Here is a 58,626-nt window from a genome sequence, read left to right as displayed (position 1 = left end):
GAGTTTTGTAATTCCCAAATGGATGCTTTGTGCTCCAAGTATGGGATTAAGAGACACAAGACCACCCCTTATACCCCTCAGCAAAATGGAGTTACTGAAAGGATGAACAGAACCCTTTTAGAAAAGGTTATGTGTCTTTTGTCTAAAAGTGGTTTGTCTAAAAAATTTTTGGTTGAAGCCCTTCTGACTTCAGCCTACCTTGTGAATTGGTCACCCTCAGTCCCTCTCAAGGGTAAATGTCCTGAGTCTATATTCACAGGTAGAAAAATTTCTTTATCCCATTTAATATTCTTTGGTTGTAGTGCCTTTATGCATTCCAAAACTGACAAGTCGGATCCCAGATCCAAGAAATGGGTGTTTCTTGGATATCCCGAGAGTGTAAAGGGTTAAAGGATTTGGAATAGGAGTGAACCAGGTTTTAGGGTCACAATAAGTAGAGATGTGGTCTTCAATGAGGATGAAATTCTCTGTCTTAAAACTGTCGTTGATCCATCTACAATAAGTGTTAACAGTGAGCCTCTTAATGAGGTGGAGTCCGCTGATACTCTCACTGAGGTGGAGTCATCTAATGATGCTCCAAGTGAGGTGGAACACTTCTGGAATACAAATTCTATAGCCCCTGACCCTGAACCAGAGCCTGAACCTCTGTCTGAGCCCCAAAATTTGACTCATCATGATGACCAAGTTGTTGAGCCTCAACATCTTCCTAACCCTGTTCCAGATTTTACAAAATTACCTCGTGTCTAGAGATAGAGACAAAAGGACTGTTAATCCCCATGTTAGGTATACTGGTCTTGTGAATTTAATTGCTCTTGCTTTTAATGTGCATGAATCTGACGGGGATGAACCCTAGTCTTATAAGCAAGCTCTCAAATCTAAGTTTTGGAATCTATGGCACAAAGCCATGGAAGATGAAATGTTATCTCTTAAAGTGAATTGTACCTGGTTATTTGTTTCCTCCCTGCTGGTGCCTCACTTGTTGACTGCAGGTGGCTTTATAAAATCAAAAATGAGGTGGATGGTTTAAGGTACAAGGCCAGACTTGTGGCCAAAGGGTTTACTCAATAAGAGGGGATAGATCATACTGAAATATTTGCTCCTGTTGTTAAATTTACTACTGTTACACTTATGTTTGCTCTATGTGCTCACTTTGATTGGGAGTTGAAACAAATGGATGTCAAAACTGCTTTCTTACATGGTGACTTAGATAAACCTATCTACATGAGACAGCCTGAAGGTTTTGTGGATCCTAAGTACCCCAATCATGTTTGCTTGCTCAAAAAGGCTTTGTATGGTTTAAAGCAATCCCTTAGACAATGGAATATCAAGTTTAATTCTTGTATGCAAAAACTAGGGTTTGTCAGAAGTACCTTTGATGCTTGCCTATATGTGAAAGACCTTGATAAAGTTCATGTGTTCTTGTTGCTATATGTTGATGATATGCTGATTATGGGACCCTGCCTTAAATCAATCAAGCATATGCAAGTTGCTCTGTGTTTTGATATGAAGAATCTTGGCGATGCTCAAAAGATTTTGGGTATCAATATCTTTAGGAATAGAAGGGAGTCTGTCTTTATGCTTCACCAAGAACCCTATGTGCTTAACATCTTGCAAAAGTTTAACATGCCTGCTGCTAAAACTACTTCTGTGCCTTTAGCATCTCATTTTTTGTTGAGTAAAGATTTGTGTCCAAGACTGATGCTGATATTGCTGCTATGAAAAATGTGTCTTATGCCAATGCTATAGGTTATGTTATGTACTTGATGGTCAGTACTAGACCTGATATTGCTTATGTTGTTTCTTGCTTGAGTAGATACATGTCTAACCCTGGACCTGTGCACTGGGAGGCTCTGAAATGGCTTCTTAGATATCTGAAACATACTGCAAAGTATGGTCTGTGTTTTTCTAAGTGTGATGATGGTGTTGATCTATGTGGTTTTGTTGATTCTAATTATGCTAATGACAAGGACAAGAGAAAGTCCACTACTTCCTATGTGTTTACTTTGTGTAGGTCTGGCATAAGTTGGAAATCTCAACTGCAACACATAGTTGCCCTCTCCACTACTGAGTCAGAATATATAGCCATCACAGAGGCTACGAAGGAGGCTATATGGTTGAAGAGAGTTCTCTTTGAACTGAAATTCTTAAAAACTACTCCTGCTGTGTATTCTGATAGTTAGTCTGCAATTCAATTATACAAAAATCCTATGTTTCATGATAGGACCAAGCATATAGATGTTAGGTTCCATTTCATTAGAGAAGTTGTTCAAAAATGTGAGGTTTTGTTGCATAAGGTGCATACTGATAAAAATCCTGCTAACATGGGTACAAAGTATTTGCCTGTTGATAAATTGCTCACTTAGAAGTCTGCATTTTGATTGTGGCTAGCATATACATGTGCATGTCCCGGGAGAAGACCTCGCTGATTCTTTAAGCTTTGGCTTATTGAAATCACAAGACAACTAAAGTCCTACAAAACTAATTGGTTTACCATCTGAGTTTTGTTAGGCAACCTGGTATTCCAAATCTAATGAACTTTGTGTTCTTTGGTAATTAGGAATGCCTTGTAGGCAATGATGAAGCAGCAATGGACCAAGGCTCTCCCCTGTATCTCCTGATGTAGTCCAAAGGTGGAGAATGTTGAATATTGGACTCCATCCTTGGTGTTGGGTTGTTACTTAATATTTGTTTGGGCTAATATTAATTTAAGCCCACTGAAATTAAATAAGGCCCAAATGTGTTTGTGGCCCGTCTCATTTAATCCATTAGCCAAGCCTCACCGATGGCCGCCACTTGTGCACCTCCACGCAGATCATGGATGTGAGCCGTTGGATGAGGAGTGTGTTTGTTTGCTGAGTTATGTACTCCTCACCTCTCTCTCTCATTCTAACCAATACTCTTTCTCTCTCTCTCTCATTCTAACCAATACTCTCTCTCTCTTGTGATATGATCTGCCTTCTCTCTACACTCTCTCATCTTCTCCGAAGGTTGTCGACGACTATCTTCTCCGATCTTCTGTTTCCACTAATGATTCTTGGTTTTAAAGAGATCATTCGGTTTAGATTTTGAGTTAGGTTACCTCTTTGGTATCCTACCCTGATCTAGGGTTAGATCTTACTTTGGTGTTGGATCTGGTTGTTGATTGGGGATGTTCTTGAGGGTTCGAGTGTTGTGAGGCAAATACTCAAGCGACTTGTGTTGATCCGTGTGTGAGAAGGTCGGTTTGCGGTAGTCGGTGAGACCTAGGGTTTCTGGTCTCTGATGGTTAATCCGTTCAACGGTTTCTCCTTTGTGACATTCGATTGAGATTTGGGGAGGTCCAAGGCCTAATGCAGTCACTGCTGTGACCTGAGCCATATCCGCAAATCTTTAATTTCTTTGTGTTCTTTAGTTTGGTTTTAGACTCTTTGGAGTCTTGTTTTGTTATACTAATACTTCTACTTAGTGTGCAGGTAATCGATGGAGCTGGAGCCTCAAGTCTGGTGGAAGACTTGAGAATAGCTAGGGTTTTCGATTAAGTGGTTCTGTAATAAGTAGACTTGTAATCTTGAGTTGATCTTTGTACTTGGCTTGTTTCTTACTGAGATTAGCCATCACAGTGTTGACCTAATACAAAGAGGTCCCGATAATTAGTGAATCTCAAGTGATCTGATCCCTGCAACATTCACACTTCATTCTTCACCCATTCACATCCTTCTTTATTCTCTCCCATAAATTTTAATTTAATTTCTTATATTTTTTTGGCAAATTCTCTCACTGTGTTGGATGATATTTCTTGACCAACTTAGATATATAATCAATGAAGTCAATATTTTTAAGATTTAATCAGTGATTTGATCATACCGAATTTTTATTTTAAATTTAATTTTTATCGTAGCCCATCCCTATGTAATAGTTGGATAAATAATAAATGCAATATTAACAATAAAGAGGGGTATCTCCTGTTGTATAACGTGTAGATTTTACTATTGGTGAGTAAACCATTGAAGATGCCCTTTAAAGACTACAACAAATAGATACTTATGATCCATCTACTGTTAAGGCTTTTCAACGAGAAGAAGAAATTACCTGAAGTATTTTTTTTCTCCTGACAACTAAAACATTTACAATGTTCACGTCTTCTAAGTAGACCTACTAAGAAAAAATTCCAAGTGAATAAATATATTGCAAAATATTATTCCCTCCATCTCAAGGTAGATGTCACACTTTCCTTTTTAGTTTGTCTCACAAAAGATGTCACATTTCTTCTTGTGGAAAAAGTTTCCTCTCACATCAATTATAAAATTATATTTTCTCTCACCACTTAATACACAAAATAACATCTCCTAAAATCCGGTGTCATCTCTCAAGTGTGACATCTACCTTGGGACGGAGGGAGTAGCTAGATAAATTTATGAAACTAATGTTGTACTGTTAATTAAATGCAACCCCAAGTCCAAAAAAAATTGCAAAGAAAAAAAATTCCAAGTGAATCTTGCTTATGCAATAAACTGCGCAATATAATTAAAAAAATAAACTATACTATAAAAATAAGTAAGGGCATTCTGATGCATATAACGACTAAAAAAGTAACAAAGATACCTAATTTTTCGTAAAAAAGTATGATATGAACCTGACAACAGAGGAAATATAATGATATTTGAAACAAGTACAATAATCGAAAGAAACAAATCTTCCTGCAACTGGACCACATTTATATTAAAATAAACCATAGAATTCATAGGTTTGATTTTTTAATATTTTTCTATATTTGCTCATCTTATTATACTTGTATGTTATTTTGTACACATAGGTTGGAGTATAAAATTTTAGTTTCAATATGACGTCAAATCGCTGATTATAATCAAATGGATAAATTGGAGTTTAAAACAATAATGATAAAACTATAAATAACAAGATGAAAAAGCATGTCACGTCAATGTAGAATAAGAGGAAATTACAGTTTTTAATGAAAAGACAGGTGGGCATTTAAATAAATAAAAAAAACAAATAATCAAAATTTGCAAAAATTTATTAGCGGTAAAGCAAATGGAAAGGAATAAAGAGTAATAATAGTTGACAGATGAATTTGGAAGAAGTTTTACTATTGATTGAGCACAATGATTGATGTAAGTAGCTGTATGATTGAAACATTTTGTAACGGGGATAAATAATAGTAAAAGGTATATAATGATTTTCCTTGTTTTTCTAGGTATTTCTTCAAGAAAAATAAAGGTTGTGTATAAAGAAATTAGGTTGCTTCTCTCTCTTTCTTTCACTTTGGATCTATCATTTCCACCTAGTCAATTGAATGATTGATTTTATGTGTCTTTATATAGATACACATGCACACACATTTATTTTCCTCTAAAGAGAAAAGGATCACTATATGCAATGGAAATGTCACATTGTTGAATCATTTTCAATCCAATCAGCTGCTTAAATGTAAAAATAATATACCCCCTCCGTCTCTAGTTAACTAATGGCGTTTCTCTTTGCCAAGGGATTTTAAAAAGTGGATTTTTTAAGTAAATGAGGAATAAATAGAAGAAGAATAAATAGAGACAATAAAATACAAAAAAGAATAAATTAAGAATACTATTTGCAATTGACTAGACACCACAAGACAATGAGCCTTTACTATTAAATTTTTACTTTCCAAACCCTATGTATACATACACATAAGAATAAGTACAAAATAATAAGGATGTTTTGTATTTAAAGAAAAAATTATAAGAGACTTTAACTCAACTGAAAGAGTAAGATTAGACCTAATAACTTGAATTAATTTATAAAAAGGCCATATACAAAAGTAAAGAGACCTTTTGAAGGCCGTTTAATTTTATAATCAAAGAAATGCTTCTCGAATAAAACAATGTTTGATACAAAATCTTAGTACAACAAATTGTTAGGTTTTTTTCTTCTTTCTTTCTGGCAGGCATTTAAATTTGGGGACGTGATCTATGCCTTTGCTGTCTCCCTCAAACCACGCACAATACACACACTCATTTCCAACAATCCAAAATGTTAAATATAGTTCTATGTCGTCTATACATATATGTACATATTACATAGTCAACTTGACGTTTTTGAGAATTGTCCATCGACTTAATATACATAAAACAAATCAAGATAGGATCAAAGATGCCCATTACACAATTTAATGTAATTGATTAGGAATATCCTTCTGAAAAGTATTCAATTATCACAATCTCACTTTTCTTTACCGACCATTTTATAATAATTTGATATGTGCATTACTTTAATCTTTCCATCTTCTGTAATTGGACTACTAACCTTACTTGAAATATCGTTCTTCGTACACAATGAATTTATTCAATAAAGTGGTGAATACATCATAAATTTTCACAATATATGAATGGAATATAATTACTCAACACTATTAGTTTATTTTGGTATATAATGAATTGATAAAATATTAATTAATGTGAAAAGAATTAAAAACTTTTTGGAACTTGAAGAGCTAGGGCATTTTTATATGTACAATCTTATGTCATGTTTTATACTCAACAGAGAAACTACATAATTAACCATTAGTTATTCAATTGAAAATTTCAAAAGTTAAAAGTGATTTTATTTTTGTGGTACTATGCGCCACTATCATATATCAAGAGAATTATTGTGCAATTTGGAGGGATGTGATAACCTATAAATTTAGTTTAGCAAAAAATTCTAAATAAGTTGGCCTGAAAAAATACTCCACTCACTTTACATTAATAAGGTTATTGGAACTATGAGGAAAGACTAAATAAAAATTTGTGAAAAGAGATCTGTTTAAAAACTTATGGATTTGAGAAATTTTCTCTAAGATTCCTCGAATTTGACATGTGGAAATTGATTAAAGTTTGACATGGTTAGTCGTAAAAGTGACAAAAATGTAATAAATGTGGAGTAAAACAAGATAGATTCCACCAGTGTTTGGTATCATCATCTCATCTCATGTGCTTTGGACTTTTATTTTGTACACAAAATAATAAATACAGAGATAAGAATTGAATGGAAGAAATGGGGTGGCACAATTTCAGAGACAGAATAGAGGAAACATGGATCTCGGATTTCACACTTTTTGCTACAAATTTTGCTCAAGATTCTTTCCTATAACGACTCTTCCAATCTCAAACAACATCCAATCTATTTTTCTGCCAATGAGAAATTAAAGGTTTCTTGTTGATCAACAAATTACTACTAGCTCCTACTACAATTTTAATTTATAAGTACTACTTTCATTTAGAATTACATGAATTTTATTTTATGATAGCATGATAATACTAGCTTATATTCTACGTGCAAAGCAATTGCATTCACAGTGAAAATGAATTTTTTTTATATTAGTACTATATATGTGTATAGACAGAATGAGTTCTTTTTTTGTTTTAATGTTTTTGTAATAAATTTGGATAACTTTACACTAACTATTACATTTAAATGTTTTGTGGGATCATAACTTGATTGTCGAGTTGCTATTGGTTCGATATATAGCAATAGAAATTATAAAAAAAAAAGAGTACTATTAAAATAGCAATGCATAAAAAAAAGGTTCAAATGGGATACATAAATAATTTTAGTTTAAAGAAAGACAAGTTTGCAATATCTTTTGTTTTTAGTTGGACAAGTTTAAAATATCTTTTCACAAACGTAACAAAACGAGTAAAAGCAGGTATAGAGACATTTATTTGGAAAGTATCCGAGTACTGTCACGAAAAATAATTTTGAAAGTCTCTTTACGAAAAAGGGGAGATTCTTTTTCTTGTTCTTCATTATTGTCTTCTTTTCAGAGTAGATATTGAATTAATATCTATCGTCACAGATCACGAGCTCTCTATCACCACTTTCTATTTATACTTTTTTCTTTCTTATTGCTTCTAAAATACTATATATATCGAGATTTACTATGTAAAATGTATTCAACATGTTTGCAATATTTCTTACTATCCCCTTTTTATTACTGAAACGAAGCCTCTTTAAGGTTAATTTAAACATTATGATATTGGAGTTTGGACGTGTATATATGACTGTATACCTAGCCACCACCTTAATTAAATATATATCGACTCTTCTAGCAAAAGTTGAATTTATAGTACTACTATTAACTTCCATTTCATCATTCCATTTTAAAAAGAGTGATGCTAAATGGCCATAATGTGGCTGGCCATAAAGAGTTAATTTAGTCCATTTACATGTATAAAAAAAATTAGAATTACTGATATAAACTTATATGTGTGTGTGAATGGACTTGTGAGTTGATACTTATCTTTGAATTCCATTACGTAAAACACATTAATATCACGAATTACTGTATACGTTGAGCAACAATCAAGAAATGACAGTAGTAATAAGTTGAGCAAAAACTACGAAAGAGCAACACTAACATGTTGAGCAATATAATGAAGATGATATAAAAGTAAAATCAAGTAGTATTAAACCAAAAATTTGAAAAAAAATCAATTTTTTTTGTTATTTAATTAATTTATGACTGGCCATAATGTGGCCGCATAGCATTATTCTTTTAAAAAACCCTAAGTCGGTCGCCTTTTGTTAAAACCCTGAGCTGCTCTGACTCTGATGAGTGTATGTATATACTAGTATACTAGCCTTTATTTGACTAATTGAATAAATATCAATTAAAGGGATATTGATTTTTAAAATCACAAATTTTGGCCAATTCTAGTATTTCTCACGAACTTTAAAAGAACAAACTTTACATTTTGTACGTTCATTTCAGGACAGGTTAATCGTCGTCCGACTGGCGTACATGACTTTTTTTTAAATTATACTTGGCACGGTTGAATCAACGTGATTTTTATCCTACTTGCCACGAACTTTAAAAGTGGTTTAAAATGTCACAAGCGTTTCATAGTTGCTCATATAGAATAAGTTTTTGCCCATAACATCTTATTCGTGTCGAGAAATACACATGGAATGTACAATTTGTATGTTGTTTAAAAAATACTGGAATTAGGTCAAAGTTCATGATTTTAGGGATCCATATCCTTCAATTAAATAAGTAATGTCACGTTTTTCCTTATCCACGGTGAGTCCAGAACATCACAATAACTACTCTACAAAATATCATGTCAATACATAATTTCACATATTTTAACATAATTTCCTCCAAATGTGCTTAGTTATAATCTCGGGTATACGGACCAGAACAAGAATCAAAGACGGAAATCTCATGAAACCATACATATTAGAGAACGTGCCAATCAAGATGTCTAATTAGCTATTCCAATGAAGATGACTCGTTTCTAAAAATAGGAGTACTATTCTCTTTATTTTATTTTTTCTCATTATATTTTATTTTCTTTTCACTTAACATATAAAATAATAATACTAGTACTATATAAAATCACATGGCAACAAAAAAAAAGTTACGTATTTTCTTTGAGATGAAGAGACTGTATTAGTTAACAGAGGCAACATGAATCCAGAAATTATAATTAGAAAAAGTGAGTAACGAATAATGTGATGGAGGGGGTAACGTTCCATTTATAATTGCATGCGTGCGGTGTCAGACAATTGTATAATCCCAAACACTATAAATACTTATAAAAAAGCATGCGGTGTCAGACAATTGTATAATCCCAAAGACTATAAATCCTTAAAAAAAAAAAGAAAGAGTGCAATCTTATAACCAAATTGTACAACCAAAATAAGGTTAATAATTTGATATATTATTAATATATTAAAATAATAAATGTAGTAAATGGATAAGTTAAAAAGACTTACTAGCCTTTTAACTTTATTTTTTATTTTTATATATGAATTTCCTTTCTATTGTTTTTAAAATTTAAATTAAAGTATACACTGATTACATTTATGGTTCTAAAAAAGTACAAAAATTATACACAAATCATAAATATATGACCACAATATTATGCACTTTTCATGTACTATATGTATCCATATATTTTAATTAAATGCATAAATAAATCTATTTTTTTTCAAATAAAATAATTTTTGTTTGTACAAAATTTGGTGAAATAGATTTGTTGAAAAAGAAAAGAGTGAAGAGGAAAAAAAAAGTAAAGATTGTTGATGCGCAGTGGTGTTGCGTGGGCTTCACCAAATACTACTGATAACCATCTTATCACTGTCACCACCCCTACTATTACTTGCACACAATACAAATCTACTTCTACATTACTACTACTACTACTACCACACCCCTCCTCTCTCTCTCTTTCTCTCTCTCTCAACCATCATCATCATGCCCATTCCACTGAATATCAAGATTTCAGGATCTTTCTTTTGCTTCTTGTGGAGCTGAATACCACACTGAATTTTGTGCTCATCCCTACTCACTTAGGGCAAACCCTCATTACTCACTCAATTTGCTTACTATTTGGATTTCACCTGCTTCTTGTTAGATTCTTTAATTTGTCCATCAACATATATAGAATATGTATATATGCAAATGTTTGGATGGTTGAATAGCTATAACAAACAACAAGTATGGACAAACACAAAATTAAAAGTGGTGTAGTGGTCCATTGCAATACACCATCAGACACAATAGAGATCCCATTGCCAACTTGTAGGAGAGAAGAGACACAAGTTTGTCAAAATTTATGTGTATTTTGTCAAATTTCATGCTTTTGCTCTCAGGGGACAAAACGCACAAATTAGGGCTACAAACTAATTATCTCTTCCTCTCTCACCCCTTCTAGCTAATTAATTAACCATAGACAGAGGAATTTTAGGGATACCCAAAACTTTCCATTACTTTTCATTCATATAAATACAAATAAAAGCATCATCCTGTTGAAAAGTTCAGCTTTTTTAGAATTAATTAAGACCAAAAGGTAATGGCCACCAAAACAAACCCCCCTTCCACAAAGATAATGGTAATTAATGCGACTCCTCAAGATCCGAATCTTTGATGATCAAAAGTATGGTAATTAAAAATTAAATACACCCCAAATAGCACTAGTATATATATAAGAATAAAAATATTTGAGCAGTCCAAGAAAACCTGATTGAAGAAGAAATTAGGTTTGTGTTAGCTCCCTCCCTCCGATCATGAAAATTAGGGTTAGGGTTTTAGCGCCAAGACGAGACCGAAAAGAGGGGCTGATTCTGCCATCCCAAGAAGAACGAATTGCTGAGGATGTGCAGCTGGTATCCTTCTGAAGGGTAGTGGAGGCGGAGGAGCAGCTTCGCCTGAGATAATGCGAAGGGGCTCAGCGCCACGTTCCCAAATCCCGCGCTTCTGAGCACCATCTCCCACGATCGGAATCGCTCGTGTCGCTCCCGCCGATTGTCGCCCTCGGCGGCCACAATGTCGCTGATTTCGCGGCCGAACCAAATCTGCTCCACCGCCAGGCGCTCGCGGCTGGCGGGGGGCAGCGTCGCCTCCAGAGAGTCGAACACGGCGGCGTAGTGGTCCAGCGCCTCCACGAACCGCTGCTGGAAGACAGGGTGGTTGTGATTGGCCTCTCTCTCGGCGATCGCGACGATTCGGGGGGACATCGATTTGATGCGGTGGAGGAATAGGTGGAGGCGGTCGCGGTCGTTGAGGAGGCGGTGGAGGAAGTGGACGCAGTTGACGGCGAGCGTCTCGTGGGGGAGGATCACCACGGAGGAGGTCACCGAGATCGATTCGTCGCTGGATTGGACGATCAGAGGGTGGAATTGGAAGCGGAGCCCTAAGGAATGGGCAAATTTGGCGAGGCGATCGCCGGTGCGGCGGAGGATTTCGAGATCGGACCCGGTGCCGGTGATCCGGAGCGTCGGCGGAGGGAACCTCTCCGCCACCGCCTGCATCAGCGGCGGCCACTGGACTCCGTGCATGATGTCGAAGTCGAGGATGTGGATCGCCGGCTGCCCCTCGATCGCCTCCAGAATCGCCTGATTCGCCGTCAATTGGCTGAATCTGATGAACGGAGTGATCTGGTTAAGAGAAAGGAATGATGATTGGATCACCGCGTCGTCGGCGGTGGCGGCGCTGACTCCGGAGAAGCGGTTAAGGCGGAGGGTTAGGGCTTTGGTGAATTGGTGGACGAGTCTCTCGGTGGCGTCGCCGTAGGGGGAGGAGTTGGAGAGGAGAATGGCGATGAGGCGGTGGGCGGCGGAGAGGTCGGAGCGGGAGATGAGCTCGGCGCAGCTGATGAGGAGCTGGCGCATGTGGATAGGCGGCGGCGGGATCTGGCGGTGGCGGCGGCGGTGCTCCTCCTCTTCATGGGATGATGAAGATGATGATCCAAATGAACCTAACATAGCTATATGATTAATCACCAATCACACACTGATAAATGGAGATTACTAAGCAAAACCCTAGTGAGAGAGCATCAATAGAAGAATCAAGTATAGTTTGATTGGAGAAATTAATTTGGGAATGTAGAATAGGAGGGGGTGGTGAAGAGGACAATATTGTTTAGCATTTTTTGTGCATTGGATTGGATTGGATTGGATTGGAGAGGAGTTATTAAACATAGATGAAGTGATGGTGTGATGATGAAATTGAAATGAAGATGGTTATAACTGGAGACTAGGTAGCTAGCAAACAGTAGAGACAATGCAATGCATATACTTATATTGGAGAGAGAGAGAGAGAGAGAGAGAGAGAGAATAAAGAGATGGTGGTGTAGGGTTGGGTTTTGTGTGAAATTTTAACACACACACACAGACACATAGTATTAGTGATTGAGAGGAAACAAGAGTTGCCGACATACATTACCAAATGTCTGATTCAACAGATGAAAAAGAGAATATTTGCCAATATTATCGTATTTTTCATGACTTAATTATCATTCATTTTCGGCTTATTTTGTAATCCACTCTTTCACGTACCTCTACATTTTTTCATAAACATGTGGAAATTGCTATATAAATGCATCTTCTTTTGTTTGTGTCTCTCTTGATTCCACTCTCATTCTGTTCAATGAAATACTATTTCTATCTTAATCGGTGTACATTGAAATCCTTAATTATTCACTACATTTAATTGATTCTATCATGTATTGTTTCGACATTATCATTTGTATTGGTTTTCAATATTTGACAATCTTTTCTTTCTCCTACGTTAGTAGAAACGCAAACACACAATCTATAATTAAAACAATAAATCGAGAAGAATATCAATCTTAATTAATAGAAACAATATAATGCTATATAAGCCTCGCACACTACACATATGGAGTTGGATTTTGCCCAATTTACCATAGAATCCACTGTCCACGCAGCGGCACAGCTATCTCTCATGCATGGTCAAATTCTCAAACCGTCATTTTTATTCATAGAATTTCATCCCTAGATGAGTTATCTATCTCTCGTGCATAAGTGTTCTAGCTTTGGTTGCGGCGGTGTGTTCCATGGTTCTTGGTTGAACACGTCATGATGCCAGTATCTCTAGACCACTGAATTTACATTATTCCTCGAATTTGCAAAGTGTAGTTAATTAAATCCCCTCAACTTCAAGTCAAAACATTTTGTCCTTTTGACCTGGGATTGTAAGTTATCTGTATTTTTTTCACTCACCGAAAGCTATAAATTGGCAACATATGGAAGGCTGGAAATTTATTACATGTTCGGATGGAGAAAGTAGTGAACCAAAATGACTATTTTTGGTAGTATCTTCTTTTTTCTTTTTCCTCTTAAATGGGCCTATTAATTTTTTCATAATTCCTAGCAAATAGCTGCTTTTAGACGAAGCAAAGATGCTACGGAAAATAGTGGTTTTGCAATTATTTAAGGGGGTCAAACATTACTTATGGAGGTCATGAACAAGTCTATAAGAGATCAAGCTAAAGATAAAAAAAATTCATGAGAAAATGGTCAAATAAATCTATTGCCAATCATGCTACTGAATATTCTCCCGACCTTTCTTATGTTTATTTTCTTGCTTCAGCCCATTCGATACAAATCCATCAAATTAACATTTCATTTGGTTTCGGCATTGAGATGACAAATACTCCTATTTGTGAGAATTAAGAATGACAAATAAATACCAAATTTTTTCATTAATGTTATTTTGATCTTTAATTTTTGAAAATTTTCTAAGTTTCCTTATATATGCCATTTTTCGAATCCTCTAAATTTCCTCATATATATTTTTGCTCCACCTAAATAGAATTATCGGCTCCGTCCTCGTCGATACATCTGCGTTCTTAGTGTTGTGTCGATTTGCTATTGTCGTTGTTCTTGACGAACTTGCGCACCAATTTCTGGCTTGAGCATTTTTCATTAAAAAAATGAGTGACTCATTTAGAGAGGGTGAGAAGTAAAAGGAACGTATGTTTAGTAGATGCATGATGATGATTTTGCATATTAATCCTTAATTGTTGTGATTATATAGGGAGTGTGAGTTGGGGGGGTGTGACCCACATCTGCAGAAACTACACGCAAAGCCTTAAATATGTCGAAAGCTACATGCTACGCTCTACAAAACACATGAATCGCCCTCCACTTTGTCTTTAGACTGACAACCCTAATTTTTTTCCATGTTTGTCTATTTATATTGGATTCTCATTTCACTTCACCCACGTGCATCCCCCACCTACTATTACCCTCCAACTCTTTCATTTCTCACAACCACTTAATCAACAAATTAAATCTACTAGTGGGATTATGAGATCACCATATATAATCATGTATTCAATGAGGGTGTACTACAAGAATTGATGAAACAAACTAAGCAAAATAGAATTGGGAATTTAGGATATACAATAGAATATCGTTTTCTACTTAACTTTTGTGTTTTCAACGCCACAATGTTAGTGAATTGGAAAAATGAGATATCGATCACAATCCATGAATTGGTCAACAACCTATCCTTAATGCTTTACTTATATCTTTTTGGATTCCCCTTTACGAATATACTCATATATACCCTCTCTCTCTCTCTCATAATATTGTCTGTGTGTGTGTATTCCTCCTTTTGTGAGGTTTTGCGGTAAAAAAGTTACTAACATCAATGACCAAGGTATATTTGAAGACTGCACAAACAGTGCTTTATTTTATATGAGGAAAAAATTTCCAAATTAATATGTAGTTTAATTTGGTGAAGAGTCACTTTAATCAGCCGTCAAAAGAAGTTTGGTCAAATTGAGGAGTTTGATCGATATCAAGGTGTAGTGTTTCTACAAATTAGAGAACAATGGTGTAAATTCTATCGGATTATATCTGTAACTATTTTCCTAGTTTCAGTTATAATATTGAGTGATTAATGAAAAAAAAATCAATTCACACACAAGTAAAAGGCTTGAGGCCATCCACAACGCTGTCTCTATACCGTCTCTTAAACCGTCTCTTAACTACTATTTGAGCACTATTTGAGGGCCCCACTGTCCTTTTTTCCTCCATCTCTTAACTAAGAGACGGAGGCTGCAACGCTCCGTCTCTTAACCGTCTCTATACCGTCTCTTAATTACTATTCATTCAATTTAATTTATAATTTTTTTTAAAACCCAATTCAATTTAAACAAACACACTTTATTAAAATTAAAACAATATTACAACTTAACATTAAAAAAGCGAAGACATAATTAAAATTCTAAAAAAATAAAAATGACATAATTTAATATTCTCCGCCAAAGTTTTCCCAAATGTGCTCAATTAGATCCTCTTGGAGTTGGGTGTGGGCGCTAGAGTCGCGTGTCCTTGCCCGAATAGCCAACCGTTCTTGTATAGATGGATGCGCTCCACTTCGCGGCGGACTACTTGCAGTTGAGCTTCCGGGGGATTCGGGGTCGAACCAATTTCCGGCATCGGGTCCTTCGTCTCGGACAATCATGTTGTGCAAGATTATGCACGTATACATGATGTCGACCATGCTCTCCATGAACCACGAACGAGCCGGGGCTTTGATGATGTTGAAGCGCGCTTGGAGAACCCCGAACGCCCTCTCCACATCCTTGCGCGCAGCCTCCTGCTTCTGCGCAAAAAGAGCCTGCTTTGGGTTCGCTGGCCTGCCGCACGTCTTCACGAAGGTCGGCCACTTCGGGTAGATGCCGTCGGCGAGATAGTACCCCATTTTATACCGTCGGTTGTTGGATACGAAGTTGATGGCCGGCGCTTTACCATCCAAAACTTCGGTAAAGAGGTCGGACTGTTGGAGCACGTTTACGTCGTTGTTCGAGCCAGGGACCCCGAAGTACGCGTGCCAGATCCAAAGTCGGTAGTCGGCAACGGCCTCGAGTACAACGGTTGGGTGGGTGCCTTTGTGGCCGCTCGTGTAGGAACCCCTCCAAGCCACCGGGCAATTCTTCCATTGCCAGTGCATGCAATCGACACTGCCAAGCATCCCGGGGAATCCGTGCACTTGTTCGTGCAGGTTGAGGAGGAACTGACAATCCTCCGTGGTTGGCCTCCGGAGAAATTCGTCACTGAAGGCTGCCCGGACGCCTCTGCAGAAGTTGAGCAAGCACAAGCGCCCAGTACTGTCTCCGATGTGCAGGTATTCGTCGAATATGTCGGCCGTTTGTCCAGTCGCAAGCTGCCGGATGGCTGCAGTACATTTCTGCAGCGTCGTGTGGCTGGGACGACCGACCGCGTCGAACCCTTCTCGGAAGAACTCCTCCCTGGCCGCCAAAGTATTCGCTATGTGGAGAAATAGCGGTTTCCGCATGCGGAAACGGCGACGGAAATAGGTATCTCCCCAAATCGGGTTATCGCAGAAGTAGTCGCGTACTAACCGTGCGGCGGCTTCCTCCCGGTTCCGATTGATGTACTTCCGGGAGCGTCGTGGGGGTGGTGCGGCTTCCTCCGCCTCTCGTCGTCGATCTTCTTCGAGTGATTGTTCCATTAATTGACGCATTTGCTCAAAAGGATCCATTTGTTTGAGTTGATTGAAGATGGAAATTGGAGTGATAGAGAGGATTTGAGAGGAATAGATGTGTGTTTGTGTTTGAAATGAGTATGGAATAGAATTATTTATAGAGTAAAAAAATTAAAAATTTAAAAAATGAAAATAAATATTTAACGGTAATATTACCGTTTGAAAAAAAAAAAAATTTTTTTTTTATTAAAAATCGATTTTTAAAAAAAAAAAATGAATTATTGCGTCATCAGTGACGACGCCCACTCGCGGGCCAGCGAGTGGGCGTCACGCACGCATGGGGACGTGCCACGTGTCTCGGGCGCGTGGCGAGACAGCTCGTCTCGTGTCTCTCCGAGACGAGCTACGCGACGAGCCGGTCGCGAGCTGGAGACGAGATGGCCGCTGCAATGCGTCTCGCGGGGGTCTCGTCTCTCCGAGACGAGACGCGAGCCCGGCGCGAGACGCGTTGTGGATGGTCTGAGCATATATAGATGATATGATTAGACCAGCAACTATGGCTTGAATAAGTTCCAATCGCAAGAAATAGTATTGCATGTGAAAACTGTAGAGTGGATTTGATAGTAGTAAGTAAAAACCACCAGCAAAAATCCAAGATGACTGGTTGACAAAAATCCTCATTCTCTTCATTCAAATCAATAAACATACCTTTCAGAAAAAGTGGACAAAAAATATAAAAATATTACTGTAATTTAGGGTCATCCTACCTTACTTTTGATATTGACTCTGCCCATGTTCCATTAATTAACTTAGTTGTTTTTAGTCTACCAAATGTCACTATAAATTAATCTGATCGTACTCCTGTATGCAAGATAAAATTGTTCATTTAGGCTCTAGTTAAGGGGAATATTTAAAACCCACCAAACTAGAGAAGAGGATGATAAATTAATTAAAACAGCTAAGGATAACTTAAAACAAGATACCATAATTTCCTTTTCCCCTTTTCTTGAAGTATTTCCTTTTTTCCTGGAGTATTTCCTTTTTTTCTTCTATTTGTAGCTATTACAAATAGGTATTAAAAAGACTTTTCTTTACTTTTCTTGAATTGAATATTTATTTAGATATATTTAAAGAAAAATAGCTTAACGTATTAACTTTCCTAGCAAATTAGCAATGCAATTTTTAATGTACGTAGGTCATCAGTAAATTAGTTAGAGGAAAACGGAATAATGTACTGATAAGGTTATAGGAGTACTTCTTAATGATAACAATTGCTCAAAAATTATTATTGTTACATTACTTATAAAGGATGTTAACTGGGCCAACTTGATTGTATGTTATTTTTATCAGATTTTGAGCACTTAGAAGATCAACATGCATTCCACTTGAAGTTGATGTCATAAAATTTCCAATAAGCTATAGGGTTTAGGGTACCACTTTAATTTGAGAACAGTTGGAATAAATATGGAGTAATACAATCACATATTTTGTACGATTAAGTGAAGTTCAAAATTATGCTCATCTTCAAACTAGAATCCATGTTAGTATTTGGAATATTGACTTGCTCCATTCCCCTCTGTCTATTTCTTCTTTCTCTCTGTGATTGTGGGGTGCAACAAATGCATGGAGAGGAAAGGGAAGCAACCTGGCTTTATTGTACAATTAGGAGTGCAAAAATTGAAAAGCTGATCCAATTCACGTGTAGTTAGTGATTTGACATATTTACAAATTTTTCTATATTTTTATTCACCCTTTGAAACCCTTCTCCTCAACCCTACCCCACTTTCAACTTGTCTTCTCTTATCTACTTCTATATATAGCTTTTCTTTTGTATTTTTAGTTCCAAAATAAAGACTATATATTTTGGAAACATGATTATTTACTTATAAGTTTCCCACTTTCATGATATTGCTTTGTTGTATTTATTTTCAGACCTTCCATTAATTGATGATCAGTCAGTTAAATTAGCAAGAAAATGGTATTATCCGGCTTATAATATAAAAAATGGATGAGTGAGAGAAGTTGAGATATGTCACAAATAAGTTAAAATGAAATAATTTAAACGTCAAAAGTTGTCAAGAAAGTTTGTTGGAATAATAAATGTGTAAATTCGTCATCAGATTCCAATTGAATGACTTACAAGTTTGTTTGGATAATCCATCCAAAATTATTAACTATCAATGTTTTCTTCTCCAGCTTCCATTTACTAGAAATTATTTTGTCGTCCACACCATTATTTGTGTCCAAAATGTCTGCTGTCCCATTTAATGTACGGTCCTCATCACATTTCAAATAATTCAATTCTTCAAAAGCAAGAGTTTTAATTAAGAGTAGTGATTTAGAGACATAATGTCTCCATGCCATAATACCCTTATGACATTTTGACATAGATATATTTTTTATTATGACTACTTTACCCAATATCATGTTAAATGGATACAAATCTAATTAAGGAATATTAAATCAAATTAAATATCTTTATCTAAATGCATATTTATTGATTTGATTAGAGATACACTACAATCATGCTCGAAACTTTTTATATGTTTACACATCATTTTTTCATGTTAATTTTATACTATTTTATTTATTTAAAAATCATGAATTTAGATTATAAATTAGTTACTATAGTAGTAATTAACAAAATACATACTAAATTATTATTTAATAATAAAATAATTTGATAGCTTCATCTATTATTATTTTTTCAAATAAATTTTTATATAATCAGTTGATAATTTAATTATGAGTTATTTTCTTTTTTATGTTATACTTTCATAGCCGGTTTTATTATTTTTTTTGTTAAATTTCTTATTCAAATTTGAATTGTATGATTAAATAATAGTAGTAGTTATTATGATGAATCATTTATTTGCGTTATCTTTTGTATTTTTGTATTAATTTTCTTAACTTTTATCACATGTAATATTTGTTTTCGACTATATAAAATTATGCTTAGAAAGTTAACTTTATAACATTTCAAAAATAAAAAATTATTGTATTTTTTAATACGAAAATAATTGGATGAATCAACTTTTCTCATTTTAGATTATTTAATATATCGTACATCAACTAATTATATTAAGAATTAAGAAAATGAAGAATCATAAGCTCCATTAATAATATCTTTTTTTAGTTAGTAATTTTAAACTAAAATTTATAAAACTAATTTGTAAAGAAATCCAATATTTTTTATTTGGTAGTAAAATTGTACTACTCTATATTTTAAAATTTTCTTTAAATAAATGCAATAAAAGGGGAATAGATAAAAAAATATTATCCAGTCATATTTTAAAATCGTATATATGATTCACGTGTTTATTAAATGCATGCATAATATATGCATAATCTACATTTATATCCTTAAATAGGTTATAGGTGTAATAAATAAACAAATTAATATAGGGGTAGTAAAGTAAACACATAAAATAAAATTTTAATTAAAAAAACCACATAATATATAATTACCATTTTAACCTCATTATGTCTTAGGCATTATGTCTCCAAAACATTATTCTTTAATTAATTCCTTATTCATCTGCATTCATTTTGATATTAATTTCCTGAAATTTTATATATTGTGGATGAATTTATTTAGCTAAAATGGAAGTTTTTGGCTCTAACACAATTTTAATGATGAGATTTTTTTAAGGCGTTACAAAGAAGCAAAATGAAAAGTATCTAAAAATATATAGAGTTTTGAGACATAGGCAGAGTAAGAAGATACAAAATTCTCAAGCCAAAAGTTGCCTATTTCATAACCATTTTCTCCAACTCGTGCTTCTTCTATCAAAGGGCAAGAACCTGGGCAGACTAAGAAGGCTATTAACTCGGGTTATGCCTTCGAGCGCTGACCATTCTTCGTCCTCTGCAGTCGAGAGGCACTCGGCCAGGCTCCTCCTCGACTGCCCTACACCCTTGTCAGTTCGCTTCTCCTCCACTTCCTCCACCATGGGGACTATCTCACTCGACTCTTTTCTCGTGGGAGTATCGAGGTCCTGTTCGGAGGTAGCCTTGGATGTTTCTTCTTCTACTGGAGCCTTGCTTTCCTTTTCAGCGAGAGATGACACGTCGTTTTGGGGTGGTCTGAGCTCGTTCGTCGGAGGCACGTGTTCCAGGAACAGACATACGGCAGCACAGTCGTCGTTCTTTGATGTTGGGTACTTGAGCCTCCACGCTCTGGTGGCGCAGTCCACGAGGGCTCTGGCGGCTGTTCCACGCCCGGGAGCTGAGGCCACGATGTCCACGGCTTCCTTATTGGAAAGAACATCCCACACCTATATAAATGTTGATTTAAGGCAGGTTAATTAGAAAGAAGTAGGAGAATGTGAGCAAATTTATCTGAAAGAGATGAAGATGATGGAGAATCATACCCCATCAGTTGCAAGGATGACGAACTCGTCTCTCTCTGTGATGTGGTGGTGATATACATCCGGTATGGAGATTAAACCAAAGTCCTTGAGACAGAAATCACCGAACGCTCTGGCCATGGCCAAGCCAGGTGAATCGCTATTGGGTAGCCACACACGTGCTACTTCCGGTTCATCTTGCAAAGCAAAAACTCTTCCTTTACATTTCTGGATCCTTGCGGCTTCTCCTGAAAATCAAGAAACCATTGAGCTACACCACCTATTGACTTAACAAGAGAGCGCGGGGAAGGTGAGGGTTCAAATAAGCTTTTGAGTATTCACAGTATGTCTTGTTGCATTCAAAGTAGCAGAGATTCCATTTAGCACTATAGAAATATTTATAGCATTTGAGAGTGAGATAGGCATACTTGGAAGATTAGGTTTCAAGTCGACGGTTAATTGTACAGCTGCCAAAACATTGTCCCTATCCCGGGTTGCAAGTACTGCTCTGGAGTCACCAACATTCCCAATTATAAGATCAAGATCCTGGATGATCGTTAATCACAAGTCGTTAGATCCATCAAGTATCTACAAATGCAGATAAACACAATAGCACTAATCCCACAATGCAAGGCTGAAACAGCTATATGCTACTGAGACCAATCATTTCAGATCAAATAGGACTCGATAAATCCACAGAAGTTATCAATCTCTACAACAGAATTCAGAGTACCCAAAAGCCAGCTTGCAAATGACGAAGCTGAATACATGTGTGTAAATTGTAAAGAGATTGATAACACAATAAAACATTGCATCTTCTAAGCAAAAAATCACAAAACTTTGAATTAGAATAATGAGGAAACCTCAGGCCATACAATATATAGACCTTAGCTAACAAGCTAAATGTAATGAATTCCAACCTAAAATCATGGCATCAATTGATAAATTTTCTTAGAAACTACTCTTACAGACTAACTATCATGTAACAAAGGAGGAAGGATACCTGTTTTATCAAGGCAACGGTAGTTGTACCGCTACAAAAGCAGTCGATAGAAGGGTGCAACTTGAGTTCCTTATCCATCAACTTGAAAGCCTTTAGAATTGAATTCTTGAGTGGAATATGCATCTCAGGCACTCTCTCAACCTCCTCTGCTTCCACTGATTCGCATCCATCCTCATCCATGAAGTCATCGAATCGCCTCATTCCTTCAAACCCCACATTCTCCTGCACATGATTCTGCTCATCTTCACCCTTACTTTCCCACTGAGAACGCAGCAAAACCGGAAGAGCATCCCGCACTCTCCTAGCCACCATGTGACCATAAGGGCCATGGCCATCAAAAACTCCACAGAAAGTCGCCCTCGAATCCTCTCCCGTGCAGAAATTCTACCATACAAACAACCCAAGCAAGTCATAAACTGACCCCAAAATAGACAATAACAACAACAAAACAATCTCTCACTTCTTCACAGCCCCAATGCTATACTATAATTTATTCCTCACAATTCACAACTAAACTACAAAATTATGAATTTTGAATAGCCCCAATTCTTTGCTACACCAAACACATTACATTAGCCAATAAATTTTAACACAAATATTGAATCGATTCAAGAAAAACTGACCTCCCAAACAATCATGGCGTCTTGATTAGTCCCTTTCTTGCCCTGCTGAGTGTACAAGCTAGCGATGCGGCTGGTCCCATTCGAGAAGAGCCGCCCCGGGATTTGATGCAACGCCTTCTCCTCCGCTACCACGGCGGCGGTGGCGGCGCCGCCGCCGCTCAACTTACTGATAAAGGTGGAGAAATCGCCGGAGCTGCTCTTCTTCAGCCGGGAATCCGTCTTCTCGTCGCCGGTTTCCCACCCCGTGCTCCGCTTTCCACGGGCCGACGAATAGCAAATACCCATTTAATAGTAACTCCAAACCCCAGATAAAGATTCAATTTTTAGCCCGAAATTATCAGCCCAGCTGCGAGAGACTGATGAAAATGGAAATAAGAGATTCCCCCAATTGATCAAAGTAGAAACATAATCAAGAAGAATTGGTAATGGGGGGAAAGAACAGTGATTGGAATAGGGATACGGAAGAGAGAGAGGGGGTGGTTTAGAGAGAGAGAGAGAAAAAAAAGGCAGGATTCAGGTGAGTGAAGGTGCAAGTAGGTGTAGATTTTATGACTTTTTGTTACCAATCTTTTACTGCTAATTAACAGAAAAAATATCTTATAGTTGAAGATAAAAATAATTGCTTAGGATTCTGGTGTTTGAAATCTTGAAAGTTGAAACTGGAGAAGTCTAATTGTGAGCTGTACTGTTGCAATCAATGGTGAACGGATGTCAACGTCGCCTCTTTCTTTTTTTAATGGGATAGTTAATGTTAAAAGGACCAAATTTGGATCAATTCTGAATTAATTTTTTTTCAAATTTGAATGATGATTTCCCTTTGATGAAATGTGATGACTTACAGACATGGATAGAATGTTCAATGATATAAATTGCATCGTTTCAGGTAAAAATTAAGTAATACAATGTTTTATTGGATTAAGATTGGTTTGCAAATATCTGAATTTAATTTGTTAGCGAAACTTTTGAGTGTGCAAAAGTTACAAAATAAACATAGAGAAGTCGATAATATCTCTCCCTACATGTGATTAGTTTCAATTTTTTTAAGAATCCAGAACTTCCTAAATTTAGGCTTGGAGATAAGTTGGCAAAATCTTCGCCGTGATGCTTGACAATGTTGATGTGTTTATCGGGCTTAAGAGAGGAGATGGGATGGTGAGGTAGAAGAAGAGGTGGATGAAGGAGACTGATGGGGTGCGTACTAAACAAGCCCGACAGCAATGACGGCCCATCAGCCCAAAGCCCAAGGAAGAGTATGAGTTCGGCATTACCAAAGAGTTCGGCCTCAGCCTACAGCTCGGTAAAAGCCGACCAATCAAGCTCTGCGAGTTCGGCATTACCAAAGAGTTCGGCCTCAGCCTACAGCTCGGTAAAAGCCAACCAAGCTCTACTCTCAGATCGGCAACCAAAGCAGTTCGGTCTCAGTTTTCGACCGAACAAGGAGTTAGTGGACCCATGCAGGATTTCCACAACTTCCAACACACCCACTACCACGTGGTGTCAACTCAGGCCACGATCGTAGGCCATGACCTACACGACATCCACGACTTAATGGTGATGCAAGCCACGATCTTAGTTCATTGTATAAATAGAACTTAGATCTGGTAGAAAAAGGGGAGAAGCTCTCTAGAGAAAAATACCATATAGCAAGTCTGTGTTGTAAGCTGTAATTCCAGATCAAGCAATACAAACCTGCCCCCATTTCTCCCCGTGGACGTAGATTTACCTCAGTAAATCGAACCACGTAAAATTCTCTGTGTCGTGATCTGTATTTTCCTGCATTTACTACCATCAACAATTCGCGGAATCATCACTGGCGCCGTCTGTGGGAAACAGAGAACCAAATTTGTGATAAAGCGAATTTTTGACCATTTTTTCAACCCAAAAAATGCATACCAGATCGCAGAGTACCCGTATTCCTGCCCGTGAGAACCAGGAGGAAGCCAATCCACCCCATAGGTCTGGAAAACAGCCTAGGGATAAATCCACCACCAGTTCTCATGGCGGAGGAACGAGCCGCTCCAAAAGCCGTCACACCGAGTCTTCCCAGCAGCCCGATTTGAACGAGGCTGTCAAGCTGTTTTTGGCTGAAAAGCAGGAGGAATTCTTAACCTTCCTGCAGAGAAGCCAAAAGCAGCCGGAGGCGAAAACGGCGGATTCTCCCTCTCCCTCCATACGAGACAGTCACTACCGCAGTAGTGTCATGTCTTCCAGAAGAAAGAATCCTCGGTACCGGAATCACAGGAGAACTCCATCTCCTCCATACCGAAGAAATGTCGGGTTCGCCATGTACGGAGCATTGAGGACTCCGTTCTCGGACGATATTACCCGAACTTCCCTACCACAGAACTACCGAACTCCGTCGATAACCTATGACGGACTCGTGGATCCTCATGATTTCTTGGGACGCTATCAATATAACATGGCGAACCAGGGTCTCAACGAGGTCCGCATGTGCAAGCTGTTTCCCGAACTGCTTATCGGGAACGCAAGAAGGTGGTTCGATAGCCTCCCCCAAGGCAGCATTAGATCCTACCTAGATCTAATGGATGCTTTCCACAGGAGGTTCTTTCAGAAAGCGGAAGCCCGGATTACTTCGGCTCAGCTGCTTTCTATACGTCAAGGTCGCGACGAAAAGATCAGCGACTTCCTGACGAGATTCCATAAGGAATGCCTACAAGTAGATAATCTCAATGATCTACTTGTCATTTCGGCATTCCAAAATGGAATCCTGCCCGGAGCTCTCTACAGAAAGCTCGTGGAATGCAGTCCGCAAACAGCTCAAGAGATGTGGGACATTGCGGACAAGTTTTCTCGTGCCGATGAGGCAGACCGTCGAAAACGGTCTTTAGACAGCTCATCTAGAGAAGACAAAAAGAAGCCCGATCATAGCGATCAGAGGCTTCCTCGCCGAACACCTTCCCCACCAAAGGAGAGATAGCGGTCATCCGAGGTGATCGAAAAAAGAGCAAGTGTGTTCGCAGATTGCGCTTAAAAGTGCCGAGCAATCAGTTCGGCACCATCAAGCATAGCAATCACAGCAGCCGGAGTCAGAGGCAGGCGGAATGACCGAAGTCACACCGGAGCCGAACTCGATGGTGTACGGCACTGAAGCCGTGATTCCGGTTTAGATTGGCATACCCAGTCCCCGAACTCAATTTCTCCTCAGAAATGAATGGTGACGGACTGAGAGCCGAACTAGATCCTGCCGAAGAAAGAAGAAAATTGGCCTGCATAAAAGCAGCCAAGTACAAGGAGCAAGTAGCCCGGTATTACAACCAAAGGGTGAAGAAGCTGCAATTTCAAGTGGGGGATCTCGTCTTGAGAAACAACGAAGTAAGCCGAGCAGAAAAGCTGGGCGAACTCGAACCCACATGGGAAGGTCCATATCGGGTGTCAGAAGTCCTCGGCAAAGGGTCTTACAAATTGACTCACGTGTCAAGAGCACAAGTACCCCGAACATGGTACGTTTCCAACCTCAAAAAGTTCCATTTGTAAGAGACAGTCCGGTCAATGTGCTTTCTTTGGTTTGCTTGGTCTTTATTTGTCTCTGTGCGTTTTGTCTGTGTGTTTTGTCTGTTTCGGTGCGTGTCGTCTCTTACAAATGTTACTGAGGTATCTTGTTCTTCGAAGGCTGATCCCCTTCTTAGAACATATATAAGCCAACGATTGTGAGTCAAAGCTTCTACAGAAGATACAAGACCACAATTCAGCTTAAACAAGCAGTTCGTCTGAAACGAGCTGCAACAAGCCAACGATTGTGAGTCAAAGCTTCTACAGAAGATACAAGACCACAATTCAGCTTAAACAAGCAGTTCGTCTGAAACGAGCTGCAACAAGCCAACGATTGTGAGTCAAAGCTTCTACAGAAGATACAAGACCACAATTCAGCTTAAACAAGCAGTTCGTCTGAAACGAGCTGCAATAAGCCAACGATTGTGAAGTCCAAGCTTCTAAAGAGGATACAAGACCACAATTCGGCTTAAAAATCAAGCACTTCGTCTGAAACGAACTGCAACGAAAGTCCGATTTCTCGCGATAAAACTTGCCTGAATTAGGACAAGGGAAAGTCCGATCCACGCGATAAACCTCGCCGAATTAGGACGACCAAGTTCGGTCAAAGAAGTTTACCTCATAAGACCGAGGACGACCATGTCTAGTCAAAGAGGTTTACTGCATAAGACCACTTCGGTTAACTGGGAAAGTCCGATCCACGCGATAAAACTCGCCGAATTAGGACAAGGGAAAGTTCGATCCCGGCGACAAAAATCGCCAAATTAGAACACAAACCAAGTCCGGTCAAAGATGTTTATGTCATCAGACCAAAGACGAGTCCGGTCAAAGATGTTTATTTCATCAGATCAAAGACGAGTCCGGTCAAAGATGTCTATGTCATCAGACCAAAGACGAGTCCGGTCAAAGATGTTTATTTCATCAGACCAAAGACGAGTCCGGTCAAAGATGTTTATGTCATCAGACCAAAGACGAGTCCGGTCAAAGATGTTTATTTCATCAGACCAAAGACGAGTCCGGTCAAAGATGTTTATGTCATCAGACCAAAGACGAGTCCGGTCAAAGATGTTTATTTCATCAGACCAAAGACGAGTCCGGTCAAAGATGTCTATGTCATCAGACCAAAGACGAGTCCGGTCAAAGATGTTTATTTCATCAGACCAAAGACGAGTCCGGTCAAAGATGTTTATTTCATCAGACCAAAGACGAGTCCGGTCAAAGATGTTTATTTCATCAGACCAAAGACGAGTCCGGTCAAAGATGTTTATTTCATCAGACCAAAGACGAGTCCGGTCAAAGATGTTTATTTCATCAGACCAAAGACGAGTCCGGTCAAAGATGTTTATTTCATCAGACCAAAGACGAGTCCGGTCAAAGATGTTTATTTCATCAGACCAAAGACGAGTCCGGTCAAAGATGTTTATTTCATCAGACCAAAGACGAGTCCGGTCAAAGATGTTTATTTCATCAGACCAAAGACGAGTCCGGTCAAAGATGTTTATTTCATCAGACCAAAGACGAGTCCGGTCAAAGATGTTTATTTCATCAGACCAAAGACGAGTCCGGTCAAAGATGTTTATTTCATCAGACCAAAGACAAGTCCGGTCAAAGAAGTTTACTTCATAAGACCGAGGACAAGTACGATGAAATTTTTCGCTAAGCTGTAAATACAGAGTGTTAGAAGCGAAAACAAAATTTCATTTTTCAAATCTTGTTCGGCACACAACTCCGCTACCCTACGAGATGGCGTTACGCTATTACAAAGGACTATTCTACTGTCCAGGGTTGCTAAAGTTGAGCCATCTATTCACAAAATCCTCGTGAAGCTGAGTTCGGGCGTTCCAGGCAGCCGCAGAATAAGCAGGTCGACGAGATGCTCTAATCGACCTGCCACCTCTTCTCTGAGCCCGGGAAGCCCTAGCACCTCGGCGGCGAAGAGTCTCTTCACGAAGCATTTGCCGATCTTGCTCACTCATAACCACAGCTCCTCTGCGAACTTCAGTCCGTCCTCGACTTGACGTCTCCGGTTGTCCCTGAGTTCGTTGCTGACTTGGAGTAGGGTTTTGAGCAAGTGAATCAGAGGTTTGAGCTGGAGTACTAGCATCTGTTGGCGGGAAATGCCGGAGGAATCTCTCAATTGAGGGACGCCGGGCAAGAACTATGTCGTACCGAGAGGCCCAGCGCCGCAATGATGTCACGACTTGTTGGCAAGCCGAGCTCTCCAGCGCATTGTTCCTCCGGAGTACATTATATTCCTCCCACAATTCGTCAACTCGACTCTGAACATCTGATATGGTCATTCCCCCACGCACACGGATGTAATCCTCGTACGCAGTCCTCTCAGCAATGGTCGTGTTCAGCTCGGCCTCCAGATCATTCTTATCGGACTCTAAGTCCTTATTATCGGCCTCCAGCTTCACTAAACGAGCCAGAAGCTCGTCATTCTTCGTCTGATCGGCTATAGCTCTTTTCTCAGCTTCGTCTAAAGCCGAAGAGTACAGCCGTTTCCAGTGAAGTATCTCCATCTCCTTGAGTACAAAGCAGCTACGTCAGTTCGGCATTTCAGCTTACCGAGCAGGTAGTAAACCACAACAGGAGTAAGAGAGTACGAAAGGCTAAACGAAGACACAAGAGCAAAAAGAAGAATTTTTTCATTCATAAGAAAAAATTTTTTCTATACAAGGAGGGCTTCAAGGCCATTTTACATAAAGGAAGAAACTAAACTAAGAGAAGGGAGACGAAATCATACTTCGCTAGCCTCGTCTCCGCCTTCTCGGTGAGGTTCAGCTTCCTTCTCCTTATCTGCTTCAGCTTCAGCCTCTGCCTCCTTGCTCTCCCCAGCCTGTTCGGCGCCACCGTAGCCGATCTGCTGCGCCTCCTGATCGGCCTGCTTATCGCCGGCCTCCAGCTCCAGCGGCTCGGCCTCACCCTCTCCGTTGTAAGTCGAAGCGGGTGAAACGGGTCCCACGGAGGCAAAGATAGCCTCCAGGTTCTCGTCCCGATCAGCTCGACAACTCCGGACTCGGTCTGCAGAAAGCAGGACCGAGGATGAAGCGAGCTCCTCAAGGAGCGGCAGATTCTGAAGCCGAGCTGCTATCTCTCGGCTGTACAGAGGCAGCACGACGTCGGCCCCCTGCTCGCCCTTATCGGCAATTAGCCTTACCAGACTACCGACAAAAGCCGAGAACTGGCTGCTCAAAAAGAGTTTCTCCGTGTAAACACGGAGAGCCTCCCCCTGGGCAACCACGGCGGCAGCACCACTCCGTTTCGTCTGCTCTCGCTGGATGACGAGCTGGTTTTTGGCAAACTGAGCTTCATCCTGGGCCGAAATCCTAGCAGCTCTGGCTTTCTCAAAGTTTGCCTCAGCCTGCTCGGCCCGGTGACAAGCAGCCGCCAATTTCCTCTGCATCTCAGCATAGTCGTTGGACGCTTTGGAGAGTTCGACGGCGACGAGCTTGGAGAGCATGTCGTTCCTCTGAAAATGGATAAAGAAAAAAGTCAACAGAGGGCACCAAAAATACAGGACAGAAGCAAAGCCAAAGAATCAAGAAGACAATTCACCTCGGCAAAGTCCGTGGGCCATAAAAATGGCTCACAGATATGCTCCGAAGGAGGCGCCAAGACCATGTCTTTCTCTGGCGCTCTCGGGGGTTTCTGGGTCTTCCCCTTCCTACTTGCCGAAGTCGACTCCGGCTTCTTTGGACCCGAAGAAGTCTTTTGCCTCTTCGGATTCTTCTCGGCATCAGGCGCCGAGCTGGTAGCCTTCTCTCTCTCCGGCTCCTTGGACTCCGAAGATTTTCGGGTAGCCTTGTTCAGCATGTACACTGCCAAAAAGCAAGAAAGCAAGGTTAGTTTTCTTCGTTAAAGCAGTAGAGCATAAAGATAAAGAGAAATCCTCACCCTCGGCCTCTTCGTCCGAAGACGAGATGTCGAACACGACGTCGCCCTTGACGAGCTCAGACTCCGTGTATTGTTTCCTAACTATGGGAATCTTGTTGAGCTCGCCATCGAGCTCGTCCAACGGTTCAGGCCGAGGATGACGGATAACGGACTTCGGCCCTCTCCAGGGAAAACTAGGAGCCGCAGTCCTATTATAAAAAAGAAGCGATTTTGCCATTTCGGCCATTTGGTTTTACAAAAGGCCCTAAAAGGCTGTAAAGGGACCAAGTAAAACCAAGATCCCTTCCTTTTAAACTGGAAAAAATTAAGGATTGCCCTCAGAGACAGATCCTTATCTAGCCTACGCAGTTCGGCAGCAAAAGCCGATAAGTGCCTCCAAGAGTTCGGAGTCACCTGACCTAAAGGGAGTTGAAAAAAATCTAGCAACTCTACAAAGGCAAGGGGAAGGGGGAAACGAAGCCCGCATTCTAAGCTGGCTTCGTAGACGGTGGCGTAACCTTCCGGCGGCGAGTCCGCCCTATAAAGGTCGTCAGGAATCGCAACCTTCCCCCCAGGAAAAGAGTATTTTTCGTGAAGGGATATCACAGTATCCTTACTCAAGATACTGTGAAAATACTCTACGGTCTTCTCCCCGGATTCTTTCCGGCTAGAAGACCCCTTACCCCCTTCACCACCGCTACCAGACTCAGACGAAGAAGAAGCAGACATGGTCCTTACTCTTTGCAAAATCTGAGGAAATTTTTGAAAGCGGAAGAAAATCTTTTTCGCAAAGGAGATAGAGTGCAGAAGAAGCAGTCGCAAAAGTGCTTCAATGATGAAGAAGGGAGGTATTTATCAGATTCGGCGAAGATTTCAAAATCGTCGCACCGTTTCGAATCCCACCTTTTCAGGATTCAACGGCCGGATTTTACTGTCGCATTTAATGCAGCCACGTGCAAGGCACGTCCCCTGACGTCAGCCTCCCCCGTACCTTTATCCAGAATGCCGAAGTGACTCGCTTCGCCGAAGTGATTCACTTCGTCTTTCGGGGGGGGTAGTGATGGGGTGCGTACTAAACAAGCCCGACAGCAATGACGGCCCATCAGCCCAAAGCCCAAGGAAGAGTATGAGTTCGGCATTACCAAAGAGTTCGGCCTCAGCCTACAGCTCGGTAAAAGCCGACCAATCAAGCTCTGCGAGTTCGGCATTACCAAAGAGTTCGGCCTCAGCCTACAGCTCGGTAAAAGCCAACCAAGCTCTACTCTCAGATCGGCAACCAAAGCAGTTCGGTCTCAGTTTTCGACCGAACAAGGAGTTAGTGGACCCATGCAGGATTTCCACAACTTCCAACACACCCACTACCACGTGGTGTCAACTCAGGCCACGATCGTAGGCCATGACCTACACGACATCCACGACTTAATGGTGATGCAAGCCACGATCTTAGTTCATTGTATAAATAGAACTTAGATCTGATAGAAAGGGGTTAGAAGCTCTCTAGAGAAAAATACCATATAGCAAGTCTGTGTTGTAAGCTGTAATTCCAGATCAAGCAATACAAACCTGCCCCCATTTCTCCCCGTGGACGTAGATTTACCTCAGTAAATCGAACCACGTAAAATTCTCTGTGTCGTGATCTGTATTTTCCTGCATTTACTAACATCAACAATTCGCGGAATCATCAGAGACAATGTCGCTGATATTGAGTTTTTTTTTTTATCTTTGATGAAATCGGTAGTGAGTACATCAATTTAGTATCGTTAGTCATCTAAATCATCAATATTAATTCACACATCTATATCTCAGTTTCAGTTTTACTTGATAGATAGATAAAAGCAGAACAATAAAAAAATCAAAAATTTTCATTTAAATATAAAAATAATGAGATCGATGAATCAAAATTGACTCAATGATATGAGCTTTAGCTTCAATTGTCCCTTTTACAATTATTCTATTAATAGTAGTAATATTTTATTCTTTCTTGGGTAGTTTCAAACTTCAACTTCAATGATTTAAGACTTTACAAAAAGAGTATTCGGTTATTTATTTTAACGGCCGTTTGGTTCAACCGTTCTTATCTTACTACTTGAAAAAAACATAACACAATCTTTCTAACAAACTTTAATGATTTTTTACAACAAAAAGGATGTCACGATTCACATAAGTCCAGGGAAATGCAAGGTAGCTAGTTCAATATAATTTAGAATTACTAGTCATATGTCTATTCTAGATAATACTATAATAAAGTTTTGGTAGAATTAAGATATTAATTATTAATGAAATTTAATATAATTATATTTAAAGGGTGGAGTCCAGCAGTGGACCACCTACGTGAGGCTAAAACTACATAGTTCGGTTTTAACTCCAAAGTATGACCATCCAATTATTTAAGTGCATTATTGGAAACACAGACCGATTTTGTGCAAAAATATGATATTTCTCATGGGCAAAACTTGTCTTAAATATCATAACTCAGAGTAGTATTTCTTACCAATAAATAACTCTTTCATTTATTGCTCCATTTATTTGGAATATGGATTAAAAATTGGTTTGTCGTAATTTATAGTGTGTAGGGGGAGGTCGATGAGCTTTGGTGGCGGTAATAAATTTCCAATTAATGTACACATTATTAGCATAGTATGAACAGTGTGTGTGTATATATAGTGCATAGTGAACTTATTTTATGATCGGAGTATATTTATGTCCAATATATACTACTCCCTATATCTCATTTCATGTGACACATTTCTTTTCTGAACCTGTTTTGGAAAAAAGCATAATAAATAGTATATTAGATGGAAACTAAGTAAAACAGAGAATAATGTAGATGAGAATCATTTATATTCTTTTCTCTTACTTTACTTTTTTAATACCACTTTAACTATTTATTAGGATAATTTTTCCAAAACACGTGCGAGAAAAATGTGTCACGTGAAATGGTACGAAGGGAGTACTCTATATAACCCATTATTGTTGAATCATATTCTTTTTTTTTTGTTTCTATTTATAGTTGAGTATTTATTTTTTAGCAAAAAATAACATATTTAACATATTTCTTAATATTTTAATTTTTTTCTCCTATTTTATTTCCCATTCCACTTAATTCATTAAACACAAATTTACTAAATCACTTGCCAAAAAAGTAATGTATCAACTAATAGTAGGATGAAGTAGTTTATACCCCTATGTATTTTTTGTGGAGTACTTATTTAATTTAAGTAATGCAATATCTCTTCTCTCCATGGTGGCTCCCGGTTGGAATCCAATGCGAATCCAAATATTTTTGTCATATAAGTTCAATCCAAATTAGCCAGACGTAAAATTATTAAAAAAATTAATTACTGGGGCACTCAAATTAACTTCGAATCCATATAAATAATAAAAAGTTCCCATTGATTAAAAGAATCAATATGAGAAATGAATAAAGAGAGGCCGACATCATTTAATTTATATAATTCGATCATTTATTTGGTACCTCAGCGAGGCATTGACTTAAATAAATGATTCGTTCTATGCCGTTCAAATTAATAAAGATAAAACATCCCCGAATAAATAAATAAATGAATATGATAGTAGTACCAATTATGCTAAAATGATATTAATGAGAATTTGCTTCTAATAAACTATCAACGGCATGATATAAACGGCATGAGCTGTGCGTTATGGAAAGTAGTACTAAACTTGTATGTATGAAATTATAGTTAGATAGTCCAATAATTATTTTTTGTTTAAACATCAATCTAGAACAATTTCATAATAAGTTACAAACGATTGCCTATTTAATTGAAACTAAAATGCTTGGATGTATGAATGGTTGCACCAATAAAAGAAACTAGGGGAGCTCAGGTACCGGATTATTGATGATTGAAGTTAATTTATGAACGTGGCAATAGAGTTCTGATCAATGTCGAACCATTCTTAAAAACCGAACTAGAGATCAAATATTGTTCATCCATTTTTTTAATCTTGTGGTTAGGATTAATTTACCATTATTTCATTATTTTATCCCAAAAAACTTGCTGAAGGGTATTTTAGAAAATCAATATATTATGAAACATAAAATACGTGTTTCTTCCCATCTCTCACTTCTTCAATCGCCGATCTCTCATTCAATCTTCATCGATCTCCTTTTGGCAATCTCCTTCATCTTTATCGATCTCCTTCTCGTAATCTCCTTCAATCTTCATTGATCTCCATCATCGGACAATTGTGTTGCCTCAATCGAATATTGAATTACAGCAGAAATCATACCACGCTGGAAGAATATATCAGTAAATTAATACAGCTGATGTTAGCCTTTACACATAAGTATGGATCCAGGAAAAAGATCAAGCAGGAAAAAAAAAATGAAAAAAACAGCAGCAATAATAATCAAACATCAGATTAAATCCTTCAGTCAATTATCACTCACCGGAAACTCATCCCCAGAACCACGTGCTTGTGCGTCGACGATTCAATTCGAGAAGGGGAGAAGAAAAAAATTGAAATCAGAAATGGCATCCGCAGCAGAGGAAGAAGAAGCAGAGCTTGGTGACCAAACACACGGCCTAGAAGGCAGAGACGAATTTGAAAAGAACGTCATCTATAAACCAGAGGTGCAAATTGAACTGAAAAGAACAACATAAAATAATATTGGTGAAAGCAGAAATGAACATTACTAAAAATGTATCAAGAGAAGGCAACGACTACTATTTCATTGATTGAACATTAAGCTTACAAAGACAGATTTATACAAGTGCATGGAACAATCTAGAGTTGTGATTAACACACTAAACAATAAGAACACTAATCTTAACTAATTGCAGTCTGCTTTAATCCTTTAAGCAACACGTCCTTGAACGTACAAGGGTGGTCCCTTGATGCACTGGTGTCTACAGCTGGCAGTGGTCAGGATCTGGTGTGCTCATGTTGATTCCCTTCTCGTGCACTCTCATTTCTAGCCATGCATGAATCCAAGTGAGCATTGTCCTCAGCATGCTCTTCATGCAATTCTTGAAGCTTAACTCTTCCAACATCCCCCCTCAACCTGAGTGAGGCTAGAGAAACTACACCAAGTCTGTTTCTTAGCTTCAAGAAAGGTTGTTGTCCAAGTGGCTTTGTGAATATATCAACCACTTGATCTTGAGTAGGAACATGCCTTAGCTCGAGGTCTTTGTTAAGAACCTTGTCTCTGACAAAGTGAATTTCAAGCTCAATGTGCTTGGTTCTAGCATGTAATACATGGTTGGAAGCAAGAGCAATAGCACTCAAGTTGTCTACCCAGGTCACAGGTCCCGAATGGGTTGATAACTTCAACTCTCCCATCATGAACTAAGCCAAGTAACCTCAGCTGCAGCATGAGCTAGACTTCTGTACTCAGCCTCAGTACTAGACCTAGCCACAACCGTTTGTTTCTTCACACACCATGAAATGAGGTTGTTACCAAAATAAGTACAAAAGCCAGCAGTAGACCTCCTATCATCCAAGTCTGCTGCCCAATCAGAATCAGAAAAAACAGATAAAATGCCATTTGATCTATGAATTTGAATCCCAAAGTCTAAAGTGTCTGATAGATATCTCAGAATGCGTTTAACAGCTCTCCAATGAGTATCAAGAGGTGAGGCCATGTATTGACTCACCTTGTTGACAGCATAATTGATATCTGGCCTAGTGATGGCTGCATATTGAAGAGCACCTACAATGCTTCTGTAAAGCTTAGCATCAGAAATAGGTTCACCAATGTTCTTGCTAAGCTCACAACTGGAAATCATAGGAGTAGGGCTGCCTTTTGCACTAGTCATTTTAGCCTTTTTTAACAAATCTTTAATATATGAAGACTGACACAAGTGAAGTCCATGCTGAGTTTTAACAATCTCTACTCCAAGGAAAAGATACAATTCACCAAGATCTTTAAGAGAGAACTGAGCATTCAACTAATATATTACCTTCCTAATAGCAATAGGACAGTTCCCTGTAATAAGCATATCATCCACATAGATTAGAAGATAGATAGACTGAGAGCCTGACTTTCTGATAAACATTGAGGCATCTGCCTTGGACTGAATGAAGCCAAGAGAAATAAGCACTGAGTGAATGGTGAAGAACCAAGCTCTGGAAGCTTGTTTGAGTCCATAGATAGCTTTATTAAACTTACAAACCAGGGTAGCACCTCCCTGCTCAAAACCAAAAAGGCTGCTTCATGTAGATGTCTTCGTTCAACTCTCCATTGAGAAAGGCATTATTCACATCCAAATGTGTGATATTCCAACCAAAAGTCACAGCTATAGTGAGAATCAACCTGATAGTGGCCGGCTTGACTACTGGACTGAAAGTCTCAGTGAAGTCAAAACCAAGTTGCTGTGAAAATCCCTGAGCTACAAGCCTGGCTTTGTGCCTAGCAATTTCTCCAGAGAGATGAAGTTTCAGCTTGAATATCCATGTGCATCCTACAAGATTATTCCCAAGAGGCAGAGTAGTTAAGATCCAAGTTTTATTCTTGAGGAGAACAGTGAATTCAGCAAGCATAGCAGCTCTCCAAGCAGGTGAGAGTAAGGCCTCTTGAGCTGATTTAGGAGGGAAGTGTGAAGAAATAGACAGATTATACAATTTAGGCTTGAAAATACCAGATTTAGACCTTGTGGACACGTGATGCTTGCCAGGAACATGATCAGCAATGGGAAGAGCATTTGAAGCAAAAGTGAAAGAATGATCACCAGAAGCTGAGTGAGAAGCAGCTGGTAAGTGGTGAGAATCTGTGTTATGGGGAGAATCTGGAGAATGATGAGATTGAGATTGAGATAACTGAGGTGAATCATCAGAGTGAGGTTCCGAATCAGGTGAAAGATGTGAAGAAGTAGATGAAGCAATGGGTGTGAATGTTTCAGCTGGCAGTGAAGGACTCAACACAGGTGAAGAGAAGATAAAAGCATCTGTGTCATCAGAGGGGAAAATTGAAGGATAGGGAAAAACGTGTTCATCAAAAATAACATCTCTAGAGATAATCACTCTCCCATCTGGGAGTAAAGCCTTATACCCTTTGTGAGATCCACTTTACCCCAAAAACACAGATTTCACAGATCTGCTATTGAGCTTATGATTATTGTATGGTCTGAGCAGGGGAAAACACAAACAGCCAAAGACTCTTAAAGCTGCATAGTCAGACTTATTGGAATATAATTTTTGGAAGGGAGAGACATTACCAATGACCTTGGATGACATTCTGTTAATCAGAAATACAGCAGAAACAAAAGCATCATCCCAGAATTTGCTTGGAAGTGAAGATTGAGCTAAGAGAGTAAGCCCATTCTCCACAATGTGCCTATGTTTCCTTTTAGCTAATCCATTTTGTTGAGGAGTATAGGGGCAAGAAATCCTGTGTGATATCCCATTCTCCTTAAGAAATGAGGTCAAGCTTTGAAACTCCTCCCCCCCAATCATATGGGAATGCCTTAATCTTTGTTTGAAAAAGATTTTCTGTTAATGACTTGAAAAGCTTAAAGACATCAGAGACATCACTCTTGTTCTTCAATAGATATATCCAGGTGAATCTTGAATAATGATCCACAAAAGAAACATAGTATTTATAGCCATTTCTTGAGATTACTGGGGATGGACCCCAGAGATCACTATGTATGAGCTCAAGAGGAGCAGTAGCAATTGATTCAGAGGAACTGTAAGGTAATCTGCAAGCTTTAGAAATGCAACAAGAGTGACAAAGTTGAGAATCATTTATTAAATCAAAAGGGACATTACAGCTTCTGAGAATATTTTTGACAATTTCTAGAGTAGGGTGTCCTAGTCTATTGTGCCACAAGGCTAAAACAAGACTAGAATCATGACTTGAACTAGGATTAGCTACTGGAATGTTGGAGCTGACTGAGTGTATGGCTGGACAGCCTTGATTGAATGAAATGGAAGCAGGAAAGGAAGTGATGGAGCTAGAGCTTCCCTTGATTGGTGAATGGTCTACTAGGAAGTGGTACAAGCCCTTGTCAAAAGTTCCCTTGAGCACGATTTCCCGGGTTCCCAGATCCTTGACAAAATAAAAGTCAGGATGAAACTAAAAAAAGACAGAGTTATCTCTAGCAAACTTGGACACAAGATTTTTGGTGATGCTAGGGACATATAGGAGATTCTTTAAGGTGAGCTTCCTAGTAAAACTAGTGGAGTGAGGTGTTAATTCAGATTCTCCAATATTAGAAATAACAACAGAAGAACCATTTCCAAGCAAGAGGTGTTTACCTCCAGTGTATTCTGAACTGGTATTGAGGTTGCTCAAATCTCCAGAGACATGGTGAGTGGCCCTAGTGTCTGGATACCAGCTAGCTGAAGCATTTAAGTCAAAGCCAAACTCAGAGGGTATGCCAGAACTCAGAGATGGAGGTGGCCTTGCTGCAGCTGTGTGAACAAGGTGTGCTGATGGATTGAAGAACCCTTGGTGTTGATTTGGAGCACTTCCTCTGAACTGACTTTGCTGAGGCTGTGGAGGAGCATAATTCTGCTCAAATCTATGTCAGCACTTTGCTGCAGTGTGCCCAGGTTTATCACACAGTTGACACACCACCTTGCTATTTCCTCTGCCAAAACCTCTTCCACCTCTTCCTCCTCTTTGATTTCTTGATCCTCCTTTTCCATTTCATGAATCAAACCTAGGATTGTATGGAGTGAAGTCTCTTTTCTGGTTTGATTGATGCATCAGATTCAGAAGCGGCTGTGAGCCCTCTGCACTGGAAGAATGAGACCTCATAGTCTCCATTCTTGACTCAAAAGTGAGTAGAAAAGCTGTAGCATCTCCCAAACTCTATGAATCAGATCTTGAGCTAATTGCATACACAACAGGATCATATTCATGTCCCAAACCTCCAAGGATGTGCATCACTTGCTCATCTTCAGACACTCTGCAGCCTACTGATCCAAGGAGATCAAAGTAGTTTCTCATTTTTCCAATATACTCACTCATAGTCAGTGAGTCCTTCTTCTGGTTTTGCATTTGTTGTCGGTATTGCATGATTTTTGCAGTGGATCTGCTGGCAAAATTAGTCTCAAGGGCACCCCAGATGTCCCTTGCAGACCTCAAGCCAACAACTAGACCTAGGGCTGCTTCAGAGATAGATGAGAGCAGCCATGCTGCTACTCTTTTATCTTGTCTCTGCCATTAGATAAACTCTTCATTTATGATTGATCCTCCTTCTCCCTCTGCAATAACTATTGTCTAGGGTGGAGACTTCTTGTCACCATTCAAATACCCTTCAAGCCCATACTGTGCATAGAGAGGTTGAGTCCCTTGACTCTGAGCAATGCCTCCAGATGAAGAGTTGGAGCTTGCCATTTTGCGGAAAGAAACAAAAACAGAAGGGAAAGGAGTATAGAGACAAGATCTCTAGGATCCTGCTCTGATACCATGAAAAGAACAACACAAAAGAATCTTGGTGAAAGCAGAAATGAACATTACTAAAAATGTATCAAGAGAAGGCAACGTCTACTATTTCATTGATTGAACATTAAGCTTACAAAGACAGTATTTATACAAGTGCAAGGAACAATCTAGAGTTGTGATTAACACACTAAACAACAAGAACACTAATCTTAACTAACTGCAGTCTACTTTAATCCTTTAAGCAACATGTCCTTGAACGTACAAGGGTGGTCCCTTGATGCACTGGTGTCTGCAGCTGGCAGTGGTCAGGATCTGGTGTGCTCATGTTGATTCCCTTCTCGTGCACTCTCATTTCTAGTCATGCATGAATCCAAGTGAGCATTGTCCTTAGCATGCTCTTCATGCAATTCTTGAAGCTTAACTCTTCCAACATGAACCTCTTCTTCCACTGCAATGCGGCGGAGCTCCTCAACTTCCACCGCCACGAACTGCCGCCGCCGCCGCTGCCGGAGGAGGTGCTTCTCTCGCTCCGGCTGCTGCTGCTGCTCCCCTTCTTGTTCAGCCACTTGAAGAACATCGAGAAACTGGAATATTTCTCCATGAATTGGTGCCTCCGCTGATCTAATTGAGAACGGGAAACGGCGGTTGGTTACGATGAGTTTTGGGTTTTTTATTTTTGAGAATTCTGAGAAAATTGTACTATTATTTTGGAGAAGAAAAAGTATAAAAGTCATTATTATTTAGATTTGTATATTTACTTCATTCAACTAGACTATTACTTCATTCACCTGGATTATTACTACTTCATTATTTAACTATCTATGTTACTTCATTTGACTAGATCACTACATCATTTTATTCTATTATATTACTTCATTCAAATAGTTTTATCACTTCATTCGACTAAGTTATTATTTTAAGGGATTCTTGAGCATATGAGGAAGAGTGATCACTACTTCATTAATATGTGCATTTACTTCATTCAACAAGTATACCACTTCATCACAATATGATTTTACTTCATTGAACTTCAATTGGGTTATTACTTCAGTCCATTACCTTATTAAATGAGGTTATAACTTCATCAACATTGACATACATCATAATAAAGAATAAATACTTCGTTTTGAAAACAATTCACATAGTCTATTCGCTTTAAATTTTGTAAAAAGGTTAAACAAATTCAAATTCAAAGTGGAATAAAGTAATAATCTACTGGAATTGAGTAATTAACTATTGGAATGAAGTAATAAATCTACTGGATGAAGTAATAAAAATGTAATTTGACAAAAATACCATCGGTTGAAGTAATTTGGCTACCTAATGAATGCGAAAATTTCCACTACATCATCTCATCTCATCCATTAAAAACTAGATCTAAGAGCCCTAATTTGGTCTCTAGTTCGGTCTTTAAGATTAGATTTGTGAATAATGAGACTCTATATTGTTGATTTTTACGTGTTGATCTAGCTCGTTGAGCCGAAACATTTAGAGAAATATTTTAATGTGTATGAATTCCCTTGATAATTATTATCTTGTTACAAAAAAATCATGTATTCTAAAACTAAAATATGTAGCGCGTATTTTGATAGTACTGTTGTTTCAACAAAGGAAAATAATTTACGTATAGAATCTAATAAGTTCCACTATGCAAGCTAATAATTTGACACATATTTATCATAAATGATTAACATTATTCAATCTTTATGTAAGCATTCAGAATAATCAAAACACATATTTCAAGCATCTAATCTTATCATCAAATCAAAAAAATAAAGCAAAGATATTTGATAGTAACAAAAATTAATAATGTTTCAATTAGTCGGGTTAATCTATTCGATTTTTGAGTTAGCCCTAGTCTTGGGCTATTTTCAGTTTGGGCCAATCGGGTTGTTTGTGTTTTGAACTAAAATATTATGTCTCGAATTTTATTTTTTCTGTCTATTCGGGTTGGTCCATCATACTCTAAGGTGTTCGGTTGGCAAGATTAAATCTCATAATTTAATATGTATCATGTTTGGTTCATAAGATTAAACCTTTCAATTTAATCCTAGATGGATAGTCTCATGATAATTAGTCATAGCCTTCCCCCTCCAACTAAAATAATCCCACAACTTAATCCTAGATGGATAGTCTCATGATATTAGTCATGGCAACCGAACGCCACCTTAAATTGACATTCCGTATTACAAGTATAAAATGAAAATGACAATAGCCAGAGGTAAGCATTTCATTTTTTTGGGAGTAAATTTTTGTCTAATTTGTAGTTTGGGTGAATATAAATCTGAATCAATTCAAAATATTGACAATCTGAATGTAAAAATTTTAAACTTTAAAACTAAATTCGAACTGAAACGAAAATTTCAGAATAACTGAAAAAAAACAAAATAGATTTTGTTACTTTATTTATCAGGTAATAAATATTTAAATAAAATAGCATTTGGATAAAATATGTAATTTTAATGAAACATCTACATAAATACTAATTATAATTTGTATTTTATGTATTTTTTTCGTTCTTAGAATAATCTAAATCGGACCGAAAATTTGAATTTTGAAGAAAAACAAATCTCATCCTATTCTTAATATTTTGATTTGATTCAATTCGATTATTCGAATTACGAGTATTTTGTGTCACAGAAATAGATAAAGTTTCTTATTAGGTTAACACACGTGACATATAAAATGGCTATATCATGATATAAATGAATTAATGTCAAGATCTATATGGCTACAACGTATAAGCTTGTAGGGTCTTATTTTACGTAATGTAAGGAAAATGTAAAAAAGCAGTATCCTATAAACAGAAGCCGATAAACACAAAAATGCAAAATATTCTTGTTGATGGGAAAGAAACAAAATAATAAATCATAGAAAATGGAAATTATGAAGAATTCGCTGTAGGTAACAAAATAAGAAATGTGATAATTATTTGCAGATAAGGTTGGTCATGGAAATTATGTGGTTGTGCTCTTTCCAACTATTAACATTGAAATACTTTAGTTATTAATTTAATTTTAAAGTATAAAGGGAATTATTCTTCAATTCAAGTGGATGTGTTTCAAATTATAGACATCAAAATCAATTTTATATAATGTTCATACTTTAATTATTTTGAAATTTATCAGCATACATTTCGACTCTTATACATACTATAAAACGTCATTTTTCGATGTGTTGGCCTTATAATTTCCTAGAGTTTTATTTAAGATGCATATAGATATAATATTTAGCTAAATAAGTTGTACTAGGCATTAATAGTTTCTATTTTATCCCTGTTTTATTCTTTAAAATTTTTAATTTTAACTTTCTAAAGTTTATTTACAAACTTTCCAACTTTTTTTTATATATAAAGATATAATATTCTAAAATCTAATTGAAAATCCAAAAACCACTTCATTATCACGCATGTAGATATTATTCCTTGTAATGATATAGTTTGTCCATCACAAAATTGCAATTTACTCTTCAAAACGTTGGTTTTGATATCATATTGATAGATAACAATCATAAAATTCTTGTAATGTACTCGTCATAATGGTACAATGTCATCATCATATTAATACTCATAATCTAAAAATAGATGAGAGATAATACGAAATATAGTATTTATCATCAGAAGCGCTTAAAATAAGGAAACTGCATCTTAGGTGAAATTTTTTAAATTACCATGGCCAAAATGTTTTTTCTGCAGATTAATAAAGACTGCTTGATTTTGCTGGAATCCAAATATAGTATTTATCATCAGAGATAAAAAGCACCATAAAATCAATGAATTTTGATAACACAGACAGCATTTGGGTGAGAGATGCTAATCCTACTATTCACTTTATCGCATCTGCTCAAGTGGTTACACTTGTGAGCAAATGTGTACACAAACAAGCTGCACCAAATCAAACCAGTTCTGCTATTCCTCCAAATTTCATTCTTAAGCTCAAGAATGCAGCAAAAGCCGGATGTAACGTGCGAAAAAAACTAGACGAATCCTGGTTATTTACATGATTCAACCCTGCAAGGAAAGCAGTCCTCACATTCTTGATCCACATTTTCACCTGCTAGAAGCTTTCCGGGTACGATGCCCTCATTCAACACTGTATGGAGACGTGCGTGGGTGTGGAAACAAGATAGATGCCGATTAATCAAGTCTACAACAAAACTTGCCTTCTAAGATGATCTGCGCCACTGGTTTTTTCCTTTCTTATTGAAGGGACTCCAGCTTTTTCTACGTTTTGAAGTTTCACAAAACAGTCCGGCCGCCATGGCTTGCTGGAGCCACATATCAAATTCATCCTCTTCGTCAGTCATATCAGCATCCAAATCCCATGGATACCGGCTCGAGTTTGACCTCTGAGTTGACTTCTCCAATCCAACCATGTTTACATGGAAACTCGGCCTGTGGGTGTTTGCTCTGCAAGACATTCCCTGTATCTCCCACCAAATTAGCAAGTATGAATGCTTGTCTCCGTGTATTTTCACATACGAGAAGATACAGGCGAGTGAGTGCAGAAATAACAGACTAACTAACCTGACATGTAGCCCACTCCGACACATCAAAAATCTTGCTTTCAGCACATACAAAAGCACGAGGTATTTCCACCTACATATGAAAGACATAGCATACTCTTCTTAACAGCCGCAAATGAGAAAGAGAAAGGTGGTACACAAGCATATCCCCAAATCAAGTAGATTTCTAAACAAGAAGGTAAATACTCAAAGCTACTAGTGAGTTTCAGCTAGCTTAGAGCCCAAATCAAGAAGTAAGATATTTTTAGTGACTACAGCATGTAAATTTCAAGCTATACCTTTTGCAGCCGATCAAACACAAGTGAGCCCTTGTTCTCAACCCATCCATCGCCATCTTTAGCTTGATGATACTGGCAGCAATCCTACACCCAAAAACCATAACAATTGGTATAGAGTACAAATCAAATGACAATAACTCTGCAAGTTATAAAGGGGTTTTCAAACCTGACACCATCTAGCTTTCGCCTTGGTTCTATTTGTACAAACCCAAATATGAGAATTGCCACACTTCGTGCATTGTATGCGCCTTGACTCCTCAGAGCAAAAATCAGTCGCCTGCATCATGAAAAATATAATTATCTATTTTATGCCATGCTGACACAGATTATCTATGATACACAATAGTCCAAGAAATAAGCGATAATCAAAGAACTAGACACGAGAATCCATAAAGACATCCCCCAGTGGTGCAAAGTTCAAACCCAAATTAAAACGCATTCTAGAATTGAAAACCTACCCCGATGCGCAAACGGTGCAATACATATTTAATCAAGCTTTACCTGATAAGAAGTGCTAGCTGATTTCTGCATAACATACTTTGATTCTTCTTTTTTGAGCTGCTCGTCATAGTCCCTCTTCTTCACAGCATCAGAAAGAACCTACAATTATTGCCAACATCAGCTTCCAGGGGAATATGACCCACAATTCTTTTCAGGAGTTTTTTTGCAAACAAGAAATATGAAGATTTACTCACCTCATATGCACATTGAAGTTTCTTAAATGATTCACTTGCAAGTGGACTTCCCATATTTTTGTCAGGGTGCACAAGCATGGCCTGAAGATATGCAAAATGTGAAGTTGCATAAGAAACTGGTATCAAACAGTTATTTTGAGGGGAATAACTGACAAGGTATTAGAAAGATAATTTGCATGAGCAAAAATCAAACTCGCATACCTTTTTTCGGTATTCCTTCTTCAATAATATAACATCAATCTTCTTATGGCGGAGAAACCCAAGGGCTTCATAGTGATTGCCACTATTTAAAATCCTCTGCATCTCAATCAGGGAACTTCCATCTTCTCTAACCACAGCCTTAGAAGCAACTTCTTTTGGCTTTTCAACAATCAGTGAAGGACTAGCAGGTTTAGTGGCTGATTTACATGATTTTAGCTTCTCTTCTTCTTCTGCTTCTACTTCAGTAGGAGCAGAGTAATCACACTTGGTGCAAAAATCATCCTCTGTAAATGAATCAGCTTCCTTATGCTCCTCAAAATGAGTACTTTCACTTAAATTATCGCACCACTTGATTAAATAGTTCAACACATCATTAGATAGGAAAGCGAGATTAATTGCGAGAAAAACTCCAAGCCATCCTACTTGGCTTTTGACACAATACATAGAATACAATGTTGCCATAAACACCACCAGCCGTGCGTGATTCAATGAAAACAGATAGCCTGCATACCCAAAGTCTTGATGTTATCAGCAGATTCTACAAGAAAATGCTAAAATACTGGAAAAGGTAGAAGCAAGAGAAAACAATTCTCAGAAAATTAATCACTCTATAGTCAATTACAGGTAAAACCAATCATTAGGAAATGTTCCTCTACTTATTTTGAGAAGCCAATTAGTAGGTAAGTTCCAATTTGAATATTCAACCAAAGGAGCAAGGACTAAGGACAAACCAATATTTACATTGAAGATAATAAACGAATGAATCTGAAAATGGAATAGATATAAGAACTAAGAACAAGATAGAAGAAGGCTGAAATAGACATGTTGAAGATGAACCGAGTTCGATATAATCATAAGAGCGAGGCGTACCACCAACTATAAACAAGGCACCAGTTATCCAAAAGTTAGCATACATCCATAAAATTAGAATGGCAAACAGCCCCACAATAAAAAGTCCAGGGGTGTAGCCTAAATACTGAACAGCAGCCCCAGCAGCTCCCTGCAAGCACACAAACAAACAGAGAGTAGTCAAAAGCAGTTGCTACGTAGGCCACAGTACACTTCGGCAGAGTCTAGAGACACAATTGTAGGAAAAAGTTTAGCATTTGCTATATAATCCAACCATAATACATAATCAAAGGAAAGCGAATAAAATTGTGCAAAACCAACTAATGCTGCACTCTTTCACAAAATTCCTCGAACATTCTAAAGAGCAAAAGATGGGCAATATGAAACATACCAATTTACCACAAGAATAATGGAGCCATGCTCTCTGTAATTGCCAAAACACTATATAATTGAGCATGAAAGTTTCAAAGACAATTCTTCAATCTTCACAGATAAAGAAAGAAAAAACATTTCTGCTAATGGTAAATAAGAATCTCCCCTTATTTTATTTTCATTTTTCTGCTTGGGAAAAGAGGTGGAGACTCCCCTATATCTTTTTACTGAATTAGAAGAAGTTTCCCCTAAATTTAACTGATCCTGCAAACTCCAAGATAACGCTACCCTCCCACATCATTCAAAGTCCACGGAATCACAAAACATTTTATTTAGATCAATCACATGTTGCTCATAGGCTTATAAAAAAATCAGATCTTGGAAATCACAACATAAATATGCATCACAAAACAAGCAATTTCAAGAATATTGATTTGACAACTAATTAATGAGACTGGAAAACATACCATACTAAGAAGCACATATAGAAGACATGACATCGATGTCAAGCTCAGGAAGCAACTCCACATTATGACGAGCAGAGCAGCCGATCCGAGCCCAGCAAAAGACTGGAATCCAGAAATAGAGCAGTTTTTCCAATACACCAACAAGAACAGAAGACCTCTGCCGAATTTCGCGCATCCACAACAAACCATCGGCCAATGCCGCTCCTTGAAAATCCCAATCTTGTCTCTTAAACAGCTCAGAGCAGTCCTCGCTACAGAATAACAGTCCTTCGATTGCAGCCATTTCCACCCTTGATTGAACAGCCCAATATCCTCCATCGCCTAAAATCCCTAAAATGTACTGACTAATAAACAATAAACACAACCGCAAAATGTGCGATGCGGCATCTCCTTATCTGCAAAGCATTTCCTAAATCTAACTTAGTTTCAGCTACAATAAGTCGGCAAAAGCGATCCCAATTGCGAATCGACAGAGTTTGAGCAAACAAAGTGGCGTAAACAAGAGCGACAAAAGATCCAGAATATTCCTCCTCCACAGAGTTAAATAAAGGATTCAACAACTCCAAGTTGGAAAATTAGCAAGGAAATCGTACTTAAAACACTACAATTAAGCTTCACATGTACGTCTCCCAAAAAAGCAAAAATCCCAATAAATGAACTCACGGCATTTTCGCTTTCTTGACCCCTTAAAGCAACTAACTCCCTCCAAAATTGAAGAAGAATTGCACCAACAAGTAAGGGGAAAGTGGGGAAGGTCGATTAAATCACCATAATAGCTGAAAAATTGAAACTTTGAGCGAAGTAGAAGGGAAACAATGAAGTAAAATGTGGAGAAACTGTTGATAATCAGTGGTTCATGGGAGAAAAAGTTGGAACCCTAGGCTTTTTATTCGCTTTACTCAGAGAATGCCTGTGAAAAGTAAAGTAAAGAAGAGATTCAAAAAGGAGTCATGAGAGTGAGACAAGCAGTGATGATAGAGAGAAAGTAGTGGCCATGGCTGTGGGGGAATTTTCATTTATTTATGGATTAGGGTTTAATTAGATGGGGTGGGACCCATTTAAGTCGTAATTTAGTTCTCATTTACTATTGTTGAATAGGGTTTAATTAGATGAAGTGGGACCCATTTAATATTAATATTATTATTAGAGCATTCGCAACGGGAGGACGTCGGACCGGCGTGCCGGACGTCCGCCATCAGGCGTGCGAGGGGCGGACGCGGACGTCGGCTCCGGACACAGCTTTCCGACGACGTCCGCCGTTGCAGTGCCACGACGGACGTCCCGATTTTTTATTTTTTATTTTTATTTTTTAAAAAACGTTGTATTTTCCCCGTATTCGTGTCGAACTTTTAATTCCGTAAATTACATATTTGTGAATTTGTGAATTTTTTTTATTGTGGATGTCCGTCAGGATGTCTTGGGGATGTCATTGTACAGTGGGAGGTCCTTATGACGTGGCAGTGCAGTGGGAGCTCCTTATAACGTGGCATGAGCTGTTTTTGGGAAGTCCGCCGAGACATCCGTACCACTGTGGATGCTCTTAATGGTTTTTGTACGTGTTGGTAGCCAACTACTTGGTCGCTATGAAAATTAATACGAATACTTACCATTTTCTAAACAAATTTTTTTATTCATTATATTTATTCCTATAGGCTATATTATAATGTATTTATATTTTATAGAGATAAAGATAAATATCTTACGAAATCATATTCTAGTTGCTCTTGCAAGTGGATTTCTTGCAAGTTACTATGTTTTCAATTATTTTAGATGTTGATTATTTTCTAGTAGTCGATCTTATGTTTTGATGGGGCAACTTTTTTTCTCTAAAATTCTAGGCTTATAATGATGCTTTACAGATGATATAGTTTGCTTTATAAGTATTTGGCATTTTATTTTGTAGATGTGCTATATGTTTTTTATTTGTTGGATTTTACTTGGGAAATTATGCTTTTTTAAAATCACTCTGAAGAAAATCTTGGAAGGTGATTGGATTATTCTAGACTTAATGTATCAAAATATTCAAAACTAAATTTACAACTAATTAAAGATATTATTAGTTGTGAATTGCCCATTTTCAAAGATGACTATTTTTATGTTAGTGGTCAATTGGTCATTTACACTAATTAGACATATTATGAGGACGTTTTGCTCTGTATTTCTAGGAAAATACATGATAAATTAGTACTACATATATTTAATTTCTCATAAAAAAATATATTCAGTTGTAAACTGACAAGACCAAGCAAAGAGACTTTACGTGGGGAAAAGGCATCGACTTTGAAAAAGTATAAGTCTATGGTTGACATTTACTAAAATCGCAGCTTATAATTATTAATTGTATACTCGTAGTAGAAATTAAATATGTTATACCAATCAAAAAAATTCAAGAAAATGTTCCATTGCTTATATAAAATAATTTACATCATTACATGAATACTTAATGAAGGATGGAATAAACCGACCCAATCATAAATCGTTGTTCCATTTAAAAAATATTTATGGCTTTATCATAATTGATTATAGAGCTGGCTGTCAACGACAACAACTAATTTGAATTTGTCGTCTAATTATTACTATTAATCAGAAAAAAAAGGAGAGAGCTGCCCATTCTATGATTAATGGGTGTTGTGATTCAATGACGGAAGCAGAAAATTAAATAAGCTGGGGCTCAAATTTTGGAAAATAATGTTCCCTCCGTTCCCAAAGAATATGCACTTTGGTCGGTCGGTTCCGACAGAACCGATTAGTCAGTTAACCGACTCCCACTTTGGAGAATAGATCCTACCTCATTAGAAAAGAAAAGACTTTTCAAAATTAGAAAGTGCATATTCTTGTGGGACGGACTAAAAAGGAAAGAATACGTATTCTTGTGGGATGGAAGGAATAATATTTAAATATTAAAAATAATAATATTAAATTATTTAATTTTACATATAACTGTTTTCGTAGTCCCGTGTCACTATTTATATTTTCCTCATTAGATTCAACACTTGCACCATTAACTCTTTCATACTACAATTAGTTGAAACATTTAGTTGAATCATTCCTTGATTTTTTTTAAAAAAAACCGATACACAACTACTACTAATAACAACAAGATTTCTTAGATAATATATTCACATATTAATAAATTTATTAACTAAAACTTGCACAATTCAAACAATTTATACTATTTCTAAGCACTATAAAAACAATTTTATACTAATTCTAATTCCAATTCCAATTCTGCCAAGCCCTAGTACATCATTAGTTTTTATAGCCCAAAAATAAAAGCAGCCCAGCAATAAACGCAGCCCAAAATTAATAAGCCCAGCCCTTATCTTCTCCAACCTAGTTCCATTTTCAATTTCACAGATGCAGCGGCGCTTGAAGCTTTGGGGCAGAGACCGGTCAGAGAACAGCCGTATTAGTGAAGGGTCGGAGTCTGGTGCTGGCCAAGCCCCCGCTGGCGCGTGGGCTTGGCCCTATGTGGTTCCGTCCCTACTGTGATTGCAACAGGATTCAACTGTTATTTTAACCAAGTAAAAAATAAACTATTAGTTGACCTTTACAAATGACAATTGCCATTAATGTGTTGGAGAAGTCATATTGCATTTTATTATAATTTCAATGTATATGTATATCCACTGCAAATTGTAGTAGATTATATATATTCAATGGCGATTATATGACTGGGCTTTTTAACCTTTTTTAATGGATATACAGAGAGAGAGGTTGACTAACATAAAATATTTTAGAGTTTAACACTAATTATTTTCAATTTTTATTTATAGTGGATTTAACATCTGATTGTTTATATTATTGGTCATGAATTAGAATCTCATAAGTGCCAAAATCGTATAGTTTTCAACATTATTTTATAGTCGAAAAGAGATTTGTAGCCTAACACTTTTTTAACACAATAGAATAGGTCATATAAAAGCCAAATATCTCGTTCAAACCCACCTTCTATTGTCTAAAAAAACAAACTTCACTTCAATTCTTATCAAACAAACTCACATGCAGCTAAACAGGGGTTCCAAATTTATAGAATCAATTTTACATAGATGATGGGGTACGAACTAAACCCTAATGGCAAGCCCAATAACAGTGACGGCCCATCAGCCCAGAGCCCAAGAAAGAGTATCTGTTCGGCACCAAAGAGTTCGGCACGACCAAAGAGTTCGGACTCAGCCTACAGCTCGGTAAAAGCCGACCAGTCAAGCTCTCCTCTCAGATCGGCAAGAGCTGATCGGTAAAGTCCAGCAGTTCGGTCTCAGCATTCGACCGAACTAGGAGTTAGTGGACTCATGAAAGGCCTCCACGACCTCCGCTATACCCACGATCTATTTAGTGGTACGAAGCAGTTATTGAGCAGTTATTGCTCACCCACGATCTTGTTAGTGGGGCTGCAAACCACGATCCTAGTTCAATGTATAAATAGAACTTAGATCAGATAGAAAAGGGTTAAGCTCTCTAGAGATAAAATACCATATAGCAAGTCTGTGTTGTAAGCTGTAATCCCAGATCAAGCAATACAATCTTGCCCTCCCTTCTTCCCGTGGACGTAGATTTACCTCAGTAAATCGAACCACGTAAATTCCTTGTGTCGTAATTTTCATTTTCTACCAGCATTTATTAACATCAATAATTCGCGGATTCATCACTGGCGCCGTCTGTGGGAAACAGAGAACAAAATTTGTGATAAAGCGAATTTTTGATCCATTTTTTCCACCCAAAAAATGCATACCAGATCGCAGAATACCCGTATTCCAGCCCGTGAGAACCAGGAGGAAGCCAATCCATCCCATAGGTCGGGAAAACAGCCTAGGGATAAATCCACCACCAGTTCTCATGGCGAAGGAACAAGCCGCTCCAAAAATCGTCCCACTGAGTCTTCCCAGCAGCCCGATTTGAATGAGGCTGTCAAGCAGTTTTTGGCTGAAAAGCAGGAGGAATTCTTAACCTTCCTGCGAAAAAGCCAAAAGCAGCCGGAGACGAAAACGACGGATTCTCCTTCTCCCTCCGCACAAGAAAGTCACTACCGCAGTAGTGTCGCATCTCCCAGGAGAAAGAATCCTCAACCCCGACATATTCCTGTTCCTCCTCGGTACCGGAATCACAGGAGAACTCAATCTCCTCCATACCGACGAGATATCGGATTCGCCGTGTACGGAGCACTGAAGACTCCGTTCTCGGACGACATCACCCGAACTCCCCTACCACAGAACTACCGAACTCCGTCGATGACTTACGACGGGCTCGTGGACCCTCACGATTTCTTGGGGCGCTATCAATATAACATGGCGAACCAGGGTCTCAACGAGGTCCACATGTGCAAGCTGTTTCCCGAGCTGCTCATCGGGAACGCGAGAAGGTGGTTCGATAGCCTCCCCCAGGGCAGCATCAGATCTTACCGAGATCTAATGGATGCCTTCCACAGGAGGTTCTTTCAGAAAGCGGAAGCCCGAATCACTTCGGCTCAGCTGCTTTCCATTCGTCAAGGTCGCGACGAAAAAATCAGCGACTTTATGACAAGATTCCACAAGGAATGCCTGCAAGTAGACGATCTCAACGATCTGCTTGTCATCTCGGCATTCCAAAATGGAATCTTGCCCGGAGCTCTCTACAGGAAGCTCGTTGAGTGCGGTCCGCAGACAGCTCAGGAAATGTGGGACATTGCGGACCAGTACTCCCGGGCCGATGAGGCAGACCGTCGCAAACGGTCGTTAGACAGCTCATCGACCCGAGGAGACAGAAGGAAGCCCGATCATAGCGATCAGGGGCATCCTCGCCGGACTCCATTTGAAAGAATTCAAAGGGCTCCGGTGCAAGACAGATTGGGACCTCGTCTCAATCCCGAGAAGTCGCCCGCTCAGTTCGTACCGCTGAACAAGCCGAGAGCGGAAATTTTCGAACTGCACTCTGACCTGTTCGAAAAGCCAAAGCGGATGACGAAATCAGCCGCGCGCCGACCCCAGGATAACTACTGCTCCTACCATCAAGATCACGGTCACGATACCGAGGAGTGCAGAAACTTGGCTGCAGGTATCGATGTTCTTGTGAAGGCAGGGACATTGAAAAAATACCGAAGTAAGCAGCCAAAGAAGAATAAAAAGCAGAGTGGTGCGAACTGCGCTCCTCAGGATCCGAAAAGGCAGCCGGATCCCGAAGACGATGACGAGCCGCAATATGATGGAGTAATCCAGACTATTGACGCGCTCCCTGCCGGGAAGACCAAGTCGTCCCTAAAGTCAGAACGCAGAGGCTCCAATCGAGAGGAGCCAACGCATAAAAGGCTGAAGCAGGACGAAGTGATTACGTTCTCGGCTGCTGATCCCGTCCCGGCCATCTCTCCTCACCAAGACGCCATTGTCATCCAAGCCGGAGTGGCAAACAAACTGATCCACAGGGTGTTTGTGGATACAGGAGCGTCGGTTAGCATTCTTTTTAAAGAGTGCTTCGACAAACTAGAAGTGGACCCAGCTCGGCTCAGTCCGGCTCCGCTTCCCCTGAAGAGCTTCACCCAGGAGGACACCCGCCCTGAAGGTATTATCAGCCTTCCGATCACGGTGGGGAAAGCGCCTACTAGCTCCAGTACGATGATTGAGTTTTTCGTGGTGAAAGCTCGGTCCCCGTACAACGTCATCCTGGGAAGAGACTGGCTCAACACAGTTCGGGCCGTTTGCTCCACCTATCACCTCACCATCAAGATCCCTACTAAAGGAGGGATAGCGGTCATCCGAGGTGACCAAAAGAGAGCAAAGGAATGTCTGCAAATTGCGCTTAGAAGTGCCGAGCAGTCAGATCGGCACCACCAAGCATAGCAATCACAGCAGCCGGAGTCAGAGGCGATGACCGAAGTCATACCGGAGCCGAACTCGATGACAGTTCAGCTGTACGAAGACGATCCATCCAGAACGGTTAAGATCGGCTTCGCGGGAACGCCCCTACTTCGGGAAAAAAACCATCCAGCTCCTCAAGGAGTATAAAGACGTCTTTGCATGGTCTCCGTTGGACATGACCGGAGTGCCCCCCGAGGTAATCACTCATCGGTTAAATATTGATCCTTCAGTCCGGCCGATAAAACAGAAGCAAAGACTCTTTGCGGCAGAACGAAGTCAAGTCATCCATGACGAAGTCCGTCAATTATTGAAGGCGGATGTGTTATTCGAAGTGAAGTATCCTTCGTGGGTGGCCAATCCTGTCATGATCAAGAAAAAGGAAGGAGGATGGCGGATGTGCATAGATTTCACCGATCTAAATAAGCACTGTCCCAAAGATTGCTATCCCCTTCCGAACATAGATAAAAAAGTAGAAGCTTTGATAGGCTTTGAAATTTTTTGTTTTCTTGATCTGTACAAAGGATACCATCAAGTTTTAATGGATGAGATTGACGCTTCAAAAACGGCCTTCATTACTGATTTCGGCATTTTCGCTTATAAAAAGATGCCATTCGGTTTAAAGAATGCCGGAGCCACTTATCAAAGGATGGTAGACAAGCTTTTTCGGCACCTGATTGGAAAGGAGGTCGAAGTGTATGTTGACGATATAGTCGTCAAAAGCAAAAGCACTTCGGAGTACGAGCACAACCTCAAGTCCACTCTCAACGTGCTCAAGAAAGCCAACCTCAAACTTAATCCCCAAAAGTGTACCTTTTTGGTAGATTCGGGAAAGTTTCTGGGTTGTTGGGTTTCAAAGGACGGACTCAAGGCAAACCCCTCAAAAGTTCAAGTCGTTCAGAACATGGCGATGCCGAAGTCCATACATGACGTGCAAAGGCTAATCGGATGTCTAGCCGCACTGAATCGATTCCTTTCCCAAGCAGCCGAAAAGCAACTGCCGTTCTTCAAGGTGTTGAAAAAGGCACCAAAGTTCGAGTGGGGAGCCGAGCAGAAAAAGGCCTTTGACGAACTCAAAAGTTATCTAGCCGAGCTTCCTATTCTCTCTGCTCCAACCGAAGCCGAAGTAATATTCTTATACTTAGCGGCATCGGATCAAACCATCAGCGCGGTGCTTGTACGAGAAGAAGGCCTAAAGCAGCTTCCCATCTACTTTACAAGCCGAGCATTAAGAGGTCCAGAAACAAGGTATCAACCTCTGGAAAAAATTGCTCTGGCATTAGTAAATGCAGCAAGGAGACTGCGGCCATACTTCTATGCTCACAAGGTATGCGTCCTAACTGATCTGCCACTTCGGCAAGTGTTGACCAAACCAGAAGCATCAGGCAGAATCGCCAAGTGGGCTATAGAGTTGGGAGAGCACACAATTGAATATCTACCTCGGAAAGCCATCAAGGGACAAGCCTTGGCAGATTTTCTTGCGGAAGCAAAGTTCGATCAAGCAATTCCTGTTATTGCCGAACAGAAGAATTCTGCCAATGCCGAACTAGCACAGCCCTTGGAATCCGAAGTAGAGCCGCCGGACTGCTGGAGCGGATTCGTAGATGGAGCTTCAAACAAGATGGGAAGTGGAGCTGGTATTTTACTTGTCGCTCCCGACGGACACGAGGTAACCTACTCACTTCGGTTCCTATTCCCCACTACTAATAATGAAGCCGAGTACGAAGCCCTCCTGGCCGGACTCCAGTTAGCGCAAAGTCTGCTCGTCAAATCTCTCAAAGTCCATTGTGATTCACAAGTCATAGTAAATCACATGTTGGGTACAAGTGAAGCTCGTGACGAGAGAATGAAGAAGTATTTGGACAAAGCGCAAAGCATCAGCCGAAGTTTCTCCTATTTTCGGATAATCCGCATTCCCAGAGCGGAAAATAGCCGAGCAGATACCTTAAGTAAGTTGGCCTCAGATCCGAGCTCAAAGGCGGAAGAATTAATGCATCGAAGCATTGATGAAGCCGAGGTACATTCAGTATCCAGCTCGCCGAACTGGATGACGCCGATCTTGCAGTATCTGGATCAAGGACAATTGCCCGAGGATAAGAGAGAAGCTCGGAAGATTACGTGCCGAGCACTTCGGTACGAACTTCATGAAGGAGTCCTCTTTAGAAAGTCTTACCTCCAGCCGTTATTGCGGTGCGTAGGACCAGAAGAGACGGACTACATCCTCAGAGAAGTTCATGAAGGATCGTGCGGTAGCCACATCGGAGCCAGAGCTTTAGCTAAAAAAGTTCTGAGATGGGGATATTATTGGCCAACCATGGTACAAGAGGCAGTGCAGCTCGTCAAGAAGTGTACGAAGTGCCAAATTCATGCAAATGTCCCAAGGATGCCGCAGACCGATCTATACACTATGCAAAGCCCTTGGCCTTTCATGCAATGGGGCATAGACATAGTGGGACCACTTCCTCAAGCTCCTCGGCAAATGAAATTCCTTATCGTTGCCGTGGACTACTTCACGAAGTGGGTGGAGGCTGAACCATTAGCTACGATAACGAGCTCAAAGGCATTGGACTTCGTCTGGAAGAACATAGTGTGCCGATTTGGCATACCCCACATCCTCATCTCGGATAATGGGACTCAGTTCACCGACAAGACGTTCAAGAATTGGTGCCAAGAGCTGAACATTCAACAGCGGTTCACTTCGGTCTCCCATCCCCAAGCAAACGGACAAACGGAAGTAACGAACCGGATTCTGGTGAAAGGGTTAAAAGCCCGGTTAGAACAAGCCAAAGGACAATGGGTAGAAAATCTCCCTCAAGTCCTGTGGTCCTACCGAACTACACCCAAAACCTCCAACGGTGAAACCCCGTATAGTCTGGTGTACGGCACTGAAGCCGTAATTCCGGTGGAGATCGGCGTACCCAGTCCCCGAACTCTAAATTTCTCCTCAGAAATGAATGACGACGGACTGAGAGCCGAACTAGATCTCGCCGAAGAAAGAAGAGAATTGGCGTGCATAAAAGCAGCCAAGTATAAGGAGCAAGTAGCCCGGTATTATAACCAAAGGGTGAAAAAGCTTCAATTTCAAGTGGGAGATCTCGTCTTGAGAAACAACGAAGTAAGCCGAGCAGAAAAGCTGGGCAAACTCGAACCCACATGGGAGGGTCCGTATCGGGTGTCAGAAGTCCTCGGCAAAGGGTCTTATAAATTGACTCACATGTCAGGAGAACAAGTACCCCGAACATGGCACGTCTCCAACCTCAAGAAGTTCCACTTGTAAGAGACAAAGTCCGGTCAGTCTGTCTTGTGTCTAGTTCGGTCATAGGGGTACATGTTTTTATTTGTTTGTTTTTACTTGTACCTTTTCCTTGTCGTTTTATAAAAAGTTTAAAGTTTTTTTCTTTCGTCTTTTTCATTTTTTTCCCTATGTGTTTTGTCTCTATGTGCTTGTCGTCTCTTACAAATGGTACCAAGGTATATCGTTCTTTAAAGACTGATCCCCTTTTTAGATCGATTATTAAAGACTATTGTGAGTCCAAGCTTCTAAGGAGGATATAAGACCACAATTCAGCTTAACAAGCAGTCCGTCTGAAACGAACTGCAATAAGCCAACGATTGTGAGTCCAAGCTTCCAAGGAGGATACAAGACCGCAATTCAGCTTAACAAGCACTTCGTCTGAAACGAACTGCAGTAAGCCAACGATTGTGAGTCCAAGCTTCTCAGGAAGATACGAGACCACAATTCGGCTTAAGAAATAAGCACTTCGTCTGAAACGAACTGCAATAAGGGAAAGTCCGATCCACGCGATAAACCTCGCCGAATTAGGACGACCAAGTTCGGTCAAAGAAGTTTACCTCATAAGACCGGGGACGACCACGTCTAGTCAAAGAGGTTTACTGCATAAGACCACTTCGGTTAACTGGGAAAGTCCGATCCACGCGATAAAACTCGCCGAATTAGGACAAGGGAAAGTTCGATCCCGGCGACAAAAATCGCCAAATTAGAACACAAACCAAGTCTGGTCAAAGATGTTTATTTCATCAGACCAAAGACGAGTCCGGTCAAAGATGTTTATTTCATCAGACCAAAGACGAGTCCGGTCAAAGATGTTTATTTCATCAGACCAAAGACGAGTCCGGTCAAAGATGTTTATTTCATCAGACCAAAGACGAGTCCGGTCAAAGATGTTTATTTCATCAGACCAAAGACGAGTCCGGTCAAAGATGTTTATTTCATCAGACCAAAGACGAGTCCGGTCAAAGAAGTTTACTTCATAAGACCAAGGACCAAGTTCGGTCAAAGAAGTTTACTTCATAAGACCGAGGACAAGTACGATGAAATTTTTTCGCTAAGCTGTAAATACAGTGTTAGAAGCGAAAACAAAATTTCATTTTTCAAATCTTGTTCGGCATACAACTCAGCTACCCTACAAAATGGCGTTACGCTATTACAAAGGACTATTCTACTGTCCAGGGTTGCTGAAGTTAAGCCACCTATCTGCAAAATCCTCTGGAAGCCGAGTTCGGTTGTTCCGAGCAGATGAAGAATAAGCAGGTCGACGAGATGCTATCCTCGACCCAACGCCTCTTCCCCGAGCCCGAGAAGTCCTAACACCTCGGCGATGAAGAGTCTCTGCAATAATCATCTGCTGATCTTGCTCGCTCATAGTCACAACTCCTCGGCGAATTTCAGTCCGTCCCTGTCTTGACGATTCCGGTTGCTCCTGAGCCCGTTCTCGTCTTGACGTTTCCGGCTGTTCCGGAGTTCGTTGTTGACTGGAAGTAGGATTTTGAACAAGGGAACCAGAGGCTTGATCTGGAGTGCGAGCATCTGTTGGCACGACATGCCGAAGGAATCTTTCTATGGAGGGGCGCCGAGAAAGAACAATGTCGTACCGAGAAGCCCAGCGCCGTAATGATTTCACAACTTGTTGGCAAGCCGAGCTCTCCAGCGCATTGTTCCTCCGGAGTACATGATATTCC

The 58,626-nt window shown here is 39.2% G+C and overlaps 4 protein-coding genes across 4 annotated transcripts; all 4 read right to left on the bottom strand.

Annotated features, from left to right (window-relative positions):
* Positions 1-10,862: 10,862 nt before the first annotated feature.
* LOC121758285 (scarecrow-like protein 18) lies at positions 10,863-12,662 on the bottom strand. Its single transcript, XM_042153697.1, has one exon. It carries the CDS (start codon positions 12,217-12,219, stop codon positions 11,044-11,046), a length of 1,176 nt encoding a protein of 391 aa, XP_042009631.1. The 5' UTR covers positions 12,220-12,662; the 3' UTR covers positions 10,863-11,043.
* Positions 12,663-20,385: 7,723 nt separating this feature from the next.
* Positions 20,386-23,263, bottom strand: LOC121756954 (probable protein phosphatase 2C 6). The gene is made up of 5 exons (XM_042152392.1): positions 22,693-23,263; positions 22,070-22,453; positions 21,495-21,612; positions 21,091-21,314; positions 20,386-20,994 (listed from the first exon to the last, which is right to left on the bottom strand). Exons 1-5 carry the CDS (start codon positions 22,975-22,977, stop codon positions 20,473-20,475), a joined length of 1,533 nt encoding a protein of 510 aa, XP_042008326.1. The 5' UTR covers positions 22,978-23,263; the 3' UTR covers positions 20,386-20,472.
* Positions 23,264-35,384: 12,121 nt separating this feature from the next.
* Positions 35,385-35,861, bottom strand: LOC121757435 (uncharacterized mitochondrial protein AtMg00810-like). The gene has a single exon (XM_042152982.1). The coding sequence runs from the start codon at positions 35,859-35,861 to the stop codon at positions 35,385-35,387; it is 477 nt and encodes a 158-aa protein (XP_042008916.1).
* Positions 35,862-43,149: 7,288 nt separating this feature from the next.
* LOC121759434 lies at positions 43,150-47,807 on the bottom strand. The gene is made up of 9 exons (XM_042155010.1): positions 46,823-47,807; positions 46,005-46,134; positions 45,135-45,637; positions 44,934-45,014; positions 44,740-44,838; positions 44,405-44,515; positions 44,239-44,322; positions 43,962-44,033; positions 43,150-43,858 (listed from the first exon to the last, which is right to left on the bottom strand). The coding sequence occupies exons 1-9, from the start codon at positions 47,138-47,140 to the stop codon at positions 43,601-43,603; spliced, it is 1,656 nt and encodes a 551-aa protein (XP_042010944.1). The 5' UTR covers positions 47,141-47,807; the 3' UTR covers positions 43,150-43,600.
* Positions 47,808-58,626: the final 10,819 nt, after the last annotated feature.

The sequence above is a fragment of the Salvia splendens genome, chromosome 12 (assembly GCF_004379255.2).
Source record: "Salvia splendens isolate huo1 chromosome 12, SspV2, whole genome shotgun sequence".
Classification (NCBI taxonomy): domain Eukaryota; kingdom Viridiplantae; phylum Streptophyta; class Magnoliopsida; order Lamiales; family Lamiaceae; genus Salvia; species Salvia splendens.
Note: the sequence above shows the minus strand (reverse complement) of the source record. Positions and strands in the feature narration are given on the sequence as shown.

Coding starts and splice junctions, on each gene's coding strand:
- LOC121757435 (XM_042152982.1), bottom strand. CDS start 35,861: ATGACTAGTGCAAAAGGCAGCCCTACTCCTATGATTTCCAGTTGTGAG.
- LOC121759434 (XM_042155010.1), bottom strand. CDS start 47,140: ATGGAGGATATTGGGCTGTTCAATCAAGGGTGGAAATGGCTGCAATCG. Junction 46,135..46,822: donor TATATGTGCTTCTTAGTATG/GTATGTTTTCCA, acceptor GTGTGCTTGCAG/GGAGCTGCTGGGGCTGCTGT. Junction 44,034..44,238: donor TGTTTGATCGGCTGCAAAAG/GTATAGCTTGAA, acceptor TTTCATATGTAG/GTGGAAATACCTCGTGCTTT.
- LOC121758285 (XM_042153697.1), bottom strand. CDS start 12,219: ATGTTAGGTTCATTTGGATCATCATCTTCATCATCCCATGAAGAGGAG.
- LOC121756954 (XM_042152392.1), bottom strand. CDS start 22,977: ATGGGTATTTGCTATTCGTCGGCCCGTGGAAAGCGGAGCACGGGGTGG. Junction 22,454..22,692: donor ACGCCATGATTGTTTGGGAG/GTCAGTTTTTCT, acceptor TTTGTATGGTAG/AATTTCTGCACGGGAGAGGA. Junction 21,613..22,069: donor CCGTTGCCTTGATAAAACAG/GTATCCTTCCTC, acceptor ACGATCATCCAG/GATCTTGATCTTATAATTGG.